This window comes from Eschrichtius robustus, chromosome 1 (assembly GCF_028021215.1).
Source record: "Eschrichtius robustus isolate mEscRob2 chromosome 1, mEscRob2.pri, whole genome shotgun sequence".
Classification (NCBI taxonomy): domain Eukaryota; kingdom Metazoa; phylum Chordata; class Mammalia; order Artiodactyla; family Eschrichtiidae; genus Eschrichtius; species Eschrichtius robustus.
This window is the reverse complement of record NC_090824.1, coordinates 19,300,237-19,372,325: the sequence shown is the minus strand read 5'-3', so window position 1 is coordinate 19,372,325 and position 72,089 is coordinate 19,300,237.

Below are 72,089 nucleotides of genomic sequence, written 5' to 3'. Positions count from 1 at the left end.
TCTCTGAAGGTTTTGTTTCTCTGAGCTCCAAATGGGCCTCTTTCAAACTGCTAGGGAGTTGCTTGGGGGCTGAGATATGAGAGAATGGAAAGAAGCAAAACAAAACAAATAACAACAAAAACAGGGGATTTCCATACTCTCTCCAATCATTAGAAGTTACTTTTCCTGCCCCTGGAGCCAGAACCAGAGGACCTTCCCTGGAGCTCTGTCTGCATATGGGTTGCTGGCTGCCTGTGTTTAGACTAGAGAATATGAGAGGTGGGGAATAAAGGTAAACCCCACCCCATTTTGGCGGTACCTGAGTTCTGGTCTTAGCCTGTTACTTTTTATTTTTCAGAGTTTTTAAATAACTGTTCCATGTGTTCTGCACAGATTGTATAAGTTGTGCCAGTGGGAAAGATGGGGTAGAGTGTACTTACTCCCTCTTATCAGGCACCTGAACTTCCCTTTCTGCGTTTTTAGTTACTGAAGAGTATTTTGCTATGTGGACTTACCACATTTATATAATCAGTCTCAAATTGGTGGCAATTTGAATTATTTCCAAAATTTTGCTATTTTCAACATTTCTATAGAGCAGTGAAACCCATCTTTGTGCAATTATATGTTTATTGCACTATTATTAGGATAAATCCCTAGAAGTACTTTCTGACCCTAAGTGTATGTCACCTTAAATGTAGGTATACGTTACCAAATTGTCAACCAGGTAGGTTGAAAAAATTGATTCTTACACCAAGTCTGTCTATTTCCTGCTTTTGCCAACAGTGGGCACCATTATTTATTTTAGTATTTGCTACTTTTATAGAAGAAATATATCAATTTTTTTTAATTTTTAATACTTTGGTCATTAATATTTAAGCCTTTTATATTATCCTTTTTTAATGTGAGTCACTTATGCTTTTGTCCCATAAAGCTTTAGTATTTTGGCCTTTCTTACTATGAGTTGTTTGTAATTACTGAAGAATATTTAATCTTTGCCACATGTGTTGTGTTTTTTCGTCTAATTATATCTGTTTTTAAAATGATTTAAAAACTTGGGAGGGAGAGAGAGATAAATTAGGAGTTTGGGGTTAACATATACACACTACTGTACATAAAATAGGTAAACAACAAGGACCTACTGTATAGCACAGGGAACTATACTCAATATCTTGTAATAACTTACAATGGAAAAGAATCTGAAAAAGTATATATATATATGTGTATAACTGAATCACTTTGCTGTACACTTGAAACTAATATGACATTGTAAATAAACTATATTTCAATTAAAAAAAGACCAAAAATTCTGTAAAATATATGATAGACATTTATTCCTTATTTAGTACTAAATAACTTTTTAAAATATTCAGACTTCAATGAAAGAAATGTAAAATAAGCATTTCAAGATTTCTAGCCTAGGTATCATTCTAGGAAAGGGTAGCCCAACCCAATTATATGAAAATATGTTTTAATATTTTATTTTGCTGTATTATTTTAGCCTTTACATGTAAATCTTTGATGTAGCCAGAAAAAAAATATTATGTATGGTATGTCATAATCATCCAAGTTTAAAACAGCTTTAAAAATATGCATGCGTATCCACATCAATATCTATGGTATTCTGAAAAAAGTTTGATTTCAACAAATTTTGTTAGTAACTAATATGATGATAATTTAGTTTTCCTCCTTTCAATCTTATACAACTAGTAATTTTACTAAGAGATTGTCAAATATAGAAGTAAATTAGTCTTAGATTAAACTCTCTTTTGCCACAGCCTATTATTACTTAGTGAACTCCTGAGTTTGAATTTGCAATATTTTTACACAGAACTTTGCATTCTTAGTCCTAAGTGATATCTGCCGATGATTTCTGTTTCTAGCTCATTATTAGAGCTGGCACTGTGTCATGGAAGTAAAGGAGTCCATGTCCCAAAGCAAGAGAATTAATAGGCATTGAGAGCAAAGTGGACCAGGCCCTGGTTCTATTGCTCTTTTATTCAGAGCTGTTCTTCACATCAAATATGTGGATGGATAAGATAAACTTCTAAGTGGAATACAATGGTGTGCCTACTTATATAATGTAAATAAAATGTAACACGTATCGTCATGGGAGTAAAGGATCAGTGTGGTGTGAATTTGTCAGGGTCTGTGGAAGAAAGGCAGGTGTATACTGAGAGTTCCTATGAAAAGTAAAGATTACTGACTCTCAGTGCTCTATGAGGGAACCATAGATATACACATCTACCGTCCACACATCAACACAACCGGTAAACCAAGATTTAAACTAGGTCTTCTGATACCAGTTGGGGTTTTCTTTCTACTACATTAATTAGTTTTGCTACTTCTGCCAATATTCATGGTGAAATTTGTGTCTGTATGGCAATGGACATTGTTAGTGTATATATGAAGAAGGTGGAGTATGGGTGACAAACAACTACACTCTTCCATAAGAGAGTTAAAGAAGTGTTAGAAGCCAGAGAGTTTCAAAATTTAAGGATAACTTTAAACTTCATTTTTATTCTTCTGGTTTTCTTCCTAAATACATAAGAAATCTAGAAACATAAACTGCATTGTATTTTTAATCTATGGGTAACATTTTCAATCTAACCATTAGATACCATCCCCAAACATCCAAGAGAGGTCTTCCAAAGCCTATAATTAGTATTTAATGTTTAATATGTAAAGATCACACAATTGTCCTAGGATAAAGGCAAAGTTGTGGCTTTCTTTTTGATATCACGCTCAAAAAGTCCTTCCCTCCATCAGCTCACTTCCCTGGCATTCAGAATCTTTAATGGGTCCTGCATTTCCATATATTTAATGGCAAGACAGGTTCCTCCCATTTTGGCTGTGGGGGCATTTTTTGATTCCACTTCACAGTACTTGTATGGCAGCAAGTAATTGCTTTCTTCCAGTAATGCTATAAAGTTTGCAATGGTTCTCCTAATTGCACAATTAGGCATGCTCAAGTTGGCAGTTTATTTCTTGACGTACACTTTCCAAACTACCACAGCAAACTGTAGAGGAAAATACCCATTCAGCTTTGGGTCTGGAAATTCAACTGCCAAATGCCAAGGCTTTTATGCCAAGACGTTCAGCCAATCCCAAGCTCAGTTTGGCTTTGTATCCTGGTCTGGGGATGAGTATGAAATGCACCCAATGTATTTATAGGCTGGACTGATTTACTATTGAAAAATTTCCATAATGTAGTCTTTAAAGTGACACAAAAAATAAAAAGTGAAAGTGATTTTTGTCCTCTGGAATTCCCTAAGTCAATGGAAATATTCATATGGTACTGTTGACTGCTGTTCTGCCATGATTAAAAATAAATGCATATCCAAAAGTAACAAATTAGCAAATATCACTAGGGAGATACTTATCTGGAGCCTCTCATCACAGAGTTATTGTTCTTCTCGAGTCAAAGATGTACCCTTCATTTTCGGCCTTACTGATCACACAGCCTTCAGCTTCAACTAAAACCAGGCTTTGACTAAAATAACAGTGACATTACCTGTAATGCTGGAATTAAAAGACATTTTTTTCACTGAAAATATTCTGTACCAGGCCATGCCAATTATTATTATGTTTATTTTACCCTTGAGAAAAATGTAACCAAATTAACCTAAGTAATGTCTTGGAAATTACTTATATCTGAGTACTGCTTTGTTCCAGATATTCTTTGCAGCCTTCGATAACTTCTTCCATTCATAGCTGGGTTGAGACTGACTTCGAAGAAAAGTCAAATTTCAATCTTGCACACCGAATTCAAAACCATATTGAAAACAAATGTGACCATTTGCTAGAATAACAACTTGGTATTATTTTTTTCCATATGCATTTTCCTCTCTAATTTTCCCCAATTCCTCTACCCCTAAAGCCTGGCATTCTCCATGTTTGACTTTATTAAGCGTATAAAGAGACAGCCTCAGCTTTGTGAAGTGACAATTTAGAACGTTGCACAGGTGGCTGAGGAGTTGCCAGAAACATAACAACATAGGGCTGGTCTAAGAATTAGGAGGATTGACTTCTGTGGTGTGAAAGCCTGCATGAAGTACCATTATTTTGCTTTCAGAAAGCATATTGAAGCATAGGTGAGATGTACAAATAATTTCTTTCCCTTTGATCAGTTTGCATATCAGCAGAGATGACTGTAAAATTATGAAGAGGGCATTTTTGCATTGATGCCAAATCTCCAGTATTGATCTTCCAACACCCATAATTGTTTTTCTCAGAGCCCTATTCTGCAAGCCACCTGACCCAAAGTTCTACAGAGATATGCTTGTCCTCACGTGGCTTTGAATCTTATGTGAGGTGTAGGCTAGTCTTGCAAACATGTTTGCTGACCCTGCAGGGATGTGTGTTTAATAATAAGTCACTTCTAATGTCTGTGAAAATCCTTCAAAAGCCAAGGGAGTGAACACTGAGTAATCCATATAAAGCAGGCTTCATTAGTCTGTGTTTACAAAATAATGTCACTTTTACCTTTTCTGAATGACCTCATTTTTGTCATTAGGGCTTCACTTTCAAAAAGACTAGAAATTAGGGTTTTCCAGAGTGTCTTGCAGTTGTTTTTAGGATGTTCCTCACTTCCTCCCACAAATTAATCCATCAGCTGAAATCCACCCTGGCATCCAGTCTATTCTTCTTCATTTCCTGACTCACTTGGTCCACTCACTGTTCAAGAATGTGCATACTAGAGGTACCAATACACATGCTTCCACCAAGACTTGTCCTAAGCCTGGCAAAACATATCTGATTCCATGCAAATGTTATCGAGCAAGGGCTCACTGCCTGACACACCTAGGAGTCAATACCATGGCACTGGCTTTTGAGAAAAGAAATAGCTTTATTGTGAGGTCAGTTGGCAAGGAGACAGGAGGCAAGACTCAATTCTGTCTCCTCGATTCAGGGTTTGGGGTGAAATTTAAGGGGTTAGGGGAATTTGAAACTTGGAAGCTGATTGGCTAGTCTCAAATTAGTCCATATAATCTATTCCTTGTTCTGGAAGCCAGATTTTCCTTATTGAAGAACTCTTCACTACATAAAGGGTTCCTGTGGCAACATTTCTATTCTTTGAGTTCCCTAGAGTAAAGATTCCTGGTTCTAGGGTCCTCCTGGAGACATGGGTTCCCATCTTTCACATGTGCAGGGCTGTCTCTGTAAAATAACTCAAGGTTTGATTAATCAATCAATGAATGTAAGGAAGCAAAACCGGTTTAAGCCGGTCCATGTTTTACATGCTGTTTCACAAAGCTAGAGAAAAGAGCTTCCTCTGTAACTCTGGGCTACCCATAACTTGAAACAGGTCACATCCTCTGCAAAGTTTTTCAAAATCCCTCTTAAACAGCTGTATAAATGCTGACTTCCAACTCCTAAGACTAGACAGCTAATGAAAAATATTTTAACATGAACATAATATTGAATGAAAATATACTATTTTATTACATGAAAATCACTCAAATCAAGATTTCATATGCTTATGTTAATGTATTTCTATTACTTATATAAAAAGTATGAAGTGTCCAGAAGTAGAAACAAAAACTCATGAGATCGGAGCCCTTCAGGAAGTGAAAGAGGAGAATGCATCTGAGGGTTACAGGCAAAGAGCACAAGTACTTTATCTTTAATGCTTTATATCTTTAAACAACATCAGTAGTGGCTCCTTGTAACTAATATGCCCAAATGCTAAGGGGAGTTCATTTGAATTTTGTTTTCAAGAAAGCAGTATGGCTTAGCGGTCTCTGAAGATGAGGTGCCTGGGGTTCAATGTTACCTTGAACCTTCAGTAGCTGCGTGACTTTGAATTAGGTACCTAGCATCCCTGAGCCTAATGTGTAAAATGGAGACCATAATAGTACCTACTTCATAGAAACGATGAACCCATCAACCATATGTGTTAAAAATGTGAGCAAAGGACAAATCTCTCCTGTACTGAAATGCCTTTTAGGTATTGGTAACACAGTTTTCTTGTGGAATTCACAAATCAGTGAAGTTCTCTTTTAAGAGAATGTAGTGGGTTTTAGCTACATACGCTTCTGTGCTTTGAAGATGAAATATGTGAGTTGAAATTCAGCTGTTCATGCTGTCATAATCAGAGAGAAACTCTAAAGTATTGCTAGAGAAATATTTCTTGAGGTTTTCCAGTCCTAACAGGAATCAGGAGATGCTACAAATATAATGAACATGTCATTCTTATGAATTTTTCTTTTTAATCATGCTCATTCAAGAGCATGCGTTCATGTTTTTTATGTGTGTGAACTGACTCCAAATGCTGAACGACTCGGTTTTATCTTGTGCCACCAAGCTCACCCACCTGCTCTTTGTATTCTCATTAAAGTGAACATATAGTCACAAAAGGATGGTCTATTTGGGAGCACAGCTTATGATCTCATGCTACAGAAATTAGGTGGAACAAAAAATGGAATGAATAACTGATAAGTGTAAACATGTAGATAAGTCTCAAAAACACAGTGCTGAGCATGACAATATAGAAATGACATTGTAATCTGCAGTGACAGAAAGCAGATCAGTGGCTGCCCAGGACCTGGGTGTGGAGTGGGGTTTGACTGGGAAGGGGACCAAGAAAACTTTTGGGGGGTAATGGAAATGTTCTATATCTTGATTGTGATGATAATTACACAACTGTATATATTTGTCAAAACTCATCAAAATGTACACTTAAAATGAGACCATTTTCTTTTTTTTTTTAAACAACAGAAATTTATTTTCTCACAGTTCTGGAAGCTGGAAGTTCAAGGTGCCAGCAGGGTTGATCTCTCCTGATGCCTCTTTCTGTGGCTTGCAGATGGCCGTCTTCCCACTGTGTCCTCACATGGCCTTTCCTCTGCAAGTGTGTATCTCTGGTCTCTCTCTTCTTATAAGGATACCAGTAATATTGGATTAGGGCCTCACCCTTATGACTCGATTTAACTTTACCTCTTTAAAGGCCCAAATACAGTCACAAATACAGGCAAATTCCATTAGAACTTAAAGCTCAAGTATAATCCTCTTTGGCTCAGTGCTCTGCCCTGTGGGCCCACTGGGACAGCAGTATCACGCCTGTAGCTGTGAATGGTGGCCCTGTCCCTGTGGCGCTGCTGAAAATGAGGAGGAGACAGCCTTGTCCCTTCAGTCTATGATGGCAGTGGCAGCCCTACTGATTTCTGAAACACTTTCAGGGTCATTCTTCCCTTTTCTTGAAGGACAACACATGATTGCTGCTGGACAGCTCTATTGTTTTGTCCTATAGAATCTCAGTGTTTCTGAGAGCCTTCCTTCAGTTCAACCTCTGTCCTCTTTAGACCAAGGAGGTAATATTTCTGTTAATATAATCTCAAAATGAGACCATTTTCATTGTATATAAATTAAATCTCAATAAAGTTCATGTAAAGAAAAAAATTTTTGTCAAAAACAGAGTCAGGAGATCACTGAAACAGTAGAAAGTTACTAATTAAAAAGCAATCCTGTCGTTAGGGAAACCTGGATGAATTTGGATGAATCATATATTATTTATATTTGGAGTTGTGGCAGTTTCCCAGTGTATAAAATAAAGTAAATAAAGTAAAGTAAATAAAGTAAATAATAAAGTAGTGTTATTAAGGATCACACTAATTAGCTTCGGACACCTAATCAGTAATTTCTTAGTAATCTAAAACACCTGTGTTGTCATTTCCAGCAATTCAAATTAACTGAAATTTTAAAGATGGATTGGTCTTGATGGAAGTAATCAGAAAGAAAGGTTGAGAACGAAAGAGAGAAAAGGAAAGAGAGAGAGGAAGGAAGAAATGGAGGGAGGGAAAGAGAGACAGAGAGAGAGAGAAAGAAGGGAAAAAAAGCAAGTTAAGAGAGAGGAAGAAAGAGAGAGAAAAAGAAAATGGCCTTTAGATTGATGTAGAAGAGAGATGTGCAAGATGATAAGGGAAATTAATTTCAACCTGGCACTGAATAGAAAATTGTGAAGAAATAGGATGCTTAAAGGAAAAAAGAAATTAAAAATGTTATTAGGAACTATGTACACAAGTCGGTATAAGAATATGACAGTGGACAATGTGAAATGAACCTTACTTTTTCATTCTTAGTCACCCAGAAAAACAGCAAAATTAGGGATCTGTAGAATGGAAACAAGATGACTTCCAAGAGTTATACTTGTAAAATCAATGGAAATTGGGTTCTGTTAAACATAAGCAGAAATCCTTCAGGGCTGAATATTTACCAAACCATAGCTGTGAAATGAAAAGAAAGTCAACTCTGGCAGAGTTAATAGGCTAACATTTTGAAGAGTGAGTATATCAACAAAAGAAGATGATCTATGTGTAGTTTTGAAAACGCTGAACCATTGAAGGAGGACTGGGCAGCTTTTATAGTTACCTTCCGAGGGGGAGAACTCCAACCATGACAAACACGTCTGGTAGGCTAGGGCTGTGTGAACTGTTTTTCAAGCCTCTCCAAAGGATATTTTTTCTTTTTGGTACAAGCAGGACAATGCTTTGGATAACCGCTCATTGGAAAGATGTAGTGAATAAACAGATATATTTTAAGGTGAAAATAGTTCTATTTTCCATCTTCTTTAGTTAGTATTGGCAAAATAAATTACAAATTACTGAAAAGCATAATTAAGTGAATGGCCATTATGTATGCCACTATCCAGAGATAATTACTATGAACATTTGCTTTACCTTTTCAGCTTTGTCTACTATGTATGTGTGCTTGCTGTTTATATTTTACATAAAGAAACAATGTTATATATGATATATGCTTTGCTTTCAGATTTACCTTTAAATGATTTCTAAATTTTTACATGATTTTCCTAAAGTGTTATAAAAATAGAGAAAGTATAGTGAGCTTCCAGGTACTGATACCAAGACTTCGGCAATTACCAACCTAATCATGTTTTATCCATACCCCACCTACTCACCTCCATCCCCAAACTTGAATCATTGTGAAAATACCCAGATATTATATCCATGTATTTGAAAATATCTCTAAAGATATGGATTCCTTTTTAAAAACATAGCAATACTATTATCTCATCTAAAAAGTTAATTAAAATTCCTTAATATAATCAAATATTCAGTGTTTAAATGTCTCTGTTCATGTTATCAGTTTTTTGTTGTTGTTGTTGTTCTTTATTTTTATCGTGATCCAATCAGTTCCATATGGGATAATATATCGCTTAAATTCTTTTAAATTTATTGGTTCCTATTCTCTCATTCCTTTTATCTTTCTTCACAATTCATTTGTAAAAAAGACTGGATTTTGCTGATTATAACCCTGTAGTATCATTCAATATGTTCTTCAGGCCCTGTATTTCCAGTTAATTAAAATCTAGAGAAGGAATCAGGTTCAGATTCAGTTTTGCTGTATTTCATTTTATAAAATTTTTATGTACAATCATATTGATGGCTATTTCAATTACTTTATAGTTTTTTGTTACTATAAACATTAATGTAATGAAATTCCTGATGCATATATCTTTGTACATTTGTCTGATTAGTTACTTAAGTAAATTCTCAGAAGTTTTACTGTAGAACCAAAAGGCATACACTTTTTAAACATTTGTTGCTGTGTGTTGTCAAATCGACCTTCAGAAAACTTATGGCACTTTTGAATGAATCACACCTGACATATGTGAAGATCTATTTCCTCACATTATTAAAATAAAATCAAAAAACTATAGCTTTTAAAGGTATTTTCAGACTGAGAGGATTTTTTTTCTTTCATTAACTTGCATTTTTGTTATTGGTGAGTTTGACCAACTTGCATTATGATTGTAATACCACATAGAACTAGTAAATTGATATTTCAATTGCTATATCTGCCCCTTGTATGATGATTAGCATGAACTGGTCACTGACAGCCTGATGAAATCTGACGTATTAAAAGGGGGGTTCCTATAAACTTAAGACCTTGTTCTGATACACAGTGATTTGGTTACATTACAGTTACTTATAGTACTTGCATCCTAGATCTTTTCTTACTTTAATATTAACATCACGGGAATGAAATAAGAAAAGTAAATTTGGATTATATGAAGATATTTCTTTAATTCTACAAATCTGAAGCCATATATAGAAAACACAAAGCATATTGATTTTTCTCTCCCAGACCAATCTTTATAATTTTTTTCTTTCTTATTAAACAGAGACCTCAGACGCTTTCTGATTTTTCATTATTCTTGAAAAATCCTCAAAGGTTTTAATTGGAATATAATTTGCTTTACCAAGCACTGTGCTTTGTGCCTGAGAGATAACGTCTTTCTTCATAAAATTCCCTTGCAGCCGGAGTGGTCTTGAGTATAGTTTCAGAAGGTGATCATTCTCACTCTTACAGGGAAGTTTCCCAGCAGAGCATCTTCCCTTGTTGGATTTCATATTCCTTGGCAGCCTATAGGGATGTTGTCAGGATAATATATTAAGCTATTTCACATTATCACCTTGGGAGTTTTGCTATTCTTTTGGTATTTTTCTGACAAATTAGCAGTTAATGTAAGACAGTGGCATGAACTACAGGGAATTTTTCTGTTTTCATTTCCATAATAAGTTTGAAATCAATTGAAAAATTATTTGAGAAAATAAAATTCTTTTTTTTTAATCCACATGCTCATTATTTAACAAGTAATCTTTGTGCTTGGGAAAACGTATATAAGAAAATTCACTACAGGAAGATATGTGTATGCTGCCACCTCTACACAATAAATCATAACGTATTCTACGTGGGTGAAGAGAGAAGTGCAGTGTTAGTCTTGTGCTTTGGGGGCAAGAGATGTTAGCAACCGTAGGTTGAATTGTTTCCCCCCTCCCCTAAATAAAGATATGTTGAAGTCCTAGTCTTCAGTATTTGTGTTTGTGACCTTGAAATAGGGTCTTTGCAGATCTAAAAAAATCAAAGTGAGATCATTAGGGTGGATTCTAATCCAATATGACTGATATTCTCATAGAAATAGGGGAATTTGGACACAGATAGGGATGTGTAGAGAAAATACCATGTGAAGGCACACAGAGAGCCAGAGAGAGAAGACAAACAACCACATGAAGATGGAAGCAGAGACTGGAGTCATGTGTTCACAATCCAAGGAACGGCTGGGGCTACCAGAACCTGCAAGAGGCAAGGAAGTAACTTCCCCTGGAGGATCAGAGGGACCATGACCCTGCCAGTACCTTGATTTTGGGCTTCTAGCCTGCATTTCTATTGTCTTAAGCCACCCAGTTTGTGGTACTTTGTTATGGCAGCCCCAGCAATTTAATTTAGTAACTATAGTTCATAACATGGAGAAGACAAATGTTGGAATAGAAGTTGGAGGCGAGGGTTTGGGGATTGATCTTAGGTATCAAATGTAATGACTCAAATCTCACTTTCTTCAGGAAGAGCTCTTTGATACCTCCTAGTTTAGGAGCACATCCTATATATCTCTTGGGCATATTGTAAGTTCCCTGTTACAGATATGCGAACATTTATTTTCTAACCATAATGTGTTCCACTATGAATTCTGTAAGAACAGGGATCAATTTTGCTTACTTCCTCCTTGTTCTTTTCTGTTAGTGTGAAGGAGCAATGCCTGTCAGGATTGTATAGTGTCTTTCAAATAAGATTAAAATGCACCTTCCAGTTTTCCCATTCACACACACACACACACACACACACACACACTTATAGACAGACAGAATGAGTACACACAGAAAGCCATCAAATTAACCAAAGAACATGCATCCACGTGAGATCTACTTTCCATGTAAACACCAATGGGCTGCAACCTTGTCTCCATAAGCAAAAACAGTGTGAAAATTCTATACCAAGGGAGTAATTATTATTTCTCTGGTTAAACCACTAAAAAGTTAAAGGATTGCAGGAAAGGATCAATTTCCAGTTAAATAAGCATACAAAAGTACAATTATTCAGTTATATTGTTACCAGACACCTGAAACCTACCTTTTATTCTGAATAAAAGAATAAAAAATAAGTATGTCACTCATGGAGTATGAATAGTCATTCTGTTATAAATCTAGCTCATATTTGAAAAATTGGCTTGTTCTTCCCAATAAATTAGTTGCTTCTATTCCTAAGTTATATAGACCTCTAGTATCATAGTAGGGTACAGTTCTTTTCACATTTTTGATTTTGTAAGATTAGTAAGGTTTCCCTTAAGGGTACCCTCGTTGAGCTTTCTATCCTTCCTGGATTTTATGATCACTGCTATGCATGGATTCAATAGCAGTAGATAATAGGTCCATAAAATAGCATTAAGACAGCTGTGTATTTCATCATTTTATTTTCCCCAATAAAGCTTTTGCATTTGAACTTTGCTTTTTTTGCGTTCACAAATAAATTAAAAAAATAAGGATTAACTGGTTTTCCATGGCACTGGAATGAGATGGAAGACGATTTTAAAAAGAAAGAAAAATAAACATCTTAAAAGAAAATAGCTTACAACAATTGTTACTGCACTGTATTATTAAAGCAGAGCTTCATGTAGTCATCTGTTGCTGACCTCTTCATTTCTAACTAGACTTGGGGGGGATGGGAGGTACTTGAGTCTTCGGCAGTGAGCATCAGAAAGTAGGTGTTTAATCCTGAACTCTGCACAGGGACCTCCTGGTAGTTACAGTGAAGTATCTGGCAGCCAGTGATTATGAGAGAGTTGCCAGTGGGACTCTCCAGTTTGGCAGTGATGATGACTGAGGTCAGTGAGAGGGGAGCGAGTCTGACTCCCAGAAGCAGCTGTCATCAACCCAGAGAAGCCAAAAGCAATCCCTTCCAACCAAATCCCTTATCAGACATTTCCTTCAAATCCAATGATATATTCTATCTCACAATTTACAATGACATGGCAGTTTTATATTGATAGCATGCCATTGCTTTTCTTAGAAACCAAAAGCTCTCTGCAGCTGCCAAGATGTCCTTAGAGAAAAGCGTAGCTTTTCAATGTCTTCTTATTGCCTTCCTGTATGTTCATATCGTGAGTGTTCATGTTTAATAGTAATGAGTGGTGATAAATCATCATGAAATGACCCTGTCCCTGGTGTTTCTTTATGTGACTATCAACTTCCATTGATAAGAGTAAATCATTCATTTAGTGCCTTATCCCAGTCTTTTCTGCCATGTTTCTAGTCCTGCCTTTTTTTTTTTTTTTTTAACTTATCAGTTTTTATTTTGAACTTCACTGTTAGCTCTTAGAGGAACAAATGTAAGTGAAACAAAAGTTGTTCTTTAATAGAATGAGGAACATGATTAAGAATCTTATTTATTTATATATGTATATGTATTTTTTTTTTCAAGGTCTTTGCCCTCCACAGTAACTTCATTCATTGTCACAGATAACTGAGAGTTAATTTTTTTGTGGATTAGTGCTGGGCCGGGCCCCAAGAAGGATTAGTTCCACCAGATTAATGTGTTTTTCTTTTTCCTTGTGAAACCAAACTGAACCATCACAGGCAAAGTCAGGGAGTTCCCATAGTCCTTGGATGCACCCTTCCTGTGCTGAAGGGCCAGGATAGCTTCCAGAATAGGATAGACATGTTCTAAAGATTCTCAGAGGGAAAGGTAAGCACATGTTGGCAAACCCTGAGGGAACGTGAAATCACAAACAAATTGGGGTTTTACTTTGAGTTCCTGCAAAGAGTTTAACTATCTGCTTCATTAAGAAATATTTATATGTAGAAACAATCCAGGTGTCCTCAATAGGGGATGGGAGATGTAAATGATGCCACATTCATATAGTAGAAAAATAAACAAAATGATAAACAAAAGGGATTAAGTTCTTCCATATACTGATGGAAAAATAAAATGCAGTATTCATTACACAAAGCAAAGCATGGGATATCTATTGTATAATATGATGTTTTTTTGTAAATATACTTGAAGAATAAAAGGTAGATAATTGAATATGTGGTGGTATATGAATTTATTTATTTATTTGTAAATTAGTTAGTTTTTCCTAGGGATGAATGGGTCAAAAGAACTTGCTAACAATGGTTTGTTTAAATAAGGAGGGAAGAAAATATTCTTTAAAAAAATAGTTACTTTTTATATTGTTTGCATTTTATAAGTGTGCATGTATATGATGTTTACTTTTCTTAAAGCAATGTCAGTACTAATCACTTAGATGACACCAGTTGGGGCACTGTTAGCAGGTTTTTAGTCTTTTAACTTCATAGGTAAAATAGCAACACATAAATAACAGCAAATCTTATAAAGGTATATAGAAAGCAAATAGAAAGCTATTGCCCATCCCTGGAAATAAAGTTCAAAGTTCACCAAAATTATAATATACTTTTATATATAAGCAAATTAAGTGGTAATGAAGACTGAATAGAATTCAATTCCACACTGGGAGTTAAACTTTACATATCTATTTATATTTTGAACTTGCTTCTTTAGCCTTTCAACATATTGCAGAGCAAAATGATTAAGGTATGTAATTAGAAAAAGCATAAGACTTCAGGAGGTGATACTTTGTGAAAGACAGTTGGCATTTTTTTCAATTTAGTCACTGCTCTTTCTTCACTGCCTAGAACACTGCCTGGCAATTGTTAGATTTTCAATGAATACTTGTTGAATGAATGAGTAAATGAATAAGTGAATTGTGTAAGCATAGTGGAAAACAGTTTAGGTTTTTCTCTGCCTTCACAATTTAAGACAATGAAGACTTCGTAAGTACATTCCTCGTAAAATGCTTTACACTAAGAAGTATGGCAATGACAAAATCAAAATTAATTGTACGCATGTATGAAACATACAATTGAAATTTAGTTTATTATTTTGATATTTTACTAATACTAAGATTTAGTTATGTTAACTATCATAAGATTAATAACTACTTTGAGTTTAAAAAAAAATTTTACTATAGATACATGGACTATAATTTGTGTATGTCCTTAGCCCCTGTTTCAGGTGCATTTGAAATGTTAAAAAACAAAACAAAACAAGAAACCTTGGACTCAAGGATTTATTTTAGTTCAGGGATTTAGTGCAACATATTAAATAACTGTGCTGCTCATGATTTTTGCAACCTTTCTTTTCATCCAGCTACAGCATGTAGCCTAAGAAAGTAGCTCAACGGCAGCACGAAAAGTGAGAAGAAAAAAAGTGTAAGATTTATTTATGAATCTGGAGTAATGTTCCAGCATCAAATCACTAGTCATGCCTTAAAAATTATAGCTGCCCGGTACACATACAACAATGTCCATCACACTAGTAAAAATGTACCTCAAATAACATTTGTGTGAATATTAAGAATATGTAAGAGGGCATAAGATATACAGATGATTGTATAGAAGTTTAATTACTAAAACAGATAAAATGATGTTGCCAGTAACTATTATTTCTTTGAAAATACAAGAGCAAAATTAAGCTAATACATGTGAAGCCTAATGTAAAAACAGGCAAATTTCAAACGGGTTAGGTGTATTTTACAGTTATGAGTACACTCAAAAATATTATCTAATACATTTCCACAATTTAAGTCCTTGGTACCTAACATTCTAGACATCCAAAATTTACCAAAAGCCTGCATTATTGCTTTTCTGCTGAGAAAACTATCAGTCTCTGCTATGCAACAGTTTATCCTAATTGATTTGGCAAGAAAAATGAGGTGCGTTTCTTGGAGTAACTGAATAAACCATGAAGCACAGCTGTTTTCTCTCTACGGAGACTAATGATCCCTGGAGTGCTCGTTCCTCAGGACCCATAACGTGTAATCCCTTCACCTTGCTTAGTCCAAATCCAAGGAAGGGCTTTCTACGAAGCCTTTTAATTCCTAGGGAGAGTAGCTGGCTTTCTGGAAAGTCTGATGTTTTGAGTTGTAATATTTTAGCTGTTAAGTGTTTATGGAGCACCAAGTATACCTGAAATGTGGTCCAGAATAGACAGCTACTTCATCAATGACTGTCTAGGGCCCAAAAGTATAATAGCCCTAAAGAGTACAGTATGACTGCCCTCTCTAAGGATCAAAAAGGTGTTCATGTTCCTTCCAATTGTAAATCAACCCCAAAGTTAGGAAAATAGCTGAAGGGTTTTTTTGCTCTGTACTTGTATAAAAGTTCACTTCGAACAATGGTGTTTACACAGTGTATAAAGTTACTCTGGAGATCTTTAAAGTGTGTACAGTAAGACTAAAAGTATAGAAAAGTTGTGACAATTAGAAATATATGAAGCCTCTAAAGTAATGCTTCTTCAATATGTCTCTGGAAAAGAACTATTTAAAAAAATTCCGACCTATCATGAATATTTTTGTCAAATACCATAAAATGAATTCTTAGAAAAATTAAATGTAAAAAAAGAAAAAAAAACATGCAAAATACAAGCCCACTGATCATGCACTTGAACGTCCTGGCAATGCTCTTAAGTTTGTTGAAACATTATTTCTGCATCTGTCTCATAGGAGACACGTAATAAACATTCCACAAATGTACAGAGATCTCCAAACCACATTTTGAGTAGTTCTACTTTATGCTGAGGTAAGAACTGATGATGTCTTATGTATAAAAAACCACATATTTTAAAGCTCATCTTGAACATCTGTAAAAATATCATTTCAACAGATGATCTTTTCTACCCCTAAGAATCTGTGACTACTCTACTGGTATAACTGGAGTTAAAGGACATAGCTAATGAAAATAATCTTTGTTGTTAGATACTAACAGAACCAGCACTCACAATAACTTTACCTCTTGAATCTAGAAACAGTCTAACTAAATTCTTTTTTCTAAAGGCTTCTTCAAAAAACACAAACTCCATAAATCTTCTCAGAATGTACAATCCTTAATACTATCAAAATATACACTACTATATATAAAATAGGTAGCTAATAAGGACCTACTGTATAGCACAGGGAACTCTACTCATTACTTTGTAATGGCCTATATGGAAAAGAATCTAAAAAAGAGTGGATATATGTATATGTTATAATCGATTCACTTTGCTGTACACCTGAAACTAGCACAGCATTGTAAATCAACTATACTACAATAAAAATTTTTAAAAATCATGTTTCACATATAACTGCAATTAACATTATCATTTTTTTGAGAGTTGCATTTACTTAGTTGCAAACTGATCTGGTAACTACACAATTTTTACCTAGTAATCATCTATCTCCAGACATCATGCTATTTAATGTTCTGTTGCTGTAGCAGAATATTAAATTTCTCAGGCTATAGCATCTAGATTTCCATTTAAACACATTGCTTAAAGTAACTAAATTCCAGTGTTTGAGGAGTTAAAGAATGAAGAGAAAAATCAGCTTTTTTTTTAGGTTGTAAGAGTTCAAGAGCAGAAATGAGTAAACCAATGAAAAGAGTATGCATTGAGAGGTAAACAGTTGGTTACCCACATGCACAGACACTGGGCTTAAGCAGTAACCCCTGCTAGGTAGGCACTGATTGATGGTTCCAGATACAAAGTAAAAATATCATATACATTATTATACATACTATTATTACATATTATTTTTGTTATTATACAGAGTTCATCATAGCCTGATGTGATGCAGTAACAAACAGATCTATAGTTTTTTCTAAAAGTCCCAATTCTCATGAACAAAATTTCTTTTGTAGAAACCAAAAATGTAATCAGACCAAAATGTTTATTTTCTTCTGGGTGTTAAAGTCTTGAGTTACAATTCTTGTAGCAATGCAGAATTTTCAAAACATAGATATAGACACTACAAGCTAACTTTAGAAAGAGAAGAAAACTTTTTTAAAAAAGGAGTATTTTAACTCACTTTTGAAGTGAGTGAGCTCTCATTGAAGAAAAATGCAAAATAAGTGATAATTGTTGTTGTTCTTTGAGTAGTTCTAAAAATGAAGCAATTTATCCTGAGAGGTACTGTGTAGATTACATTCTATGTAGGGCCCGTTCTCACTACAGCATACTGAGTATTTTAAAATTTCAGAATCACTATCAGCCATTGCTAAATGGTATAATGTTCTAAAATAAGTGTTACTGTCGTAAAGATATACAAAAGATGAGAATTATGATGATGATGATGTGTGTATATTTAAATAGAAATCATAATATCTTTAAAAAGTATGGAAAATAGCAATGAATATGTGTCAGATTTAATACAAAATTGTAATCCCTAGCAACTAATTTTATATGATCATAGAAACAAGGAAATGGTGAAGAGATTGATATGGCAATGTAAAAATTAATCTGAAGATCTCCACACCCTCTGGAAGTTATGTGCCACATCTCTAGCCTGGAGAACTGCTAGCAGATTCAGGTTCATAAACTTTAGCACGCTCAAGAGGAAACAGAAGGAAAACAACCACAAGATTGTACCAGACTGGGGAAGACTTGCCAAATGTCATCTGGATGTGATTCTTTTCTCACCATATTTTCAGCTGCGCTAATTTCGAACTTTGAGGATGTGGTTATGTCATTTGTGATGAAACAGACCTGCCCATTCCCAGTACCATTCAATTATATGACCTGTAGGGCATGAGAACTGGGCTAGATCTCTACAGCCTGCAATGTAAAGATGAAAAAAAGGAAACGAGCTAGATAAAAGAGAAAACACACATACCCTTTCCTTCAGGGAGCCCTGCCTCTCTGTTTTTGGACGGTAAATTAGAAATGGAGACCATCATGGAAATTTCCTGTGAATGTTATTTGGGGCAATTACCTACTGAAGCGTGAACATGCCTGCAGATTGCCATCACTCATAAAGCAGGTGAGTTTTTACACTATTCAGGTCTTTCATTTTCCAAGTGGAACATTCATGATAAAAGGCCATGTTACTAAGTATAGGCCTGTCTTGCTTCCCCAACCTCAGTCCCTCCAGTAATAAGTTCAAATATTAATTACCCTCAGTATTCTGCAACATTGATGGGACCACAGGTGTACATGGGAATAAAATAATCTCTTAAAATTCCTATCAAATGTGTAATTCTCCTAGATGAGGGCTTTCTCCCTGTTAGGGTGTTTAGAGATACATATTCTCAGAGTAATATATAAATAATATATGTGTCTATCTGCCACTTACAGCCATGAATAGGTGAGCAGAAGAAAGCTTCTGGAATTATTCCATGACAAACTCAGAGAGTTATTAAGAGTGTTCTGTAAAACATTTCTAGGTCCTGCATTGGAAATGTATGTCTACATTGGAGCCCAGGCACAGTTCTGCTGTACACTTGGCATTGTACCTGGGCTCTGATAGGGCAGAGGGTCCCACCAATAGGATGGGAATGAGAAAGATCATCTCCGAGTATACAAAGTTTCCAAGGATGTTTGGATTATATGCATCCTCTTTCCTCCTAGAAATTATTTCTATAATATTAAACAGGGTTAATCGTTCTTTTTGAAACACACTTATAACTTGGGCTAGAGCCTAGAAGCCATTGGTTCTTTTGAAGAGCTGCCTCTTACTGTCTGGGTCACTCTAGGTAAGTTTCTTAAAACTCTTGAGTCAAGATAATTTAATTATCCACACCTATTATGCCTGTGCCATGTGTAGAGCATATAAGAGTGATCTTTAGGAAGTGGTAGCCCTTTCAGGGGCATGGTCATCATACAGACAGTTTGCTGCACTCACCAGAATGAACTGTCACTGCAAAAAAAATACAAAAAAAAAGGATACATTTAGACAATATGCTCAATAGCCAATGACTCGATTCTTCCTAACTGAAGTGGAAAATTCAATTCACAGTGCAACCTCCTGACAACTGCTGCTCCTAATATTAACCTGTAGGCTCACACAGGGGCATGTAGCAGGTAGGTGTAACCTAGTCCATATAAAGGAGAGGAAGTATGTGAAAAATGTAACACTGTTCCAGACATAGAAGGACTAATCAAACGGTGATTTCATCCCTTTTCCTCCCCCACCGAGCTGCCTCTTCTCTGCACATGCCAATGATATATTTAGAAGTTATTTTGCCTTGAAAATAGCGGTCAACACAGTTTTCCACCAAAACAAAGTTTCTATCTTTGCTCTTTACTTCTCTATTTTTTCTTCTTTTGTTTTTCTCTGTTTCGTACTTGACCTACTTCTTAGTAATTTCATAGTTCCAGTCAGGAGATATGATACCTAGCATTGGACTTCCTTGAGATGGCAAAACAAAGAATCCTTGTTTTCTGCCTTCATGTAGGATCTGACAAGTTAATAGAAAGAAGGCAAGAGAAGGGGGGATTTTAAGGTGGATAATTTGTCATCCAAGGGACTGAACAGTAGCATGCACACACACACACACACACACACAAACACACACATATACTCACACACATTTCCTGGAATGTATTCAACAGAATGTAAAATTAGGAGGTTGTTATTTTATTATCATCTATATAGGAAAATCATACGTTAACTTACTTAACCAAATCATAGTATTTTAAATGAATATAGCAGAAAGAAAAATAAAACAGACTTAAGTATGTTACTGTATGTCATCCATTCTCTATTCTAAGTCCAACTAATGGTACAAGAGAAAGTCTTATGCCATCCGATTGTTCATTTGCAATTTACATCAACACAGAGACATTAACTCAAAACAGGGACCAGATCCGTAAGCTGCTGATCAAATGAAGCCTAATGACTCAGATCTGGAGGCTCATGTTTGTGGTCTGTGAGTTTCCTGGTATATTGAAAAGAAAACATCTGAGAGATGTACCAAACCAATGCCAACCAGCTGACAGTTTGATTGTGTTTGAAAGGAGAGTATTTGAAGCAGGAGAAACTCCCTGGTTCACAGCCAGTTTCTTTTATAAATACAGACACACACCAGGCACCAGACTCTAGTCTTATGCACATAAACACAAAGAAAGGCTGGCTGCTGGTGGTGCAATCAGGGAGAATCAGCTTAGAAGTTCTCCTCTGTTTTATCTGGGCTCACTTCCTGCATCAAGAAGGACAGAGTGCATTTGCCTGTCTGTATCTTTATCAGCAATTGTTCCCCTTGGGTGCTTCGATTTGGCACGCATATCTACTATCTGATGGCCCCGAATGCATGAGTGTAGTGCAGCTTAAATTCATCTTGTACATTTTCCCCTGATTGTACTAAGTCAGGATCACAGTTTGCTGTAATTAGCTACTAAAATACAATTTGCTCAAGTTGACTTTTTAAAAGTATGTTGCTATTAAATGTATAGGACTCAAGGTTGTTTTATTCCTTTCAAAACACTGGTCTCCCACCTCCCTTCCCCCAGTTGATCAGGAAGTAAATGGTCAGAAAATGTTTACAACAGGCAGAGTCTAGAGTTAGCCTTCAAGACACGTACTGTGATGCCACACGTGGTCACAGCATGTTCGTTGTGACGCTCACACAGAAGGCCAGGTTGCATCACTAGATGCTCAAAAAGGAGTGGGCCCAGGACGGAGAGTAAGAGAGCGACAGCATGCCACCTATTTTCCAGGGTACAATGTGTGTGAGTGTTGTGGAGCTAGACTCTGTAGTTGCTAGAATGGACTGTCATACACGGCAATGGCCTTGGGGCTGGGGTTAGGATTAGAGAAAGGCTTTGTTAAAGAACTTTACAGAGAACAATTAGCCTGAAGCCCCTCTTAGCACTTAGGCCATCCCCTCCTCTTTGGGGTGCAGTCTTTCACTCTCACAAGTGACTCCATGGGGGCAAAAAATTGACAGCAGCACTTTCATTTAGCAGAAATGTCTTGGTCTTATAAATGTTTTATCCCTCTCTTGTAAATGGCTATCAAGATGGAAATACTGCAAAACATTTGGATCATCGGTAAACCAAGAGCTAATCTTAGGTGTCATGATTTTTCATTATTGCATCCAGAAGGCAGAACAAATGTTTTTCAATAGATACTTAAAATGAGGGGTTTCAAAAGGGAAGAAATAAAAACCTCAATTCATTTTTTTCTTATGGGCAAGTCCAACATTTTCAACTGCAGCATCCGATGGCATCTTAAACTCAGTAAAATGCATTCACCCAACTCCTTTGGAGGAGGAAGAGGGAGAAAGCGTATGCAGGTATGTGTGCCTCTTAAACCAGACGTGTCATCCTGCTCGCGACTTTTTTAACTGAAAGCATAAAATCACATGCAAAACTCCTTTGAAGGGCTCCCACCCTGGCCATCAGTGGTGCCTCTGCTCATTCAGCCTTGTGACAAGCCGCCTTTGTTTTTGAACAACATTCAGCAGGTCTACAATTGACCCTGTGATCTTCCTCTCCTCTCTCTTTCTTCTTGACTGCTTGGAAAGAATGATTCTTCTGTAGATGGTACACCAGCAGGGACTCTGAAACACCTGTGTTTATTTAACAAACTGATGGCTTGCAGTTTCCGTTTTTTTCAGCATAAATGTATCTGAAAGGGGTTAATGGTGCCCAGTAGCACTATTATAATTAAGATTCTGCCAGTATTTTCATAACAAACTGGAGATTTCCAAAAACAATCTGGAAATGCTTTGTGAACAATTTAGAATCTAACACTAGAGATTACTTTTTAAGACACAAAACTAAAAAATATACTTTTGTTCTAATATGTGGTTATCAGGATAACTGATTACCATACTTCTTACTTGTTTATTTAAAAAAATAAAGGGACTTCCCCGGAGGTCCAGTGGTTAAGACTTTGCCTTCCAGTGCAGAGGGTGCAGGTTCGACCCCTGGTCCCAGAGCTAAGATCCCACATGCCTCGTAGCTAAAAAACCAAAACATAAAACAGAAGCAATATTGTAACAAATTCAATAAAGACTCCAAGAAAAATGGTCCACATCAAAAAAATCTTTAAAAAATAAATAAAGACTTTCTTTTTTTATCTCAGATATCTTTCTTATCTCCATGTGATTCACCAACACGGGAAATTATTTATATCTCTATAATGCAATAGGTTCTTAGGGCACATTGTCTCCAAATATTCCCAAAGGTGAGTACTTCAGTAACAGGATGTGAAATGGGATTTTTCTGTTGTCTTAGCATTTTGGCTAGTGCCCAAAGATGAAACCCATGGCTTTCAAGTACCACCACATTTTAAAGAGAGAAGGTAGACACATCTATGAGACCTACTAAGAAAGAACAAAACCATCTCTGACACCTTTACCCAGGTGAGAGATTCATCAGGGTAAATGCAGCTCCTTTTGAAAACTATTGAGTGTTGACAAGACACAAGTAGGGTGGCTTTTCTTTCCTTTTGAAAATGAGGTGAGGAGGGCTTCAGTGAAAACACTGTAAGACAGTGGGACTGCTTGCCAGGAGGACAACCGGAAATGCTGTCTCCAGCTGTAGGCCTGCCTGATGTTGACACACACAGTTCCCCATTTTGTAAGTGCCCCTTGGAATCTGAGGGGTAGAGAAAACATCTCTGACTTTCATATGAAAATATCCATTATTTTTATATCTGTCTTGAAGCATTACATGTAATCAATACATTGTAGTACTAGTTTAAGGAGCTTTCCATTTATTTATTTAGTTGACTTTTTTTTACCTCTTCTCACAGTTTTTGGCCTCAAAGAGCATGAGCAGATACAGCATACGGGGGGGCAGGTGTGGCTGGAGCAAGAGGAGGGAATGGATTGACCCTGAGACACATTCCCTCATACCCATCCCCACCGTGAGCCTATGAGATGGGAGCCTTAAATGGGAGAAAGGGGGAGAGTCTTAATTGGATGTGATGTGTGGGTGTAGATTAAATGAATATAAGGTTATAAATTAATATAATATTAATTATAATATATAATTAATATATAATTACATTATAATATATAATTATATAATTAATATATAATCAATTATATATTACATATATATTATATAATTATATATTATATATATATAATATATGTAATATATAATTAATACATAATTAATATAATATCTGAAGGTTGGGATCTGCCTTAAATGCTCTCAAGTTCTGGGAGAAGCAACCAAAGAATTCCTTGAAAACAGATTTGCAGGACAAGTTTCCATTCAATAAACCAGTTCCACTCACAAGACATAGTAAAAATAATTTATGTAGCTTAAATACAAGTATGAATATCTATATCTTTATGCTATTTTACAAATCAGTATTCTTCAAATGATACAAGTTCACAAATAGCTCTTAGCTTTCTGGATCTTCAGCTTCAAATCCAAGCAGACTTTTTGAAAGCAAACACAGTAGTTTAAAGAAACTGCCAGAATCAGGTGCTATCAGGAGGTATCATCTTGTAATTATCTGCCTGGATTCATGGGAAAGGATGGTAGAGTAACAGTTAATTATGAAATGAGATAAATCTGAATTTGCCTTTCTGCTCTAGCATTTACTATAAGTTTGTGGGTCAGTTACTTAATTCTCTGCATTTCTTATTAGTCATTTGTGTAATGAAAAATAACAAATATTATTCCATAAATTTGTTGAAAGGATAAAATACAATAACATATAAAGTGTCTCTCTGGTGATAGTTTGACACAACTTTTTACCTTTCTTCTTTTCTTTCCCTTTGTGTTCCTTCCTTCCTTTGTGATTTTTGCATTTGTTTTCAGGAATCATTAATTCTTCTCTCTCCCTTTCCTCTGGCTCTTCATTCCCTGCATTAACTACATTTGAATATTTTCAGCAAATACCCATATACTAAATCCTTCCTGAAGCAAAAAGAATCAGCTTTTCTCTAGTCAGAAGGGAGTGTCTATAGTTCAAGCACCTAGACCAAGCACTTGTCACCTTTTTTGTAGAACCCACTAGACATTGCAACTGGTTGTAGTCCTTAGAACCTGCTTTGTTCCAGTGATGAAACTCCCATCCTTAGATCCCAGGAGTGAGTACAGTGAGGACATTCCTACCTTAAATATAAGCCTATCTTTCTTGAGAATCTTCAGTATAACAAGTTCCTCCAAGATTGGACCCTTCCTTGCTCTTGTCAACCCATTCCTTGGGAACAAGAACACTGGCATGAATCTTGTGCCACTCGACAGTGAAATGTGTTGCCCTTTCCTGGATGTTGTTCATGACATCAAAGTTAGAGGTAATGAGATAAGCACAGGCCAGTAGGTCTTTATGGGTTCCAGTCGTTATTGTGGATCTCAATTCGTCCTCACCCAGGTCCAAGGTCCATTCTTGACTGGCAATCTGACAGATAGATAGAATGTCAAGTCCAATCTTAAGCAGAGACGATTACCTTACATAGTATCTTCACCAGCTCCCATCATGGCAAAAATTCTAATCCTTATAACAAATACTGTTTCTACATCACTTATAATGGCTCTGCTTCTTTGATAGAACTCTGACCAATACATAAATTCAGTGCATCTTTTTATATATTCATTCCTAAATATTTTATCCTTCTCTCTCTTTTTTAAATTAATTCACTTATTTATTTATTTTTGGTGCGTTGGGTCTTTGTTGCTGCATGCGGGCTGTCTCTAGTTGCGATGAGCGGGGGCTACTCTTCATTGCAGTGGGGGGGCTTCTCATTGTGATGGCTTTCCATTGTGGAGCACGGGCTCTAGGCGCTCAGGCTTTAGTAGCTGTGGCTCATGGGCTCTAGAGCACAGCCTCAGTAGTTGTGGCGCACGGGTTTAGTTGCTCCGCGGCATGTGAGATCTTCCCGGACCAGGGATCGAAACCATGTCCCTTGCATTGGCACTGTGCCACCAGGGAAGTCCCTTATCCTTCTCTTGCTGTGGTGAATGGGCTTTTCCTTTTTCTTTTTCAGATAATTATAGTTTTAATTCTAATCTTAAAGTTTTGCCTTTGAAACTTTTCCAATGATGGATTCCTAACAGAGAAAGTAAAACTTTTTAGCAATAAAGCATTTGTGGGATATCGGCATGATCATAAAGCCCTAGTGTTCTTGAAATCTTCCTTTGACGTTTTAATTTATCTTAACTTTTCATTCAATTTTATAGCATACCATATATGTTTAAAATTTTAAATGCATTCTTCTCTCCAAGTCTTGAAATAAAATACAATTTCTGGGAAGACGTATGACTACTCTGTGGTTTCTGGTACTCGGTGGCTGATGTGCTAAGCCCCAAATATATTGTAGATAAAATTTGGAGAAACATTTCTTTTTTTTTTTTTTTTCTTTATTTATTTTTGGCTGTGTTGGGTCTTCGTTTCTGAGCGAGGGCTTTCTCTAGTTGTGGCAAGTGGGTGCCACTCTTCATCGCGGTGTGCGGGCCTCTCACTATCGTGGCCTCTCTTGTTGCAGAGCACAGGCTCCAGACGCGCAGGCTCAGTAGTCGTGGCTCTCGGGCCTAGTTTCTCCGCGGCATGTGGGATCTTCCCAGACCAGGGCTCGAACCCGTGTTCCCTGCATTGGCAGGCAGATTCTCAACCACTGCGCCACCAGGGAAGCCCTGGAGAAACATTTCTTTAAAGCAGTTTTGTGATTTGTCTAAGGTTTTCCAAACTTACCATCAAAGTATCTCTAATGGACAATATATTCCTATAGTTATAATTACTCAGAAAATTATCCCGTATCTTTTCTTTATCATTGTGTGGCAACACGCAGATATTGGGTATTCAAATTGAATTACCTTAGAACTTTCACTAAACAATTTTTAGACTTAGTTTGCTGAAATCACTTCAGGTTATGTTTTTCTATAAAGCTACTAAATTCTAAGGCAATTCTGCAATTATAATACATTAATCATTTGAATAAATCATTTGATTTTCACACAGAGACAACATAAAAGCCAAGGTTATATTTTACAGAGCACCGGAAACTCATAACTGGTAACTGATGGAAGAGAAAAACATTTAACCAAGTTATATAAGTTCAAAACAAAACAAATAAAATCATCATCACTTGAGAACTTATTCTCTAACAAGGAAGTGTTTGTTTAGAGACTAATGAATAGTTCACATATATAGTAGCTGTCAATATTGATGCAACCCTGAAATCTCAAGAAAACAAGAATTTCTTTACCTTTTTGAAAGTGGTTACTATTGAACATCAGAAGAAGCCAGTCTGGAAATAAAATAATTTACAACACTGGACAGGTTCAGACACAAGCTAACAAAAATTTTCCATCTATGATGTTTAATGCTCGAATCTGCTATTAATTTTTTTTTTTTTGACAAACTAACTTATGTGGCTTACTAGCCAGCTCAAATATTGAACTCTAGAATCAGTATGTATGTCTCTAGAGCTCACTTTCATATCCAAATGTAAAAGGGATATACCCTTAAAAATATCAACAGTGCTTCAGAGAGATAGTAATTAGGATTGTTAGAAATTTGATGAAAAGAGAAAGAAAGATAAAAATCCATTTGAGTTAATAAAAAAGGTAGTAAGGCAATGAGCTCAAAAGCCAGACCTTATGAAGGGAAGAAAAATGATTTACCACATGCCTTTACCTTACATTAAACATTTCAAAGGCAAAGGTTGTCCTTGGAGAAAATACTGCGGCTACTTTGTTAGTTAGGACAGCGGTCCCCAACCTTTTTGGCAACAGGGATCGGTTTCACAGAAAACAATTTTTCCATGGAAGGGGGGGTGTGTGGGGATGGTGCAGGCAGTAATGCACGCGATGGGGGAGTGATGGGGAGCAGCAAATGAAGCTTCACTCACTCTCCCGCTGCTCACCTCCTACTGAGCGGCCCAGTTCCTAACAGGCTCCGGACCAGTACCAGCGCACGCCTGGGGTTTGGGGACCCCTGAGTTAGGAGACTGAAATTGGAGAAGAAAAAAGAATTTAGCCCTTTCAATCCTGAGGGACGGTAGGGAAAAGAAAGGAGATGGAAGAAAAGAGATAGGGTTAAAAGATATAGAGAGTCATAGTTACAGCATCAACTTGGAGGTTTAACTTCCTAAAAAATCACGGCAGAGGTTATTGGGTAAGATGAAGAAATCATGAGGACAGAGGGATTCTTTTCTTTTTTTTTTTTTTTTAGTTATATCTCTGGGAGGAACCAATACCAGGATTTCTCTGAGGTCCCATAAAAGGCAACAGAAAAGTTAAATGAACAAAGCAGGTTGGTGAGACAGAGAGAAATCTAATTGTCCCTCCCATGCTTCAATCATTTGTGTATGAAAGGATCCTGAGTTAAAAGCCAGAAGGTCAAATATGGGGAATTCTACAGCAGGAATGTGGCAACTTTACAACAAATACTATAGGATGAGTGGCAGGAACAAAAACGAGGAACATGTACAATCGTCAGAGGAGATGATAACCTCAGGGAGGATGGAAGGAGGCCAAACTAGCAGGAAGGGGCCCCTGGAGTCTGACAAAGGTAAGAAATAGTGTAAGTTAATTAATCAGAGATATCAACAACAGAAAACAGGAGGATACCCAGAGGTGGGAAGTGACCATCCCTATAACAGTAGACACCATCCAGGGATAAAGATGACCACAGATGTCTGCTTCTCTCCCACCAAAACCATGAGATTATGCAAAGCACTTTTCTCACAACTCTGTTGTCATCTGATAGTGGAATTATGAGAAAAACCTGAAAAACTAAATCTATAACTCAGAGACAAAATTAAACCTTTGAGTTATAGACAGTATAAAATATTACATATAAATGTTTTATCCCGATTGAACTTTTATTGTTATGCTGTTGTAGCTTTTGTTCCATACCATCCAGCAGTTGTGATCACACAGAGACCATCAAAACATTTTCAGAAAATAAAGAAACGGCATATTCTATGTACAACTTCATATAGTGTAAGTAAATTTTAAATTTAAAAATGCTTATAATAATAAATTAAGCTCATTTAATATATTAAATATTTTGGGACATCATATTTAAATTGTGTGAATAACTCATATTTTGACATTAATTACATGTTATTTAAATGTACCTTTTATTATTTCAAATACAGGTTTAATTGCTGAAATCAAGGAAAAAATAACAGTGGACTAAAGTAGATTTACTTTTTGTTGTAATCTCTTCGAATCATTTAGGCTTAAATCATCCAGCCTTATGGGGCAGCACTGGTATTAGGTTTCAGATTCCAGCTTATTGCTTTGCCATTCTTAAACCTGGCCATCATTAATAGTATAAGTCCAGGTTGTGCCATCAGATCTATATTCCACACAGTGGGAAAGAAATAAGAAATGGATACTACATCTCTTCCCTCTAAGAACATAATCCAATATCTGTACACATTCTTCTTCACATGCTATTGGCCAGAAATTAGTCACATAGTTCATTAGCTGAAAGGGAAGCATGGAAATCTTTGCCTAGGCAACTGTGTGCTAAGCTAAAACTTGGACATTTAATACTAAAGGGAAAAAGGAGAGGATGGATATTGGTGGATGACTGGCAGTTTCTGCTATGCTTCCTTTATAAATAAATATAGCTAATATATATTACATGATTAAATGTCTGCATTAACATGTATCTGGATCAATAATATCCATAGAATAGGGTAGCATTTTTAATAATTTGTTTAATTTATTAATTGACCTTCCTTCTTCCCTAGGAAATTATTCTTAGAGAACATAGCTCTGCCACCTCCCTATTTTCAAAAAGAGAATCAAATGTCAGATGAAAAACCATATACAGTATAGATTATATAATCCTATCTGGATTAGGTAAGTATACATTATAATGTGTATTGAGGCAGAGCAGATCTCATTCATTTTTAGGTGTTTGCAAAAATCTGTGTGGATTTTTTTTTCATTTATAATATCCTTTCTCAGAATCATGATACAGCTTTACAAACAAGAGAAAAAGTTTTGACATCTTTCATTTGAAACTAGATCTTTATCAATAATTTGTATTCCTTTCTCTCTAAATTCCCTTCCAAATTTCTCTGTTTGATTGGTCTTCTTTCTCTTCAGTCCTGATATCCTCCTGCAGTAATTCAACATGGAATTCTATGTTCGTGAATTAAGTCCAAGTCAGGGAGGTAGGGGCTTCCCAAGGCATGGATTCCTGATGGACAAAGGCAAAACTGGGATGTCTTAAATCAAGAAACCAGAGAGACCCAGATGACCTTATCTGGCTGTATCCTGCTAAAGACACAGCAGTTACTCACTGGAGGGTCAGTTAAGTTCATGATCTATTTGTAATTCAGTTTGGTGAGATTACAAGGATGAGGAAATGGAGTTGTAATAAGGAAAGAAGGCCAATGAAGAGATAAATTTGGAAGAAATGGATGATGTCTTGGGAAAGAAATGCCCATTAGGGAGAACAGCCACGAGGCATTTAGAGGAGGGAGTGGAAGCAGGCCCCACTGTGCCTTCACAGCACCATGGCACATTGGCCTTCGTGGGCTCCTCCTCCATAAAAAGATTAACATGACACTTTACAATTGTGTTAGGATAAAAATGAATGTATCCAGGCTGGATTCACTGTTACATAGTCATTACTAACATAATCATTTTCCCTTGATTTAAAAAAAAAAATAAAGGTGAAACATTTTCAGAGGTCCCTAAAAGAATAGTGGGCTGTAGGCACTGTGCCTTCTGTGTCTAATGGGGACGTTGGCCCTGAGAGGAGGTATGCCAGGCACAGAGATTAGGGGCATAAAGTAGTGAATTCACCAAAATGTGAACTTTGGTGATTTTACTTATGGGTTGTCCTCGGCCCTGCTCACATTTCTATTGGGTCAGAGACTGAGCCCTGGTCAAAGATCTACAGGAAGCCCTGGTTTACTCCTGCACTGGAAATTAGGCTTGCCTTCCTGGTTAGGGAAGCTTAGTTTCTCTGCTGACCTGCATGCTACAGAAAACAATGTGTGTGGACCTCCGTCCCACCCCTGTACCCCACCCATCTGGGTCGTCACAGAGTGCCGAGCTGGGATCCCTGTGCTGTGCAGCAGGTTCCCACTAGCTATCTATTTTGCACGTGGTGGTGTACATGTGTCAATCGAAATCTCCCGATACATCCCACCTCCCTTCCCCCACTGTGTCCACACATCCATTCTCTATGTCTGCGTCTCTGTTCATGCCCTGCAAATAGGTTCATCTGTAAGGGGATATATGTATACATATAGCTGATTCACTTCGTTGTACAGCAGAAACTAACTAAATGTTGTGAAGCAATTATATTCCAATAAAAAAAAAAAAAGAAAAAAAATCTGTGTAGTATATTGTTGGTAATAGTACAACTAGAGCCACATAATTACAGTGGAGACTAAGTCATAAGTCCACAAGTGAATCTTTCCTACTTTCCTAAATTCCAATGATATGGTAGAAAAGATTGCATTAGGGAAAAAAAATAGATTCATAACAATTGTAATAGTCTTCAGAAAAGAAATGTAATAAATGAGAGTTTTAAAACTATGGCTCAAAACATGCCCCAGAGGAGTCAACATGAAAGATAAGAGTTTTTCTTAAAGAAATATCAAATAATTTTCAAAATCAGAAAAAAATAACATGAGGGGGACCTGGTAAAATTATTAGGGAAATTATTTAAAGAACAACATTTATTCAAAGAAATTGTAATTTTAAATTGCTATTGACATGTGATAAAAAACTATGAATAATAATCATTATCTGAAACTTCATATGACTTCAATATATTCATTATGAGGTGTGAAAGAATGCTATACCACTAAGGACTGAGTCTAATGCCAGAAACCATACCAGTTATTTGAACAAGGATATTCTTATTTAAAATTACTAAGTAGTAAAAGGATATTAAACCCTAAGTTGGCTAAAAAAAATCTAAATATACAGAAATAGCAGAGCAAGAAAACAGCTACTCTCACTACGGCTGAGGGAGAGTACCCATAGGAGGGAAAAATCTTTGAAGAAGCATCCCCCAGGGTTGAAAGTTCTACCACATTGGAGAGGGTATGGCTATGGCTCAATGAAAGAAGCTTACTGAGGTGCGATGGGTAGGGACTTGTGACTATGAAGCTATTTGTTGGGTGATGCCAAAACTCACTGGATAACTGACTTTTGGGATGCTTTCAAGACTGGCTTAGAAGTTATCCACTCGGGTGCCGGTGATGCTTGCAAGGAAGTTTGCTGCTGGGTACTGGAAATAATCGCTGGAGGGCGTGTAATTAAGTCTCATGCACACCATTGGCCAAGAATTGCCCATTGGCCTCCAAGGCATAGAAGAAGAAACACCCAGATCAAAAAGAGAAGCTCCTTCCTCTTGTAATTCTCCTCTATTGCCCTCTACTGAAAAAAACCTAACGTTTTGCCAACTGGTAAATGAGAAATATTCACAAAGTCCAGCTCCACTATCACAAAGAAGATCTAAGAAAGATGGATTTGAACTGAGAAGCAATAATTGCATAACTAGCACAGATGCTAAGATTCTTTTTGTTTTGGAGAAAAAGATATCTTTCTGATTAACTATAAGAAGTGACAGAAATATTCTAAAGTATGTTAAGATTTTAAATATAAGGCTTCTGGTTTCTGCTCTGAATTTTAAAGAGCTTGGGAAATTTCACTCCTGTACTTAGAAGAAGAAAAACCTGGAAAAATTGAAAATCGTGACATTACAAAGACTTATCAGAGAACTGAGGTTGCAGGGCAAACTACCACCCTGAAGTCTGGAAAGGTAGGCATATCTGAGGAGATATGGTCAGGATCTGCTTCCCTGGAATAGAAGCCACTGGAGCTATAAACAAGTAAGAAACTACCTAGATGATATTTTTGATGAATTTCTGGGGTCAGAATGAGGACTCCTGTGAGAGTGAGACACCCCTAGGAACTGCAGTCTTCAGTGGGAGGGGTGGGGACATGCTTTTTGGTTTTTACCTTAGGAATCCCACCAGTTTCTCAAGGTGGAAATCCAGGAAAATTCTCCCTTTGGCTTCAGGAGGGGGAAGGGGAAGGTGGTTAAAGTAATCATTGTGAAATATACCTAGAAGCTTTTCTATAACAAAGGCTTACTCTCCAGATAAAAGACTGCCAGAGCTGGGGGAAAGATAATGTAAACAGAGAGATGGAAATTCTAAGAAAGAATAAAAAAGAAATTCTGGAAATTAATAAAACACTAATAAAGTCTTCAACAGGTTTATCTTTAGATTCAACGTAGCTTCAGTGAGCTTAAAGATAGCTCAATAGAAACTTTTAAAACATAAATGCAGAGAGAAAAAATAATATAAAAAATCAGAAGATAGTATTGAAGAATTGTGGCACAATTTCAAAAAGTGTAACATACACAACTGGAATACCAGAAAGAGAAGAAAGAGAACAAATCTGAAGAAATATTTGTTGTAACGATGGCCAAAGCTCTCCCGAATGAATGACAGACACCAAACTACAGATCCAGGAAATTCAGAGACCACTACCAGGGATAAATACCAAAAATAACCATAACTCAGCATATGTTATTCAAACCACAGAGTCAAAGGTAAAGAATGTCCTGAGAAAAAACCAGAGGAGTGAACAATATTCTTATACAGAAACAAGAATAATTGCAGACACCTTCTCATTAGAAACTATGTAAGGAAGAAGATAATGGAATGAAATATAGAAAGAATTGAAAGAAAAAAAAACTAGACTTCAATATCTGTTGAAAATATTCAAAAGTAAAAGAGAAGTAAAAGATTTCTCAGACAAACAAAGCGTGAAAAAATTCATCATCAGTCGACCTGTCCTGCAAGAAAGGTTAAGAGAAGTTCTTCAGGAAGAAAAAATTGATATAAGTCAGAAACATGGATTTGCATAAAGAATGGTAGAATATCAGAAAAGGAATACATGAATATAATTTATAAAAGATAATTTTACTCTTCTTTATTTGAAAAATGATTATTTGTTTAAAGCAATAATTTTAATAATGTAGAGGGTGATAGTAACATGTGGACTGTGGAATGAATGTCATCACTGTCACAGGGGGAGAAGAAAGGAATAGAGAATATTCTATGCTAAGGTACTTGCCCTAAACATAAAGCAATATAGCGTTATTAAAGGGTGGGCACAGATCAGTTAATATGTATATTGTAAACTCTAAGGCAATAATTAAAACCACTAAAAAAATAGGTATAGTTGATATATTAAGAGAGGAGGTAAAATGAAATCATGTAAATGCTCAATTAAAATTAAAACCAGAGAAGGCAGAAAAATAAAGGAAACGATAAACAAAGAACAACTTCAATGAATGGAACATAGTTGTAAACACGTTAGATATGAATAATACTATTTCAGTAATCATTTAAAATGTGAATGGCGTAATCACACCAATTAAAAGATGGAGATTGACAGAGTGTATTAAAAAAACTTAAGACTCAACTATATGTTGTCTTGAAGAAATCTACTTTAAATATAAATCCAGATAGATTAAAAGGATAGAGAAAGAACCATTTTAACACCACTCGAATAAAGTAGATGTAGCTATGTTAACTTCAGACAAAGCTGACTTCAGAATAAGAAAGATTATTAGGAATAAAGAGGAGTATAAGAACATGATAAACAAACAGAACAAAGAGTGAGCCTTAAAGTATGTAAATTTAAAAAATTGTTTAGGAGATCAGGGTATCCCAGGATAGAAAGCAGACTGTGGCAAAAAAAAATAAAATTGTGTCACAAATGTACAGAACAGCCTAACTAAAAGCTAAGTAGGAGAAACTTTGTAACCTTAGTAACTTTGGAAATGAGGGAGGAAGGATAAAGGCAAAAAAGAACTATGGATCTAAGCCTAAGAACTGTACTCTAATTGACAAAGTTGTTTCCCATGGGGTTGAGGGAGAACAATTCTGAAACCACCCTACATGTACATCAGAATTAAACAGTTAAGTGAGTGGATGGCATATGGTGGGAGCCAGGTTCCTCACTGCTGGAGTGAGAGTTTACATGTCAGCAAGGGGAGAAGCTAGAATAATCCATGTGGTAGGGGATTACAGTTGGAGACATATTATGAACTTATGTTCAGCTTAATATAGATACAGATGGATATAGCTAGACATACATAGATATAGATATAGATGTGTGTATGTGTTACTATGCACTCATGTATTTCCCTACTCCCTCATCTGAGAGGACCTAGCAGCAATGACACCCCAGTAACAACAAGCACACCTAGCACCCAGAAGTTGGTTTCTAACACCATTTAAAAAAAAAAAAAAAAGAAAGAAAGAAAAAAGAAAACATGATTCTAGCAGAAACAGCTGATTCTAGAACTAGGGTAGGAAATATATGACAGTATGAAGCATCTTATAGTGCCAGAAAAGAAGCATGTGGTCAAAATAAAAACAAGTGATCAAGAGATGTCAAAGGGGCAGAAGCTCCAACAGACAAAGCTTCCAATGACCAAAGCTAGAAAAATTGGACAAACAAAATAAAATAACACTGAATTATAACCCACAGAATAAATTAAATGCCCAGGAGTCCATGTTGATATAAATAAACACTTCAATAAATAAATAAAATGGGGGATTAAAGACAAGTTTTATATGGAGAAGAATTCAAATAATTTATGTAGGTAATCCTCCCTCAAGGAAGTAGCACATTACTCCCCATCCTTGAGTGTAGGTTGTGAATAGGCATTTCTTTCCAATGAATTCATTTTAGAAAGGGGGAAAAGAGGTAACTTACTACGGAAAAACCTGACTAACACTGCCTCAGTCAGGTGGCCAAAGTTAAAATCAACAGTATTAAGTCATACTGATACTAAATACCTTTGATATACTACTGGTGTGATGTGATGAGAATGGCATTTTACCTCTGTGCTCTTTCTCCCCAAAACCTATAATCCCTGTCTAATAATGAGAAAAACATTAGGCAAATCCCAATTGTGAGACAATTTATGAAATACCTAACCAATATTCCTCTAGACTGTCAAGATCATCAAAAGCAAGGAAGTCTGAGAAACCATTACAGTCACGAGGAGACTAAGGAAATCCAACAACTAAATATAATGTGATATCTTGGATGGGATCCAGGAGTAGAAAAAAAGACATTAGGTAAAAACTAAGAGTATCTGAATAAGGTAAGGACTTTCGTTAATAATAATGTGCTAATGTTGGTTCATTAATTATGACAAATGTACCATGTTAATCTAAGATATTAATGATTAAGGAACCCCCTGTACTACTTTCACAATATTTCTGTAAATTTCAATCTTTTCTAACATAAAAATTTATTAAATAACTAACAAATTCCTTATCAAGTGTTGATAAACAGTAATAGGATACATTAAGTCCTAATATATGAAGAATTGGAGTCAGGAAAACACTGAACTCAGAAAACTAGACGAGGCTAGAAAAATTCCTCTCAGATAAAAATGAAAAAATTTAAGTGCTACATATCAAAGCCCCCTGGAGGGTGGCTAAAGTTATATTCAGAAGGAAGTTTATAGCTTTAATGAAATTAATTTCATGAAACAACAATAAAACATCAAACTGTATGAAAATAAGTGATAGCATTCAATGCAGGTGAGAGTTTGTGCAAATATGCACTTTTAAATATACTGTTGGATATTATATAAATTGCTACAATATTGCAAAAATTCTACTAATAATGTCTATTAAAAATATGAATGCAATTTGGCCAAATAATTTTACTAAGAATATATGGTTCATAAAAATGTTATTAATGCATAATGATTTGTGAACAGAAATATATAATGCAATATTAATAGCAAAAATATTTTAAACAAGCTAAACATCCTCTGATATTGAGCTTAGTTGTGGTGCATTCAGATTTAGTGATATTATGTGACAAGAATAAAATAAGTTAGTTCTATATTTATTGATGTGTAAAGATTTTTATAATATGTTGTTAAAGAAAGAAACAAGTTTCAGAGTATTTTTTTAAATGATACCTTCTCTGGCTAAGAACAAAAGAGAAAAGGGAGAGAGATAAAGAGAGAGAGAAGGAAAAGAAAGACCTTCTATAGATGTGTATTTTATGAGTATATGAAAGGTAAAATGATAGAAAACATTAAGATTGGAGGAGGAGAGACTACTATGTGTCTGTATAAATATATAAATAAGACAAATATTACTGTCAATAAAACTCTTTTAATAATGTGAAAAAAATTTTTAAAGGAACTAAAATTTCATCTCAAGAAGGTAGAAAAAGAGAAAGGAAATTAACTAGACATGATGTATGAATCATGGTGAAAGAAAAAATTAAGGGAATAAGAGATCAGCTCTGCTCATTCTCAATTATATCCAGTGAAGTTAAATATGAAAACAATGTATATCTGTATATACAATGTATATTTTGAAAAAAATTAGAGGGATTTAAAACAAATGTGGAGATATTTTATCCATATAATTGCAGTGATGGATACATTGGTATCTTTTTATTATTTTCTGTGCTTTCTTATATATTTAAGATATTTCATAATTAAAAGTTTTTAAATTTTAATAATTTTTGACAAATGGAACACAGCTATACATTTCTTTTCTGTTTGTTTAAAGTTTTAAGTTACATAAGCAAGTAAAACAATTTTTTTAGGTTAATCAAGTTTCTGGAATAACTACCATGCACACTCAAAAAGCATATATTTAAAATGATCATTCTAGAGGACAATTTGACAATATATAACAAGCTGTATACAAAAGGGCATATATTCAACCAAATATGTCTTCTTCTAGAAATATATACTAAACAAATAGTCATGAATGATGACAAATGTTAACTGTGTTGTATTCAATGCAATTTTGAATGTAATAAAAACTAAAATAAAATCTGCAAATATACCTTATAAGATTAATTAAATGAATCATATGCCAATAATTTAAATAGATAAACATGAAGAAATTCTAAATTATAGAACGGTAATTTAAAGTATAGAAAAGGTTACAGTGTATTACTTTTTTAAATATCAAATTATAAATTATACATATTTATATACTTATAAATATATATCATCATATGATGTATGTTTAAAGCTGTTTCTGTCTGTTTCTGTCTCCTTCTCTCTCTTCAGTCATTTAAAAGGCATGTCTACGACTTCTCTGGCAGTCCAGTGGTTAGGACACCACATTTCCATTGCTGGGGGCATGGGTTTGATCCCTGCTGGGGGAACTAAGATCCCGCATGCTGCAGGGCGTGGCCAAAAGGTAAAATAATAAAATAAAATAAAATAAAATAAAATAAGATAAAATAAAAGGCATGTCTATGAAAAACTGAAATTGCTGATTTCTTATCTGGAGTAAATTAAATTAAGGGCCATATAATTTTTTGCTCACATTTATTTTTAAACACTTTCCAACAATTAAATATTTTCCTTGTGATAAGAAAGTTAAATATGTAAAACAGTAATTTCATTATCTTAATGAAGCACACAAAATGTTGTATACAATGAAAACAAATAAACAGCTCAGCGTATAGCCCACGAATTCAGCCTCCAAACAGTAAAAATGAGATGAACTGTAGCTTCTCTCAAATCTCCACCTGTTCACAACTCTTTCAAACAAAACTACTCCATTCTTTACTTCTAACCAAGAGTTGCTGAGCTATGGGGGAAAGAATCTTGTAACTAGGCTAACTGAATCCATTGAAAATACCTGCTCTCTCCACTCAGCGCTTCTCGGTAACCCTTTTATGCACTCTTGGTTGAATCCCTATACAATTTCCCAGAGGAGCTATTCCAAAACATACTCAATTTACTCAAGCACCCCTGCCTCCCTCATTCTCCTCAAATGATGCAGTCATCTATTTTACTCAGATTAAGCTTGGCAGGTTTGAACTTCCTAACCCTCTGTAGCCACCAGCACTTGGGAGTAAAGAGATACATAGGAGGAAAAAAAAAAAGAGTAATAAGTTCAAACACAATGGATAGTATATTAAACTAATATTTACTATATCCACTTCTCAGCTCTATTTTCCAGCTGCTAATCTTTCACCTTTTTCTGCTTCTCTCTCTTTTCACTTTATATTAAAAACTCTTCCCTAAAACTTAAAAAAAAAAAAAAAACAGAAAAGAAAATCACTATAGCAAATTCTTTGAAAATTAGTATGAAGCCAAATCAAATGAATCATTATAAAAAAGTACAGAAGTGACTTACAGGATGTATGTTTGCTTTCGAGAAGACAACCATTTGTCCAAATATTGTTGTCATCAGTGATGATGATGATAAGATTTACTGAGAGCTCTTTTAGTTTGTTTCATCCTCTCAACATCACAGTGAGATGGTGTTATTATTACTCTCTTGGTACAAAAGATGAAACTGAGAATTTAATTTCTTATATACTTGCTCAAAGTAATAAGATTGTCAAGTGATGGAGTGCAGATTCAAACTCAGTTCTGTCTGACCCCAAAGTGCTGCAGCAAAAATAGAAGTGAGAAATTTTTTCTTTTCTGGTAAACAAGGAAAATAAGGAAGCAATAAACAGGCTGGGGAAACAGCATAAACAGGTCTGAAAGAGTTAAGCAATCTTGGATATCCTTTAGGTGTTACTACTAAGAAACACTTGTAACTAGACTTGTCCTTCACAAAGCTAATTACTCTCTGACTCCATATGAATTGCACTCTGCACCTGGCATTTTTATCCCCCTACACTCCCTTGTAGCACTCTTCATTTCAGAAAGAAGGTCACTGGCCGATAACTTCAGGGACACCAGACCCGGTTGATGAGCCACCTGATGCCAGCTTTGGCGGAAAATTGGCAGAGGAAAAAAAATGCAAAACCTTAATTACTTTGAGCTTATCACCAACCCCAGACCAAGAGCTCCAGCTATAAAAACCTTTTCCTATTCCCCAGGGAGGGAGGCATAGTCCTTGAGGTGTTAACCTGCTGTGTTCCCTCTTTGCCTGGCAAAGAATAAAGCTACTCTCTCTTTCCTCCAAACCCTGTCTCCGTATTTCTGTTTGGCATCAGTGCACAGAAGGCCAATATTTTGGCATCAAAAGCTCATATGTTCATCACTACACTCCACTGCCTCATTAATCACATGTTCACACCTAAAATTTGATTAAGATCCTACCTAAATATAATAAATTCAAGTAATGAAACCTCACTTGTACTAGCTAAAAAAGATGTTTCAGTTTCATGACATAACAGTGGAAAAGATATTCAATGAAGGTATGGCTAGTGAGGAAAAATTCCCAGAATTACAGAGGGAAATGTCTGCATGGATCTACAAGTAAAAGAGAAAAAAAAAAAGGAGGAAGAAAGAAAGAAATGAGTTTATAAACAATTTAGCAAATGCCTTGGGAATGCATTTTAGTCAGGGCATTTTCTACATCCTTCTTACATTCTTTCTGCCTTAATGGTTTTCTTCATGCTCAGAATTACTCTTGTGCTTACAGATCTGGAATTTCTATTATCCATTAACCTGAGTTTTGGGTAATATCATCCTTGTGTATGTTGTAAATCATGAATCTTAATATATGTTATAAAGTATATTTGTCTACATGTTCGTAAGAAATCAAAGCCAGAAATCTGTGTCTAAATGGGTTATGCATTTGTTATTAAGTACAGATTTAAAGTCTGTTAAATAATGTTTGACATATGTCATTGCTCTCACTGTTCAACATGCTGTCAATTAGCTTAAAAATCCCATGGACTCCTGCTTATGGCTTCCCATTATGAAATGCCCATTTCTTCCCCCAGCAGATTGCTCTCTTTAACCTGTACTTACAGTGTTTTTGATTTAAAAGTTTTTATATACATATCTCTAGTCATGTTTCCTGAATCAAAACTATAAATTCCAGATCTTTTTACTTTCTCTCCTTGAAACCTCCGATAAATTCCTATGTATTCCTTTTGATATTTGGCAAGTTCTCAGAATTCCTTTCATCTGTTGTGTGAAATGATGAACAGAGTACTGAAGTAAGATTCAGAAGACTTGGGTTCCAGTTACATTTTGCCACCAAGTAGCTGTATTGTATTTTCTTCCAACAATTACTTCACTTCTCCAGGACTCAACTTCCTTGTGTCCGAAGAGGTATTGTACTGGATGATTTGAGACAATTTGATTCCCAAATTCTTTTCTTAAAAGCCATATACTAGAATACGGTTTTCATTTATATTTTTCAAGAAAGGAAGAGTAGACTCAGAATGAAGACTTAGCTCAGGCATATTTTCTGTAAGACATTCCCATTTGGGCTTTGTCTCCCTAGCCTGTGCTTCCAAATCCCCCTAGCCCTTAACCTAGTTTTTAAACTATTGATTTACATTGCTATCTCTGACACTAAAGTGCAAGTTCCTGAAAAATACAAGGCTGTCTCCCCCACTCCCCTCCATATACCCCCAGCATGAAGCACAGTATCTGGCTGTATTTGACTCTATTTCCGTTTGCCTTGCATATCTTGCTTGTGAAATTGCTTGACTCTCAATCCATGCAGTTCTGATAGGCTGTCACTTAAGAGTCTCCACCTACATGAACAGACTCTCTCCTCATCATTTGTATTTCAAGTAAAGATGCAGTTATGAAGGCCACAGGACCTGTCACCCAATGGAGGCACCCTACAGAACTATTTCTGAGATAATGCTCTTAGAATTCAGATTCTGTCTACAATCCTGGCGTCCACCTCTTGAATCTTAGTCACGTAGTTCTTCCTTTGATTCTGTGAGGAACTGAGTGTACTTATAATAAACTTGTCTTTTCTTCTTAGATTAAACACACACCAGGTTTCTGTTGCTTGTACACAAAAAAAAATGTATTTGATTTCCTGGTAGGGAGAGATCCAGGTTTTTGGAAGCCTGAAGTTTATAAAATTTGGGGGTGACATTTTAAGGAAAAGAATATGTCTTGAATACAAAATTAGATAGAAAACTATGCATAGAGTGTATATATGTGTGTATGTATTTATATATGAAAATTTTAAACTTACTACATTTAAAAAATAACAAATACCACAAAAAATGAGAAATCCAAATACCTCAATGCTTTTTCTTACTATTTCTTAAATACCTCTTTAATATATCTTTTTATGTACATTTTTGGCTGTATACCTATTTGATGACTTCTTATGATAATAACTTTAGTATCTATCAACAGTGAGAATAGAAAGATAATTCAGTTTTTCATATGTTATGGTTGATTAAATTTTTAAGTTATTATATTTGATCATGTAAGCAAGTTTCTTTCAGCTTCACACCTGTTCAGTAACAAAACATAAATTTTAGCACTATCAATTTTGGGATTCAATTGATTTCAGAGCATTTAAGGGGAGTGTGTGTGTGTGTGTGTGTGTGTGTTCTTTGATTTTCTGGTAAATATTACCAGTTTTGTATCAAAGTCTGTATTGTACTGGTATATTATGAATTTTATCTTAGTTTTTGTTGATATTAGTGTTTTAAATAAATTAAGATTCATATAATAATTTCATCTTTAGCACGTAGATAATCAACACTCAAAAAACCTATTTATTACTTTTATTTGAAACTCAACTCTTGCTCATAATAAATGACTACTTTTGGTAAACTATAAAAATTATTGATTACAATTTCCTTCTCAATATCCAAATAATATCTATTGATTTCACCACTCATATTTATGACTCATTTTATTTTCCATTCATTTTATTTCAAAATTTTCCCAATTATTAAACATATTTAAAGTGATAAAAGAAAGTACACAACTTCTATGTCCAAATAAGAGGCCTATAATTTCTTTCCTGTTTTACTGAAATGTTCCAAAATCTCTTTCCATTTAAGAAGGTACAACTTTTGCAAATATGCCATTCCCATTAATAAAGAAAAATAAAATTCATGTACACTTTTCATATGTGCCCCCAATTTTAACATGTTCTTGACAGAAGAGAACTTCATTTTGATTGGATACCATGGAAACCAAACTCTCCTCTAAAATTTTACACATCAGATCCTGGAAAAATTTTACACAGAGCAGCTTCTATTTCCATATATTTCAAATATTTGCATACACTTGCAGTACCAGGCACTATAGGACACATTTTTTGTATCATGACAAGCATGAGTAAGCATAGATACAGTCAGCAATAATGATACATGGAACTTATTGTGAACCCAGTAAACACCATCCCAGTACATCAGAGTAAATGCATAGTCGAACTCACTTTCTCATTTGTCAAATCCTAAAATTGCCTATGATCACTCCTGTGGCTACTTTGTAAGAGGAAGTGTGGCCTAGAGGAAGACTGAGTGATAAAGGTTGGGGTTTTGATCAATTGCAATGAAACTATCTTACCTCTGCAAATTTTACAAAAGGGTAACTATATGAACACTTTAGCAGGGCCTCTTCCAGGACCTGAAGGGAACCTTACACGTTAGAGTGCCAGAATCTTAAGCTTCATGAACTTCACAGGGAATCCTAGGTATAAAGTTGGTGCTAAAAACCATGATTACTCTTTGTTATTAAAGGGCAGAAAGAGTACATAGTATGATAAGCAGGTCTAAAGAGGAAGTGACAGCCAGAGAGAAACTAGTATATTGTACTTTTCATTTATAAACAGACTCCCTCTGGGGGTTTTGGTTGAGTGGAATCTTCATTAATTACCTTAGTCCCCACTGATGTCAACTATAGGACCAGGCAATTCTTTAACATGGTGATTAGGATACAGCCCTGCCCCTAAGGCAGCAGCAGAAGCCAACCTCATTATTCATGAGAAGTGGTGAAAAAAAAAAATAACAAAGCCCATTGAATGAGGTGTGCTCTTAAAGACAAGGAAGAGTACATTAGCCAAACCTTCAAGCATCTTCTGCTACTTAATCCATTTTTGTTTTCCTTGACATTGACAAATTGAAGGATTAAGTGCCTAATTCCAATTGTTCTACAAGGCTTTGAAAAGACAGCAGGGCACCAAATCTGAAAACACTTAAGAAAACACATCTCCTGATGTAAAGGACAGTTGTATTAAAAAGCAAATAATAAAGTCACCATTCTCTTTCAGCCATAAATAAATTTACTTGAATTTCAAACTCTAATTTTTGATATCTTCACAGGATTTCCTACCTACCCCAACACTCCAACAGCTCTCCCCACTTCATAAATGTAACTAGTAGATGGCATGAAATTAGATCCCCTGAATAATCATATGTGCTATATTTGTAAGTTAAACTTAGAAATGTTTAAGTAACTGATTTTTAGAAATTAAAACAATTCATGTAAACTCTTTTTTTTAACAAATCAAAAACCTATCAGTGTAACTTATATTATAGATTTCTGTCTGTGTATGGGTGGTGTGTATGATGGTTAAAAAAAGATTAAAAAGCTACTTTAGCCAGTATACATCCACCTAGAAATATTGTAACATCATTGTAAATGAATGGAGAAATCTAGAAAATAATTCATAAATTAAATTTCTGCAGTAATTATCAGAGACAGGCTTTCTATTTCTGCTATTAAAGGCAATACAATTTCACCTGCTTGGGCATAAAATATGTGAATTTTTTCCCATTGTAATGCACAGGAAATAAATGTATGTTATATTCCTTCCCCACACAGAACATGGAAATAGAAATGGAAAAACAATTTAAACTCTAAAATTTCAACAGTAAACCAAAACATAATGCTGCCCCTTAATTTAGCTGCAAGTCTCCAAAACTCTGATCATAGCCAAATTCAATGGTGTGTTTAACTGCTGAAGTATAAGAGATACAAAACAAATTCCTGAAAATATTCATTCTATTCCCAGAGCATTTCCTTTGACACATGGGAGATTTTATTTTTCAGTCTCTCTCTGCTATCTGTCCTATCAGTACAGGCCTACACTTATACACATGCACATGCACCTACAAATAATGGTATTTATGTGAGTTAACTCACATCTTTAATTGAAATCTCTCCTCTCTTCCTGTTAACCATAACATGACCACCCACAATGCTTGTTCAATTCCAGAAGTTTCCTACTCATTTAAGCAAGATCCTGGAGGCAGAATTCATGAGGGATTAACACTCTAAAGTATCCTTTCACCATGAATCTCAAATCATTTTGCACATTTTAATTCATTCTTGGAAAGCCACAGAGAGGAAGTCAGTTGTTTGACTGTTTTTCAGAAAGTTTCCCTTAAATAAGGAGAGATTCAAGTAGATTGGGTATGTTTAATTCAAGCATACCAAATCAAACACCAGGCATTTTAAAAGATAAAATGTTTGAATTTTAACTTTAAAAATTGCTCTTTAAAAGAGATATCATAAAAACCCCAAAGAGGGTTGTAATCAGCTATTTCAAGTAAAGCACACACTTTGACAAATAAACATTTTATTTAAATGACTGTGTTGATACAGGCTAAAAGAAGAAAGCCATAATGGTGATGAAATCTGTTTATGATTAAAAGCTAACATGCATATTTTTTCATGTGGCTTAGAACATAAGGGTCAACAAGATCCTTTCATTATATGTATGAAAGAATATAACACACTGTAAATATAAATGAAATGTAATACAAATAATTTGCTTCAACCTCTCTCACAATCTATACCACAAAATAGGTTTTCAAGTAAAACAAAACAAAACAAAAATGTATATATTTTAAGTTATCTAATATATTGTGGGGTAAAATTATCCTTTACACTTTGCCCTACAGCATTAGAAATTTTGTTTAATGTATAAGAATGTAACCTTAGGAAAATTAGACTGTGAATGTTAATATCACAAATGAAGAACAGAGAGCTTTGGTTTGATGAGGTTGTATTGCCTTGTCAACTCCCAGCCACAGCAGCTGAAATCCAATTGATCTTAAAGATAAATGTCTTCAGGAAGTGACCTACTAATCCTGAGTGACTTCTCTGCTTTCTCATAGTTCAAATTGGAAAAGTGTTTAAAGGAGGCTGAAAGAAATGATAAATAAAAATAATTATGTTTGAATAGATTAGAGATTATAATTAGAGATCTTTTTTAAAAGAGAAAAATTAGAACTCTTTTTCTGTGTAATAAGAAGAGAAATTTTTTAAATAAATAAGATACATACGTGTGTGTGTGTGTATGTGTGTTTCACAGTCAAGACACAAATTAACAAATTGTAGCATGGAAGAATAATTCAGTTCAGTTGATTATATGCCATGATTTTAGACTATCTTTAAATATGGTCATACAAGGTTATAGGCATCAGTTATCTTTGCCTGATTATTCAACCCCTCAATAAAAATTTAAAAGATTAATTTAAATAACCAAAGTACATAAAAATACAGCATGGTTAAAGTAAATATATGTTTGTGTTTATATATATATTTTTCCAGTGGGTTTTAGAATATTTAGAACTGTGCAACCATTGCCACAATCAATTTTCAAACATTTTCATTGCCTCAAAAAGAAACCCTGTGCCCCTTTCAACGAATTAATATATTTAAACTGGTTTATGTGTATTCCTACTTTTTATCTCTAGATTTGGACCATTCAAGTGTTATAACTGTGCATCCTTTGTAATTCCTTCTTTTATTGAGCAAGAGATGGGTGGATGTCATAATACAGTGGTTTGTTTCCATCTCTGCCGTTTTTGTTTACATCTTGGTTTCTTTCGGTACAAGTCTGGCCTCTCTGGTAAATTACTAAACCTATTTGTGCCTCAGCTTTCCCATCCATAGAATGCGGATGAAGAAAGTAACAATAGTAAATTCATCACAGCATTATTGGGAGAATTAAATTAAATAGGAAATGTAAAGTATTTCAGCAGTTCCTAGTATATATGCTAGTCATTTTCATCAATGCAAATAGTTTTAGATTGTGATCTACCAAGAGAAAATAGGTGTGTTATCAGTTTTCAGCAATAACAGATAAAACTGGAAAGGGGAAAGTCATCTGTTTCAAATGTATGGATTTTTTAAATGTGAAAAAAGATGAAATAATTTTCTCAGTAGGATACATGAAATAATTCAAAGTTCTTTTCGAATCATGTAAATCATACTGAAAGTGGATAGTAATTGCAAAAAGTATTTTTACGTCCTTCAATTTACTTTATTACTCCAAAGCATATGAATGACTTTTAAAGTCAGAAGTACCTATTCATGATGCAGATAAATGCTGGTGTTTGGAGAATGGGTCAAGATATATTTAATGTGAACCAACGGTGAGTTGCTGGTCATAAAGCCAATTGCTAGAATTATCCTCAGGTGGATCAAATTAACTGCATCCGGTAGGATGTCAGTCACTGCTGGATTGCCCATGTTTGTATAGGTTATGTCGCCTTTAGAAGCCAGAAGATGTCTCCGTGAGGTCCCACTCACAGCAGACATGACACTGTGCCCTGCCCCTCTCCCCACTTCATACCAGCATGAACTCGCTGAACTTTGGTTGAACCTTCCTGCTCAGTCAAGTACATTTTTAATGCAACTTACCCTATTTAAGCCTAATTTGTATTTCATTTCACAACCTTGCCATTTAACACAAACCCATCAAGATAGATTTTAGGGCAGCAGGTAATCTGAAACCTAAATGACACTCATTCCGCTCACCAAGGATATACTTTCTGTTTCTGAAACACATCCTTAGGAGAAGCAAACAGGCAGCTATCTTTATTTAACTCTATGTTTCTGAATTGTTGTTTTCTCTTACAGTAAAAAAGCTCCTAGTATATTGTTCTTGAAATTTTTTAAACTTTTTAATTTTATACAGAGAATTGTTTATTCTTTCACCAACATTTAACTGGGAAAATATGGCCAATATTGTCCGTCTCCAAGAAGTAGCGTTTTCATTTAAAGACTCACCAGTAGTGTATTTTTGCAGACTTGGCTATGACAAATTACATGTGAAGGCAACTTTCTTGTCAAATAAGAGGGTAACATGCCTAAGAGATTTGCAAATTTTTATTTTAAAAAAGGATTCTTTGCATACCAAAATACAGGCTTCCATTAACCCAATTGTAGGGAAGATAAATCTTAGCAGGGCAATTATTCCTTGAAGTTCAAATGGCCGCGCATAAATTCTTTCCTTGGATTCAGCACATTTTTTAGTTATCTGTTAGGAACATTAAGTCCTTCACTATAGACCAGTTTTTTGGGAGGAAAGAGGGCGGGGGCGTTCTTTCTTTTCTCTTCAAATGTATTTCAAATTTATTGTGTTTGGGTAGGCTTTTTGGAATAGTTGCCACTTGTTTCCAAAGTGCTTCTGGAAACTGACTCCTAATTAAATATAAATTGTAAAGAATAGGAGTATTCTATAAAGGATATAAAAATTTAGACTTGGATTTAAGCGGTACACTGTGAACAGAATTCTTAGGCTGAATCCATTTGCTGAATAAATATTGTATATAGTATATTCAAGGCACTGTAGAAGACACTTGAAAAAGACAGGACCGTTTTCTTTATGATTTATAGAACTTTAGGACAGATAACAACAATCAGTGTTATTTACTAAATATTTACTAGGCATCTGGCATTGTGGGTTATAAAGGTAAGACATCCAACTGAGTACACAACAGTATTTATACAAGGTAGACCTTAGTGCAGGTCAAATAATTTTATTGAGCACCTACTATGTAACAACCTCATGAATGTTAGTGGTGGCAATTTACAAGATCTTTGCTTTCATAGGCCATACACTAATTAATACTTCAAGAAAGAAAAAGACTAGCTCCCAGGTTATGAATTTCAGAGAAGAGCAAGTCTTTTTCGTTCTGTGTGGATGAGGTGCATTTGAAGAAAGACTTGGGTTTGCAAACGCAGACGTGAGGAAGAAGAAAATCTAGACACCTGAGTTAGTTTCATCTTGAGGTCTAGACTGAGCCTTATGGTTAAGGAGAACTTGTAAGGATGAGGAACTTTTGTTAAAAGCTTGAAGTTTATATTTCTTATTCTTAAACTATTCTAAACTATTAATTCCAGGAGAGATCACGTACAGAAGTATTAAAATAATTCAACGAAGCTGTTTTCATTATATTTATAGATGTGTTGAAACTAAGAGAGAGAGAAAAACAATTTAAGTCAAACAAACCCAGAGTGTTCTGAGAGATTGCCAACCTGCAATTACTGCTGCAGAGCTGCCCATATACAATCCATTTATATTCACTACCCATATACAATCCACTTATATTCACTATGTAGCCAAAATAAGCCTGAAAATATGGTGTGGTTTAGAAATTGCTGGAGCAAAAGGGGCTGTAAGAGTATGATGGAATTGTTTGCCATTTATATTCTAAATAGGGCAGTTCTGATTCCTATGGAGTCATCCAAAAGATTACGGGGAATGTATATACCTGCAATCAAGGATGCAGTAGCTGACAGGCGCTCTATGGCCCTTCAATAGATGTTCTTTGGTCATTGAGAATGTTTGTTGCAGAATATGATCCTAAAGGGAAGTATTTCATTTGGAATAAAGGCTAAAAATCTACAGATTTTCTTGTAGAAAATCTTAATTTTCATGATTTTTAAAATTGACCTTCAATTAAATCCTTTCTTCTGAATAGCAACTGTTAGGAAGAACTGGAAACAAGAGGGAAGAGAAATGCCATTTTTCACTGCAGTGATGTCTGCATTTCAGTGGCAAAGTGATTCCCATCTATGGTTTGTATTCCCTTTCTAAAGAGTTGGAGGATTCACTGGAATAGGCATCACTGTATAATTTCAAGTGTAAGTGCTATGATAATTATTATAATTACTATTATTAAAATGATGTGGGTCTTCTACAGCAAAAAATGAGTTTCTGAGTAATGGAAGTGATTTTATAATCCAATGGGGCAAAAGTCATTTAGCTGTCCATCTGCCTTAACTCTCTCATCACCAAAAAGGCAACATTTAAAGAATCAGTCAAACCTCTCAACATAGAAAAGTTTTGCAAAAATATTATCTTTGAATCAATATGGATATGATATTGATGTTACTTTTGATTGTCAGACCACAGTTTCCCTGCACTGTTTATTTTTATTAGTATTATTTTTTAATTATTATGAATGCAAGAACACATACACAAAACAAATGCGAAACACAACTCCGCAGAGTGAGGTAGCACATGTTTGCAGAAACTTCTTGACTTATTAACAGCCAATCATCTTTATGCAAAAAATAAAAATCTAGGTTTCATCTGGCCACGTTAAAATTGTCCCTAAGGCTCTAAGTCCTTGTGGGTAGGGTTTATGTTTCCTAGATTTCAACATAAGTAAACTTTCAGAAACATTTTCAGTCGTTTATAAGCACTAATAAGCCCCATACTTATGATAATAGAGTAAGAGTCCAGTTGCTGTACCCACAGGATAAAAAAGGGTTTGTGGGTTTTTGTAGATATAACATGTAGAAAATGCAGTTGCCTTCAGTTGAGAATAAAACACAGATCCCTCCCAGACATAGTCCCTGAAATTGAGCTTATGAGAAGCAACAGAAAATATTTGAAGAGGGAACATGTATATAAACAAGCAATAAAGTAGAACAGGAACCATATTTGAAATCTGACACCAAACGTCCTCTCCAGTATGGTATTCTTTTTAGCCCTACTGAATAAATGTGACGTAACAAATTAAAGAAAATATTTAAGAAAATGGTGAATTGATTGACAAGAGAATCACACCATCATATGAAAACACCTCTGCATATCTTGCTTAAAAAAATCAGTTTTCACCATCCAGTGGTTAAAGCAGTAGAAATAATATCATGTTTGCCATTAGCGTTTACACTAGGAAATGACCAAAACTACTATTATTGTAAAAAAAAAAGAAGGATCCTACAGAAATTGTAAAATTCATAATTCTTTTCTTAAAGGGAGCATGATTTTGAACAGATACACTTAATATTATGTAGACTTTCCAGTTCATGTTTCTTTTCATCTGTGAGAAGAAAAGAGTATTTTTCTTTTTCCATGACCAGCAATTAGATCTTTTTTATTAGTCCATCAATAGTGATAGATAGGGGTAATATAGTACCACTTTGAGACAATCTACAGTCCATCAAAGAATCAAGAATAAAGCTAGTAAACTGCAGACACTTATAGTCTTTTCTTTGAGCAAGTCATTTAGTGAGAATGTGCATTAAACTCCAATTCCCATCATTTCTAGAGTCAACTGATTTATCCATTAAAAAAAAAAAAAAATCTCGAAATGCCTTGGCATTTTCTGTTTCCCTAAATATTTAGTAGTACATCAAAATGCATTCCCTCAAAATCTTTCTCCTCCTTTGTTTTTCTTTCCACTTGGAAAAGTTGACACAAAAGGCCTTTCCGAGAACTTTTGTCCAATCTGCATGTATGACCACCACAGGGTGACGCCATTTTCTTGAAGGCAAATTGTCCTGGGCAAGGCAATTGAAATTTGGAAGGAAAAAAACAAAAAGAAAACAAAAAAACTCAACAAAAAGTTTAGCTTGGAAATCTAATCTATAGGACATAAACACAAAACGGTGATGTTCTACCTTCCTTTCATTACCTGTTCATATAAAATTAAGAAGTGCTAAATGATATTCACTGTATTTAAAAAAAAAAAAAAAAAAAAAGGAACACCATCATCTTTGTTTTAAGTAGCTCTTTCCCAGTGATAAATTCTTATAAACCCCAAGGAAAGCAAAAACAAAACAAAAACCTAAATTGAAAGACAATTGAACCATGAAAGCCTACATTGCTTCAGATTTTAATTTTTTTCTTCCTTGGAAAGTGATTAAATCTATTATTGTTTAGCACTTTGGGTACATCACAAATTACAGTCTGTAAAGATATTAAATGATGCGTATCTTATTCACTACAGAGACCCCCTAAGTCATTTTTATTGATGCTCATCCAGTGTGTACTGCTCAGGTTAAAGAGCTGAGGTTGTGAAGCTGAGTCAGTAACAAGAGTTCAAGGCCAGGCTCAGGTCTGCTCTGCTAGACCATTCAGATTCATTCTTCTGTGATCTCTTGCATCACTTCACCTTCATCCCTCTTGCAAACAAATGCTAACATCATTTGTTCTTCATTGTGCTCTTTAAGACCCACAAAACTAACTTTCAGCCATTGCAGCATAGTGATAATTACATTTTTGGTCAGTCCATTCTTCCAATAAGCAGCTCAAACTTCATAAAATCCTTTTTACTAACAATTCTTTTCTGTTTAATATTTTCTGTCCATATCTTTTCTTCATCCTGACCCTGCCTAAAACTAAACAGAATCTTTTCTGATCTTTCATACTTGTGAATTAATTCGTCCTCACAGAATGTACCAGACTGTCTCTGGCAGTCTTCACCATAAACTGGAACGTCTCAGACAAGATTTAGAGAGGGAAAGAGATTTGGGTCACCATTCCAGTGCAGGCTAGTTCTCGGTATAAATTTAGAGGAAGCACTAAATCTCTGAGTTTCTGTATTCTCATTTGCAAAATGATTTTTTAAAATTTACCTTATACATAAAAGAAATACACATGATGCACAGTGGTGATTGTTATCCTTCTCACCCCACCCCCTTCTTCTAGACAAATAAATATAAATTCCCATGCATTTCACTGGAAACATTGGGTGTAAGGAAGGCTGGGTCAAAGTTCCTGCAAAGGTACCATGTTGTCCCACTTCTGGAAATGGAATTCCTGGAATAAAATGAGGAATTATTTCCTTTGTTTTCTGCATAATTTTCAAAATAGGTTATTACTGGGACTTCTCTGGTGGTGCAGTGGTTAAGAATCCACCTGCCAATGCAGGGGACATCGGTTCGAGCCCTGGTCCAGGAAGATCCCACATGCCGCGGAGCAACTAAGCCCGTGCGCCACAACTACTGAGGCTGCATGCCACAACTACTGAAGCCCGCACGCCTAGAGACCATGCTCCGCAACAAAGAGAAACCACCCAATGAGAAGCCCACATGCCGCAACTAGAGAAAGCCTGCGTGCAGCAACGAAGACCCAGTGCAGCCAAAAATAAAATAAATAATAAATAAATAAATTTTAAATGATAGGTTATCAGGATGCTGGAGGAAACACGCTTACATGCAGGAATCTAGTTCATCTCTTAGCCTCTCCTTCTCTCTCTGCCCTGACCACATGGGGCCTCCTTGCTGTAAATAAAACCCACACCATATGCTGCTGTTACAGGGTCTTGCAAGAGTTGTTCTTCCTTCCTCTTGGCTGTTCCCCAGAAATACCATAGCTCAGACACTCTTCACTTTCTTATTATTTCAACTCATTGTTTAATTATTATGCACTATGATGCCCTTACTTTAAAATCACTTCTGCATTCCCCTCTTTTATCACTGGACAGCATTCCTCCCTTTCTCTCAGGTCGTCTATTGTACTGTAGGTTTCATGTATTGCCTGCCTGCCATGCTGGCATATCAGCTCCAGTCAGGGAGGGTTTTAAGTCCGTGTTGTGACTAGAAAAGGGCTGAGCACGTTAGGTGCTCAGTAACAACGTGTGGACTATACAAATAAATTAGACATGTCAAACTAACCAAGTTGACTTACTAAGGAAAGTTCTTCTAGGACTAGGAATCTGTACTGTAGCCTTTTAGACCTAGATTGAGCTAAGCTCAGTGGATCACTTCAAACCTTTCAAATAAGCAAAAATAAAGCATTGGATATATATAGTGCCTGATGAATATTTTTCTTCTTCTGAAGACCAAAAATTTAAATTTAAGTTAATTTAAAAGCACTAAAGTAATATGAGCATACTACTAAAAATAATTCCGTTAGCTTATAATAGAGAGGGGATGTGCCAGTTAAATTCACCAAAGAGGCAAATAGACCACTACTTAAAAAGTACTTTTGTATTCTTTATAGATGTACTATCTACTTTTGATTCTATTCTGTGGTTATATGCCTAATATATTTCTTCAGGTACAAGAGTTAAGAAAAAGACCTACACCAAACCCCTACTGTGTTTCTCTAGATACTATTTTTCATGATAAAAATGATCTCTAAAGATATTTTTATATTCATTTATGCCTGGACACTATGAAAATTGTTTGGTTTGGTTTTTTTCTTCAAAATATTACTCTGCTTGTAATGGCACTGTTGCTGATGGGATCTTCACACTAATTCCATGCACACAAGGAGGAGAATGAAATGGAAATAATGACTCATGACGGTAATTTGTAGCTCAATGTGAAATCTCTTGGTAGGATGTGTGTTCCGGTATCCCATAAACAGAGTTAAAAGCTGCATTGTATTCATATCCAGAGGGATCTAACTAATGTATAAGCAAATTATAATAAAGGGAAAAGTGGAAAAAGAAGACTAATGTTGGCAACTAAGAATCACAGAAATCAGAGGAGCAGTGCCCATTACATGTCGGTTTCTAGACTAATGGGTGCTAGAGTTAGCTCACAATAGGCAAATGACTTGAATATAGTAATAACTGAATTTTGAAAGCAAATTAATTTAAATAACCTTTTAAGCTTCAGTAACTTACCATTAAGTGTAGTGCATTGTAAGCTTTGATGCCCTGTGGTTTCTTCGGTTATTAAAGATGCAAAGTGCTTAAAATCAATAGGACATATTGGTCTCATTATGCTTCTAATCCATGACTAGAGATACTGATGGTATTACTATTAAAACTCTAAATATATTTATCCATTCATCACAGTGTTGTGTGTAGGTATGAACAGAAAGTGCCTGAAACACATAAATAGAAAAGATGGAAATATAATGATGTTAAATATCACGATGGTATTTACTATTCTCCTCCCAGCTCGTAGCTCATGCCATGTTGCAAATAAAGAAGCTCACTCATTCCTTGGTTTGAGGAAACATGCTCAATTTGTATTGGCCCCAGTGTTGACTGGGGAACTGTGCTGATGGCAGACGCACTCTTTTCTTTTTCTCCAAATCATGCACGGTCTCACATATAGCTTCCGTTCACTCTTTCCTGCTGCCTTGAAGTCATTAAAGCAGTCCACAAATATTTGATTCTTGCTCTCCTTCTGGACCTCTCCCACCAGAGGGAATTTTTTCTTGACCATGTGTCTGGAATTGACACGTAGCATATAAACAGAAGAGATGGGTGTCATGGAAAAGAGCTTTAAAGAGTCAGTGCATACTTTGCCATTTGCAAAGGATTATTTTTTCAATCTACGGGCAAGACATGGACTCTTCAGCCTAGATCCTGAAGAATGGACAAAGAGAATGTGGAACTGAGAAGCTTCCAAACTTTGATGCACATAGCATGAGGGAAAAAATAAACATTTCTTAGTTTATGCCAATGATGCACTACTATTATTTGTTACCTCTGCATAACTTAGCTTATCCTGAATGATTCATTTAGTTATATCAGATCATCCAAATCGTGCCGAGAAGTTTCTCAGAAGCCTCTAAGCCTCCATTCTTTTCTTGCCTTCTCTTCAATTACTCTCATGTTTTGTTCTATTTTGGGGACAAGGATATATAATCATAACTACCATGCATGTGAATTATGCAATGACCTATTGTGGGGAATTTTTTAAATTAATTAATTAATTTATTTATTTATTTATTGATTTTTACTTCTTACCATTTTTTCAGATTTACTGAGGTATAATTAACAGATCTTAACTACACATATTTAAAGTGCACACGATGCTTTAACATATATATGTGTATATATACACCTTTGAAGCATCACCACAATCAAGATAATGAACATAACCATCCTCTCCCAGAGCTTCCTCTTAGCTCTTTTTAAAAAAATTTTATTGAAATATAGTTGATTTACAATGTTGTGTTAGTTTCAGATGTATAGCCAAGTAATTCAGTTATCCATATATATGTATATATATTCTCTTTTAGATTCTTTTCCATTGTAGGTTATTACAAGATATTAAGTAGAGTTCTCTGTGGTCAGTAAACAGATTTATTATCCACCATAAAACAATTGAAGCAGTTCAAAAGACCACATCATAAATCTGAAGAAAGCTCTCCATGTTGACTTCTTTCCCTAATTAAAAACTTCTAAGCCATCAACTTTTAATATGTATAAGGCTATATTTTTCCAATTGCATATATTTTTTTCTGTTTCAGTAGATAAAGTAGAATGCATAATGTATGCACAGAGTTTGAAAATATAGTATTTTCTGATTACATTATAATTTATTTACATCAAATAATTATTTCAATAATATTTGTTGTGTGCCTTCTGCATTCCAAGTACTTGTCTAGGTTGCTAGAAACAAGGAGTCAGACAAACTAGATACAGCCTCTCCCTTCATGGGATAAACATTCTAGAACAAGTGAGAGTTACATCAAATGATGATAAAAAATGTAGCATGTTAAGGGGGATAATGAGTCTCCATTGTAAAGCATGGTGGAAGGAGTAGAATAGTTATTTTATAAAGATTTTTCAGGTAAGATTTTTGTGAAAAGTGACGTTTAAGCTAACTTTAGGAGAAAAAGAAATTGGAAATTCTGAAATTTTGGAAAGGCACAAATAAATATATAAAGTGAAGTAAATTCAGAAAAGTACAAAAAATAAATTACCCATTTCCCAGCTACCATTAAAACACTTTTGTATTAACATCAAGGATTTAAAAAATAAATAAATTTTTATTTTTATTAATAATATATCGTTAACAGTTTTTTTCCATTTCTATTAATAATCTTCTTTTTAAAAATCTAGAATGCATCCTAAAGTATTAACACTGTACGGCTCTTGAAGGTAGAATGATGAGAAACTTTTGCATTGTGCTTTTTACATTTTTATAGTACTAAATATTTTAAATCAGAAAACTCATAAGGTTTGAAAATATTCTTCTGCAGAGTAATCACCAATGGCTCTACAGTATTCCATTATACAGCTAATTAGCCAAAACAAAATTTATTTTATTAAGCCACCATTATTGGATATTTAATTTCTCCAAATTTTTGGTGAATAATAAGATTTTAATGATTTTCATGATAAATATATAATATACCAGCAACATCATAAGCCAATTAGACTTTCATGGCATAGTCTGGCAATATATAATTTTGTATTCTATAGGAAAACTGTATTATGCATTCCAAACCATTTATATAAAGAGTAATATTTGGAGCATAATCCATGTGTTAATTGTGTGCCTTCTCTACAGTGAAATAGTTTTACAGCTTGAGCTGCTCCTATACATTGCTTGAATGTATGGATATGATATCTGTTAACCTTTAAATGGCTAGGCTACACTGGGCATTACATGAAGCAACAAGTATTGTTTTTCGTTTGAACAATTTATAGCACTAATAAATAATATGGACGCTCCAACCACCTTCTGGTGATGAAAGGGAGGGGTTAAACTGAAGAAACACATCAGGTAGGTCCATGATTGAGGAAACCATAGGGTATGCGCGCCTCAGTGTACTAGGCAACATTCTGTGATAACCAGCCCTTCACTCCAGCTGATTTGATGGCTCATCTTTGTGTTCAAAACCATCTGGAACTATTTTAACACCATGCTTAACACATTGCACTGAAATCGCTTGCTTCAGTGTCTCCCACTTAAACTGCCAACTTCTTAAAATTAGGGACCACATATTTTCTCTGTGAAATCATTACATGTTAGCCCAGTGTCCAGCTCATGCTGGCTCCTCAAGAGATGTTTACTGACCTGAAATAAAACCACCTGAGGGATGTCATGGAAGACAGTATGAATACTGATGTTAGAATAATGTAGATACTTGACCAGGAAAAATCAAAATTTGAATAGAAAGAATGTCATTATCAGGTCTGGAGAAATGTATTCTTTTTTTTTTTTTTAATTAATTTTTATTGGAATATAGTTGCTTTACGATGTTGTGTTAGTTTCTGCTGTACAGCAAAGTGAATTAGCTATACGTATACATATATCCCCTTTTTTGGAACTCCTTCCCATTTAGGTCACCAAAGAGCATTAAGTAGTTTCCTGTGCTATACAGTAGGTTCTCATGAGTTACCTGTTTTATACATAGTAGTGTATATATGTCAATCCTAATCTCCCAATTCATCCCACCCCCTTCTTCCCCCCTTGGTATCCATACGTTTGTTCTCTATGTCTGTGTCTCTATTTCTGCTTTGCAAATAAGTTCATCTGTATCATTTTTCTAGATTCCACATATAAGCAATATCATACAATATTTGTTTTTCTCTTTCTGACTTACTTCACTCTGTATGACAGTCTCTAGGTCCGTCCACGTCCCTGCAAATGGCACAACTTTGTTCCTTTTTATGGCTGAGTAATATCCCATGGTATATATGTACCACGTTTTCTTTATCCATTCCTCTGTTGATGGACATTTAGGTTGCTTCCATGTCCTGGTTATTGTAAATAGTGCTGCAATGTACACTGGGGTGCGTGTATCTTTTGGAATTATGGTTTTATTTGGGTATATGCCCAGGAGTGGGATTGCTAGGTCACATGGTAACTCTATTTTTATTTTTTTAAGAAACCTCCATACTGTTCTCCATAGTGACTGTATCAATTTACATTCCCACCAACAATGTAAGAAGGTTCCCTTTTCTCCACACCCTCTCCAGCATTTATTGTTTGTAGATTTTTTGATGATGGCAATTCTGACTGGTGTGCGGTGATACCTCATTGTAGATTTGATTTGCATTTCTCTAATAAGTAGTGATGTTGAGCACCTTTTCATGTGTTTGTTGGACATCTGTATGTCATCTTTGGAGAAATACATTCTTAGCACTCAGATTAGAGTTCCCTTCAGTAGACAGGACCGCAGAGAGAGTGTTGGAATTGTGCCTACAACACTGAAAAAGAAATAAAGTGATCTCTCTTCTCTTCCAACAATGGAATCTTCCCTTTCTCCATGAGGAATAGTCCTATATTATATAAAAAAGAGGTTTCACTCATAAATAGACTCCAGCTAATACCCAAAACCTTCCACTTTCTCCCTCACCACCTTTCACCATCCTTACCCCTTCCATCTGGACAAATTAAAGATGATAAAGAAATTTGAAAAATCAATTCATACAAATGATGGGCACAGAATAGCTGCTGGAAATGCAAAGCTAATAATAAGAGACCCCCCCCAATCCCTATCCCCATAGTTATACTACCTAAGGGAACTATGAGAATAAAACTCTCTGATCTCAACTTCAGTCAAGTAATTGACAGTCCCCCATGGAAATGGTCTGAAATGTATCACTCTGTGTGCACCAAGACCATGTTTCTCAAGGACTACCTGCAACCAATGACTGAAAATGGTAGAGGTAGAAACATTTCTGGAAGATGAGAAATTCTTCCAGGGAACTTTGGCTTGATGACTTCCCAGTGACATTTTTGGACTTTCCTTAAACTGTACAACAGCTTAAGGATGTTCAATTCACCTTCTTTCCTTCTCTCTCACTCTTTCATTCAGGGTCAGACCTGCATCATGATCTGATGGCTTTCCCAGCATTTCTGGATCTCTCTCCATTTTCTTTCACAGGCATTTCTCATAATAACATTCTTGTACATTTAACCCTATCTTGCAAAGACCTGAGTAACAAAATAACAAAATATAGATGGATGCTATAATGACTTATAGCATATTTTATGTTTTATATCTCAATTTATCTATCAATCATATATCTATCCATCCATCTATTTAGTTGTTTGAATGTATCCATGATATGATTGTAAATATCATGACAAGGCCTGGTTTATCATGTGTAGCAATTCTTCACTGCTATGTGTGTTAGTTTTCTAGGGCTGCTGTAACAAAGTACCACAAACTGGGTGGCTTAAAACAACAGAAATATACTCTCTCACAGTTCTGGACTCTAGATGTCTGAAATTCAGGTGTCAGTAGGGCCACAGCCTCTCTGAAAATTTAAAGAAGAATCCTTTCTTTGCTCTTTCTAGTTTTGTTGGTGTCCAGCAACCATTGGTGTTTCTTGGCTTGAAGATGCATCATTCTAATCTCTGCCTCTGTCTTCACATGGCCTTCTCTCTCGTGTGTCTCCTAACTCTATTTCTAAATTTCCCTCTTTTTATAAGGTCTATGGTTATTGGATTAGGACCTACTGTAATCCAGTGACCTCATCTTAACTTGATTACTTAAGATCTTATTTACAAATAGGGTCACATTCACAGGTACCACCAATTAGGACTTGAACATATTTTCTGGGGGACACAATTCTATCCATCTGTGTGACTTGGTTTCACTGCTGCTGCTGGTGTTGCCCCCAGTTGCTGAAGTTGATCCAGATACCTCAAGAAATCTCTGTTATCATGTTGCTAACATGATAACTCTCTCTCTCTGTTGATCCCAAAGTACCCCCAATTAATACCAATCACTTTTAATTCAGGTTTAACCAATGTTTGCTCTATTCATACACAGCATGTATAACAGTATGGGAAGCTAACCTGACAGTGAGATTAATATGTCCTTCCTGTACTGAGGAAGGGATCTTATCTTCCTACTTCTTTTCATGGTCTCTGCAAACATGTGACACACAGGGAGATAATCTGGGTAATTTTCATGCCATTCTCCTTTTGTTGCTCCTATTTCTGAGTCTTATTGGTGGGGGGGTAATGAAAGGAAATCCATAGGTTTAAGGCATATAGAGATTTGTGAGGCTGGGAAAATTGATTTTTAAGGCTCATGAACCATATATAAGTGTTATTCTAGGCAAATAATCTTTCTAATCCAACACACTGTGGTGTCTTTCCAGGGACTGGCACAACATGTGCATATAAAGGTGATAAATGTTAAACATACAAGGAGAAAAAATAATTCAATCATATTGTACTTTACCTATACTTTAATACATGTGTCAGTGTCTATATGTCTGTGATTATGTCAAGGAAAGGCTTCTGTTACGTGAAAGATATTATGCTAGTTGTTAAAATACAAAGAGAAGAAGATCCATGTTAATTTTAAATCCCTACTACATGACAGACACTGATCTTGGAGCTTCTCAAACATTTGCTCTTTAAATTCCTAAGGCCAATTGTATCCAGTAGCTAACATTATCCATATTTCTTCATAAACTACGTGGTACATGAATCAGAACTTAAAGGCAATTCAGAGCTTAGATTTGGAAACACATACCTTCCTTATCAAGGTAGAATTAGGCATGATTCTTGCCCATAAGAAGCTCATTTTATTGTGTGGGATGTCTCCAAACTAATGTGACTCCAAAGTCTTGTGAAAAGTTCCTTCATTTTCCCTCCTAAACATGCTAATTATCAAATTTGTTTGCCTTAATTAATGTCACCATTAGAAACTAGATATGAAAAGAGTCTAAGATTCTTCTCTTCCTTCTACCTCTAATTACAACCCCAGGTAAAGACTGTTGATTTTACTTCTAAAGTATATTGTAAATATAACCACTTCTCAAACTTCCCCTTGTGACCACCTCATTCCATATCATCATTATTGTTTGCCAGAATTAATGCAACAGCCAACAAACTGATCTCATTTGATTAATCTTACTTCCACTACAGCTCATTCTACAAAAACATATAGTCATATGTCAGAAAATAAAAGATTGCTTAACACACTTCAGTGACTTTCCACTGTAATCAGTATAAGATTCCAGATCCTTACCTTGGACCAAAGTTTCCACAAAAGTCTATCACTATGTCTCTAACTTCATCTCCCTCCTCATACAAGGGTTGCCCTCTGTCTGTGCATCAAACGTGTCAAGCATTTTATAAACTCAGGGAAAGTCCACTTATTCTTTGCTTTCCCTGCATCTAGCTTTTCATGTGTTTACACGTGGCTGTGTTTTTACTCATCATTCCCGAATCCACTCAAGAAGGAGCTCATTAAAAAGGACTTCATAGAAACCCAACTAAAGTAATCCATCGTCCATTGCAGTAGAGCTCTACCCCATAACCTATTTTATTGTTTCCATAACATCATCACAGCCTAAAATTAGTTGGCTTACTCTTTGAGCTTGATATTTTATTATCCGTGTTTCCCTCCTGGAAATAATTTAAGTTCTGCAAAGGCAGGTCTATCATGTTTACTTCTCTATTCCTAGTATTTCAACTATGTCTGGCACAAGGAAGCTGTTCAGAAAAAAAATGTGTTGAATGACTTATTTACATCGTTTTGTATAAAGACAGATGTGAGCAACTGATTGCCTGGGGGAATCAGGAGAGACTGCCTATTTGAGCTTGACCATGAAGGGTTCATTTCTTCAACGAAGGTATATTAGAGGTCTACTATGTACTAAATGCTGCATTAGGATGAAGGAGTTACTCAACATATTAAGGTGTTTTACATATCAAACAACATGAGAAGACTCTCATAAAAACTACGAGGATGACTTGGACAGTAAACACTATTGAAATTCAGAAAATAAAAGGATGACAGCGGGCTAGATTAATCAAGGAATGTTTACCAAGAATTGAGTGAGACTTCTTCCCCTCCCACCACTGAAGGAAGAAGGAATTTAAATAGTGTAAAGATTAGAAGTCTATAACAGTAAGGAATGAAACTGCAGAGGTTAGAGTGCATAAATTTGACTTGAGTCAACAATGCCTTATCAGGTGCCCTGAAGTGCATCGTTTGTGTAGTGGAATGGTGGGAGGTGTGGTTAAAATTCATCCTAAGTGGGCCCTGGAAGCCTGCAAAGGCCAGGTTCTCAAGGAGGTTCTCAATGTGCACCTATTAGAGGTGCCCTTGAAACTCAGGGTCTTCCATTTTCACAAGGAAATCATTGTCTACCATTCTACTTAAAATTTAACTTATCCCAACTCTATCAAGAAGGATGAAAGACAGATTGGCTTTACTCTTTTCTCTGCTGGGTTAGAATTTTTGAAAACATAATGATAGAATCAAGAATAATTTTATAAGACACTTTTCTCTATTCTTTTGTATGAAAATTTATATAGATATGGAGACATAGATATATAAAGTTAGATACAGAGATAAAGTTAGATACAGAGATAACTCTAGATCTCCAGAAGCATCATTTCCAAAAATAACCATAGAATTCTGTAACTAGAAAAAACATGTTAAGTTATGTAGTTAAAACCAAGTAATTTAAAGTTTGGATTTCTAATAAGTTAATATTTAATAATACATGCAGTAGAATTACTATTTTTGAAAGTCCATGGCAGAGAAAGGAAATCTGGCCTTCCGACTATTAGCAAAATCATGTCAAATAGAGATTAGAAGATTCCACATACTGAGGAACTTAATCAGTAATACATTATTTTCAACTTTACTCTGCCAATTTCATACAGGGGTACATTGACCAACTACTATATATAGGTATATGTGTATACACAGTCATATGTGTATATATCCTTGCTTTTACTTGTCTTTCTGTTTTATACACACTCATGTAAACATAGAATACCTATACACATGTACAAATATATGTGTTAAATATATATGTATATATAGACATATATGTGTATCTATAACTTATTTGTGTATGTTTGTATAATATGTATATGAATGTGTTTAAAAAGAGACAAGTAAAAATCAAGGATATTAACAATTTATCAAAATGGGTCACCTATGAAACTCTAAACTGATCTGAATTTGAATTAATATTTTTCTTTCTTTCTTTCTTTCTTTTTCTTTCTTCCTTTCTTTCTTTCTTTCTTTCTTTCTTTCTTTCTTTCTTTCTTTCTTTCTTTCTTTCTTTCTTTCTTTCTTTCTTTCTTTCTTTCTAACTTAATGTGCAATTCCTGTGTTTAGTTATTAAAGAAACAAAATGTTAAAATCTCATAAATCTAAATATGAGGGGAAAAGTTATCATAATACTTTATCTTCCAGACCAAGAAATATGACTATGCTAGCACTATTCTGTGGGCTTGGCTTGTTTGCAACGGCAAAACAAATTCCACATGTCCTTTCTGCTCCATGCTCTGTACAGATATTTCTGGATTTCCTTATGAGCTGCTGAACTGGCACAGATGCCTGGGTACTCAGAATGGTTTTTGCTTTCTTCATTGAGATTCATGGATTTAAATCCCCAGGACTGGCTTGAATATTGTGGATTTGTTCTCTAGATCACTATCTAGCACGTTGAGAAGAGGTGAAATGGCATTGATGTCTGGGAAAGTCAAAGTGTTCATGGTCCCCTTTGGGCAGCAAACCCCCAAGGTTGTGTGCACATCGCAGTGATAGAGTAATTAAGTTCAGAGCATTTTTTAAAGGAGAAGAAGAACTAGAGGAATATAAATAAAACCTTTGGTACTTTTGCAGAGAAAACATTATAAACAAGTAGGTTTATAGCATCATGGTAGAAATCATATCTACATAGAACTTCCAAATTATTTTTCCTTTGCAAAAATATATAGCAAAAAAGGAATAGGGTTCAAACTCATACTTTATTAAAACAATTAGGCACTATCCATTAGAGCCCATAGCCCATGAGAGCAATTTTACTTCAGAATATGTTTTGCTGTTGATAATAAAAATGTCAACAGTATTAAAAGAGTAATTGTTAAACAAAGCTTTCAGTGACGATTATTAATTTTTTAAAGGTCAAAAGATGTTTCTTTCTCTTGTTAGCTAACCTCAGTACCCCAAATATCTATCAAATTCTAAAAAGGTTGGTGGCAGATTATTTTTATTCTCCACCTGCCAATTAAATAAAAATACGTTTTCTGGGTGGTATAATTTCTCTGGTCATAGGTTATCATACCTGAGGAAACAACACATCTATGGTGTTTTCAACAGAATATCAATTTGTGCCCTATTTGTAGAAGAATGAAAATGAAGAACTACAAAGCAGGTGAGATGGGTCCTTGAGACATAAGGAGATTGAGTATTTTACTCTATTTGCTCAGACAAGCTTCAGTTTTCTTAAGTGAAAGGTAGAATTGGTACTTAGTACTCAGCAGGTTAAAAGATTGCAATGCTGAAAGGAAAATGCTTAAATTTGTATTTTGTTAACACATATATTTTTCAGATAGTGAGAAAATGTGTAGAAATGACAGGTACCAATTATTAAGCCTCTGAGCACTCTGTTGCCCAGAGGTTCTCTACATGTATTTTATCACATTTAATATTCTCAGCAAGAACTAACTTTCTCAACAAGGAGATGTATGTTATTGTCCCCATCTTACAGACGTGGAAACTGAGTCACAAATTGTTAAGTCTTTCCCAAATAGTATAAGAGTTCAAACCTAGCTCTTTCTAGTTCCAAAAACAGTATCTTTCTGACACGTTACAGTCTTCCAGGGAGCATAAATAGTAGTGAAAAGTGAATACTTACACTAATAATCTGGCTAGAATGTTCTCTCTGAAGCTAAGCTCTGCGTTAGGTTGGAATAGGTTGACCAAACGTAACTATTTGGGTGTCATGTACATATAGCCTAAAGCAAACATTAATGACAGAAATAGTAGATGAGTTTTCCATGGTTTAAGCATTTTGTTTTTTGAAAAGGAACACATGAAAAAAATAAATACATTGTTTAACTTGGCCAGACTCAGTGAGTAAGCCATTAGTACAGTGGTATTGAAATCTCAATTTTTAACTCTCAAGTTTTTAGTTTAAAAACTTGGCTTATTTTTTGTTTTTGTTTTTGGGTATCATCAAAAATAATATTTAAATAATTGTTAGCTTTCTACAATGTGACTTGTGAAGTATCTTTCTCTACTTGGTGATATGGCAGGGCATAACCAAATGTATGCCAAACTGTTTTTGACACTAAAAACAGCTAGGTTTGAATTCTTATTTAAACGATTTGTGACTTAAACAATTTGTGACTCAGTTTCCTCATCCATAAGATGGGAACAGTAACATACATCTGATATTTTAGGAAGACAAAGAAGTTTGTCATAGAGAAAAATCTTAAATATTATTTTAATATATATGCTTTTTCTGTATAATATTAAATCCACATAGTCATACTGTATATCTCTAATAATGACAAAAATTTTTCAACTTACTCAACTTCTGAATTTTTGTTGACCATTTGACTTTTACTAGCCTCACATTAGGACAGGAAGAGAAATATGCCCTTCCCTGGGAAACTCCTGCAATGTTACAAAAACATGAATATGGCAGAGGTTGTAAGTTAACTTTGAAAGTGTGCTGATAAACTTTGAATTATTTATCTGTGAAATTTAAAACATGTGTGGGTAGCTGCTTGTTGGAAAACTGCTCTAAATCTTTAGTCCAGTATCACTGAGCATTGCCCTCTGTGATTCAGAGAAATTAAAAGGTAAGATTTCTGCTTCCTGGAAATAAGTCATGAACTGGCTTTGCATGTCTCTATTTTGGTCTGGCATACACATTTACTGGCAGGTCTAATAGTAACCTAGAAAGAAATTCAGATTAAGGAAATAATGTGATATTATTATTTCCATTCCAGAAATTGGTCTAAATGGCATGATAATGATAACTTACTGAAGCCATTAGAGTGTGTGCATGTGTGTGTGCGCACATGAGTACAGATACATTATTTATAGGTATATGATACATCAGCATATATTTCAAGGATACACATGTATTTCCGAATACTATGACCTATAGATTACATCTATGTAGGGAGAAAACAAAAAACAACAACCTTTTGAAAATTTGGACAAATTAGTAACTAGATACAGTTTAAAATTTTTTTTTAAAGTTTATTTTACTTGTTTCAGTTTTGATATTGGGGTTAAACAGTTCTATACTCAGACAGAATCATAACACAGTTACGGTCAGGGAACTTCCTGCTGCTTCCTTGGTCCCTGTCATAGCAATTGGACTATAAGAAGAGTCAAGTGTGGAGAGTCTCTTAATATATAAAATGTCATTTGGTTGGCTTCTTAGGTCTCTTTGGTGTAAACTAAACTTCTGCCCATCATCCCTTCCCTCAACAAAATAAAAATGTCTAGAAAGGGCCAAACTCATAGATCTCTAAATTTCTAAAGTGTTAGCATCCTTTTGTTGTGTTTCCTGCAAAATCTTATGTTTACACTTATGAACTTCAGTTTCCCTGAGCTCTTGGACCTTTAGAACTGAACAAGCTTGGACAGGAATAATCAACAAGCCATGTCAGAGAGGAAAAGGGCAGGACAAGATGAGAAGGCTCAAGGCCATTTCTTTACATGCTCACATCCCAACCATTGTCCTCTGTGGTCTTTCATATGTGTTTCAACCATGTGAAGACAGCTGATAAATTCTAACATAGTCCCCAGTTGAATAATTTGTTCCAGAGAAAATCCAAGTTGTTTAAAACATTCTGTAGAAGTCCATCCACAGTCAAATTTCATGAATTTTATTACAGATTTCTAAGCGTCTTCTCTGAATAGACAATCTGATATGATTCACTTGTCAAAATGAGTTTTCAGGTGTGAGAAAGTCAGTAAAATTAGGAAGTGGAAAGAAGTCCTAGACTGAAGATTTAATTTTATGTGTACCACAAAATCAAGGTCTTAGATTTTCTAAGTGTCATTCCTAAATTTCTGAGTATGTCCCATGTTGGAATTCTGTTGCCCATATGGGAATAACAGTGATGATTTTTGAGCACTTACTATGTAGCATGTATTATGATCATGCATATTACTAGCAAGGTGATTTTATAATTTTACAAATGGGAAAATAGTGAGAATAACTTACCTAGCTGCCCCCAAAGCTCATGAGAAGAGAATGGGTTAACTCAGCTTACCTGACCCTGGGGCCTATGCCTTTCCCAAGACAGCCGGTATCCCTTATGATACTAGAGTATCAGGCCAATGCAAGACTCAAAATAAGATTCCTTCTGCTTTAGAAAAGATTATCTGAAGAAGTGTCTACTGACACAGGAATGAGATTCTCGAGGTCACATAGCTAAACATAAATATATCATTTCCTATTCCTCTGTCCAGCCACCTCTTTGAATTTTAATTCAGGTTCAGAATCCAGATCACTTTAATCTTTAAATTTTCTGATCTCCAAGAGCTCCTATAGCCTGTGATTAACAATCTAGACATGCATTGTATACCAAAGATTGTGTTGTAGTATTTTGTTGTTTCATTTAAGGAGTGATTGTCTTTAAAATCTGGAGGCCTTTACTAAATGTCCTTTACATACCCCACTCCACCCCAGCTCCCACAAAGTCTATATAATATGCATACAGTAAAAGTAATAAATATTATTTATTTAACATGCAATATAGGTATTCATGATAATTTTATATAATTTTTATTACTGTTTGAAAAGGAATAACTTTAGGAAAAATAATTTCTTATCATGGCTGTTCTGCTAATATCTAGTGTGGTGTTGGATGTGTCATATACATTTTTAAGGCCTCAGTTTTCTTGTCAGTGGAATGGAAATTCTATTATATGTCTCATCTTCATTCCCAGTATTAGCATTATCAGCCCATTTGATTCTTTCCCGCTTGATAATCTCCCATTTGATTCTTTTTATAAACAGAAGGGGAAAAAAATCCAATGCTTTCCAGAATGTTCATCATATGTTAGCATAATCCCCATGACCATGTTCATGAAATTCAGGGTGCTGTGTGAGTGCCTGACCATGGAAAAGTCAGTTGACCATTGCTTCTATTTCCACTTAGGTAAAGTGGGAATAGCAACATCTTTTGTTTGTAGTTTAGGAATTAAATGAAATAGGTAACTTAAAAACAACTACCCCAAACCTTAAAATTTGCTTACTTCTTAGTTCTTTTAAATGGTAAGATCAGTGAAGAAATTTAAGACTTTGTCCTTCTGTATCCAAGCATGTTAGTTTCCTTACGATTCTTCTCGTGGCTATAATCATTTATATGGTTGCTCCTTAACTTTCCCATGACTTAGCTATTTTTCAACTAACTTTGATACATGTAAAGATTTCTTATTTTTTAGCTATTTAGTATTTTGCATATGTTAGTCCTCTTTCTAGATCATTAATCCTCATGAATTAACACTCATCTAAGTGTCTCTATGCTATCTTCCCTTAGGTTTCTTGGTGGTTATTGTTCTTGTTTGCAAATCCTTCAGAAAGATTGTTTTTCAAGAGTCTGTATCCATAGAAACAGTATATAAATTTTCTTTTTAATTTGGAAGAATCTCACTACGCATATCTTATGTGTCTGTAAATATCGGCTTTATTCTCTTTCCATTCATTTCTAATTTTGTAACAAAACACTTGGCAAACAATTTGATCAGTAGGTGGTTTACTACCGGTAAATAATCCAGTACAGAATTCAACACCATTCTGTGATTTTTCTTTTGCACTTAAAGTGAGAACTCTGCTATATGATTTCAAAGAGAATCTTCTAATCTAGTTCATTATTATGTGCAATGTTCACAGAATAATAGGTTGACATTCTCATCTCTTTCTAGAGGAACATTAAGCGTTAAAGCCAACCAAGTTGCTTTCTTCATCAGTACCTTTACTGCACACTAACACACTAAGAAATGTTTTGTCCTTTGCTTTCCCTGTTCCCATGCTTCTTCAGTCATTGACCTTTCCTCCATATACCCACCTCTATAACTAGCCCTCCAGCCTCCCAAATAGTTAAGTACAAATATTTAGCATTATCTATTTCCCTGAAGTGAATTGACCACTTTTTACCCCCAGGTAATAAAGCAAAATGATAATTGAGATTTTCCATAACAAGTGACTGAGAAGTGATAACGGTCATAAATATTTGCATCATTTTTTGTCTCTAAAATGTCAACAGATCATATTTATGTACTTTATTTCCATTTTCATCAGAATATTTGGTAGTGAATAATTGTAGTCCAAATCCTGTTTTTTCTTATTCCTTCTTTCCTTCCTTTTTTCCTCTCTTTATTATTCTACTTTTTATTCTTCCTTTCTTTCTTTTTCTCTTCTCTATCTCTCTCTTCTTTCTTTCTCTCTCTTCTTTTAGTAATTTTATTACTTTTTCTTCTTTGTTTCTTGTGAGGGTGTGTGTTGTGTGTGCATGAACATGTCTGCATTTTGATCACGGCAACATAAACACAGATTCTCTAGGTTCACTAAATTAAAATAGATTAAGCATAAAGTAATGAACTGATGCCCATTCCTGAATCTTTTTGTTGTGCACTATGTACTACTTAAAACCTTTTTCTATCTGTATTATTACCAAATTTCTTGAGTTCAAGTGTTGACCCTTCATACTACATTTACAAAAGGATAGACCAGCAGGTACTGGGGTGGGATTAGAATGTATTATATGTAAAGGGATTAAACATTTTTCAAAGGGCCAAAAACTCATATAATCTCTCCTGAGCTATAGTTGGAGATTTCTTTTTTCCAAATTAACTCTCATTTTAAAAACCTCTCAAGGAAATTCCAAAGTACCCACTTATCTTCTAGTCTTTCTGGAAGAAGATTAAAAGTCTGAGGAAGTAAATGAAATTTCATCAGCTCCATAAAAGAACATAGCTTGAATTTTATTCTCACAGCATAACAACACAAAAACAAGGGTCATCATTTAATCTCACAAACTTTCTTTAAAGGAGCATCCTAAAAACTTTCCACTTTCACTAAACCTTTATAAAAGATGTTTCAACCTGCAGGACCTCCTCACTTCTGTTATAAATCGCCTAGTACTGGACATTGTCTGAGCCTAAAAGAATACTTTAAGCAGCAAAGCCAGACATTTCTTACCCGATTTCCTGAAAACTCAGACTTCACTAAGGTTTGGCTCTCCTTCCTTTCAGCCTGGTGAAATTCCAAAAACTTTTAGATTTATATCTCTCATTGAAGACAAAGTAGCAGCATATCAGATTTTTCTTCTCTAGAGAAGAAGAGTTTCTAATTAGGGGCTTTGCAACTATAAACCACTTGGAAAAATATTTAGGCCAACTCCTACATTTGACATTTTTCCTTCAGCTGAGATCAGGCTTCCTCATTTTAGGTGAATAAACACTATCTCTGCTCATGAGTGAAGGCTCTGCTCCAAGGCCTGGGACTCCACTCCCCTCACTATAAAAATGTGACCCCAGTCATACTCTTCCCAGGAATGCTTTGCTATCTTGACCAAATTTTCTCATATGTGTTAGGATCGTCAACAGAGACATATATCTCAATTCTGGCTCTCTACATTTATCTGTCTTATCTAGGAATATGAAAAAGACTAATAGTTTATCCTTATCTGTGGTTTAATATTTTTCTTAAAAAAAGCCAATGGTATGTATACATGGAGAAAAGGTTTTATAGGTTTAGAGAGGAGATGATAATAATAGCTGACATTTATTGATCACTTGCCCTGTGCCAGCCACTGTACTGTGTGGTAGAGCAATCTATCTTTAATTTGAATCCACCCAACAAACCTCTGAATTAGATGTCATCCCTCTCATATTCTAGAGAGGAAAACTTAGATTTAGAGAGTTTAGGGAATTACCCCATAGTTTTCCAGCAAAAGAAAAGTAGAATTAGAATTCAAATGTAAATTGGTTTGGTCAGAAGCTTTGACCTTAAATATTACATCATATTCCCTTCCAACGATTGAATCGTAAATGTACTTGCTTTGCAATATCTAAGATTATGTGCATTCATATTAGTCAACCTAAAAGAAAAAGAGAAGATAAAAGAAAGGAAAAGAACACTAATTTTGATAAATATTGCCCTTACTGATGCTGAACCCATTTAAAAGGCCAAAAGTAGTGGTTGAAGGAAAATAATAAGTGGACTTTAACTTGGGAATGTTTTATTGAATTCCACAGAGAATCACTGACTCTAGTCCATATTAAAAAAGATATAAGACTTTTACTTTATATGATAAGACAATATCAGTACCCAAAATATTTCAAATTATTTTAATAATATCTGACACAAATTTGCAAGGCTTACAATTATCTCATTGTTTTCTGCCAAATGCATGGTGAAACATACAGTGGGAAACTATCTCCTCCCCTATATGAAAATATAAAAAATTTTCAAGATAGCAAGGAGAAGAATCTATTTTTAAAAAGTGATCTTCAAAGGAACCATTTATATGAAACCAACATTACATTGCTTAGAAGCATAAAAGTTCAAAAGAATAATTTCTGAATCACACAATTTTTCTGGGGAGTAAGGAATTTCCACATTCCTCTCTTAAATAGAACAGAATACCCAAGACATATTCTTAGTTTTTTTCTCTTTAGAAGTTTCATCTCTGCTTTGAACTTTTCTATTCCTTTTTGTGAAAACTTCAAGATCCATTAAAAAGCATCTGATATTATAAGCACTTAGTGGCTATAAAAAGTGAAATTATCTCCATCCACCAACTCAATATACAGAACAATAGCACCCTTTAGAAGTTAGTCCAAAAAGAACAAATAAAGGCAAATCTACTTCAGAGATGGAATCCAAGTAACCAAAAGTCACACCTGTATACCAAAGTCACAACTGACTGACCGATGTCCATTGTCGACTCTTTGTTAAGGTCACCAGAATAACCTATTGATCAAGCAGATCTGAATCAAGCAGAGCTGAATTTATTACTTACTAAAGTAAGAGAAAGCACAAAAGTAAAGTTTACCTAAAGTAAGGGAAAGATACTTAAGGGAGGCTTAGTAGCATCTCAGGAGAGAGGAAGTCAGGGAAAATATTTATAGGTTTCTAGGGTCTGTGCTCTAGCAGTTTAAGGCAGGGTTTTCAATTAAGAAATCTCTCTGGGATTGACCAGTATTCTTGATAAAAGTATAGACCTCATGGATACACCAAAGTTAAGGTTGAAGAGTGAATCATAAATAATCATTTGCCTCATTGAACATCATCTTTTTTCTTTAGAAGAGGATTGTTTACCTGAATGAACAAGAGGTTGTCCTGAAAAGGAGGCCAGTTGAGTAAAGTGTCATTCAGATACAATTATTTTCAGGAAGTTC